This window comes from Prorops nasuta, unplaced genomic scaffold (genome assembly GCF_024137725.1).
Source record: "Prorops nasuta isolate Cenicafe-Biocafe unplaced genomic scaffold, Cenicafe_Pnas_1.2 PNAS00012, whole genome shotgun sequence".
NCBI lineage: Eukaryota > Metazoa > Arthropoda > Insecta > Hymenoptera > Bethylidae > Prorops > Prorops nasuta.
Genome location: NW_027116809.1, coordinates 7,011,613 through 7,083,701, shown reverse-complemented (window position 1 = coordinate 7,083,701; position 72,089 = coordinate 7,011,613). Strand labels below are relative to the sequence as shown.

General features: G+C 35.7%; 4 protein-coding genes across 4 annotated transcripts; 3 read left to right on the top strand and 1 right to left on the bottom strand.

Moving 5' to 3' along the window:
* The first annotated feature begins 25,608 nt into the window (after positions 1-25,608).
* LOC136777900 (E3 SUMO-protein ligase ZBED1-like) lies at positions 25,609-30,117 on the top strand. Its single transcript, XM_066734480.1, has 5 exons — positions 25,609-25,687; positions 28,774-28,967; positions 29,039-29,207; positions 29,302-30,026; positions 30,076-30,117. The coding sequence occupies exons 1-5, from the start codon at positions 25,609-25,611 to the stop codon at positions 30,115-30,117; spliced, it is 1,209 nt and encodes a 402-aa protein (XP_066590577.1).
* LOC136777854 (uncharacterized) lies at positions 29,750-31,091 on the top strand. Its single transcript, XM_066734439.1, has 4 exons — positions 29,750-29,763; positions 29,923-30,176; positions 30,362-30,774; positions 30,832-31,091. The coding sequence occupies exons 2-4, from the start codon at positions 30,130-30,132 to the stop codon at positions 30,861-30,863; spliced, it is 492 nt and encodes a 163-aa protein (XP_066590536.1). The 5' UTR covers positions 29,750-29,763; positions 29,923-30,129; the 3' UTR covers positions 30,864-31,091.
* Positions 31,092-49,110: 18,019 nt separating this feature from the next.
* On the bottom strand, positions 49,111-51,225 carry LOC136777899 (zinc finger MYM-type protein 6-like). The gene has a single exon (XM_066734479.1). The coding sequence runs from the start codon at positions 51,223-51,225 to the stop codon at positions 49,111-49,113; it is 2,115 nt and encodes a 704-aa protein (XP_066590576.1).
* A 1,118-nt stretch (positions 51,226-52,343) lies between these two features.
* LOC136777898 (uncharacterized) lies at positions 52,344-60,639 on the top strand. The gene is made up of 6 exons (XM_066734478.1): positions 52,344-52,371; positions 52,449-52,849; positions 52,933-53,049; positions 59,155-59,727; positions 59,809-59,913; positions 60,157-60,639. The coding sequence occupies exons 1-6, from the start codon at positions 52,344-52,346 to the stop codon at positions 60,637-60,639; spliced, it is 1,707 nt and encodes a 568-aa protein (XP_066590575.1).
* The last annotated feature ends 11,450 nt before the right edge of the window (positions 60,640-72,089 follow it).

Here is a 72,089-nt window from a genome sequence, read left to right as displayed (position 1 = left end):
GCCTTCGTGTCGGTGGGCCCAACCCAGCCCAACCTTCACGTCCCCTAACTCAGTGCGTATATGTGCAGCTGTCACCGATGTCACGATATGTAAAATTGAAGTGACAGAGGAAGCAGAACAGCTGATTTTCATAACGAAAAGTATCGTATTTTTTGTGCGTCGAATTGTGGATGGAAGTGACGAGTATAGGTAAACTTTATGATTTCTCATTTAGTAAGGTGTAAGCTGAATTTACTAAATTGCTAGTACATATGGTAAATCAGCTGAAAGTAGACTGAATGTGCTACTGAAAAATTGAGATGGAAAATAAGTGAGATATAAAAGTAAATAATTACCCAGCATAAGACAGAAGAGTGCAAGAAAGGAAAAACTGTCTTACAAAATTATCTGTCAAGATAGAATACACAAAGGTAACCTAAGAACTGACAAGTGTGTTTGTCGGAAAATTGAGTAATTTCAACAATTATGCCAATGCTGAAGTTACGCAGTGAACTATTTCTATTCTCTGTGAATACATTTTTGCATCTCTATAAACCTAATTATATGTTAACTCTTGCAGTGCTATATCTACAATTTGTTTGTTAGTGCCAGCTCATCGTCTTCCAACTTTGATTGGTTAATAATTAATTTCAAGTAATGTCTGAAAAAAGTGAGAGTATACATTGATGGTAAAGCATCACATAGTGAGTGTGAACATCAGTTATCGTGCAGTAGGTGTGGGATAAGAAAAGTTTACTTAGTTGACAGCCTGAGCCTCAAACTGTTTTATTCTTTGCCATAATTGTCAACAAATTGAAAATATTAATATGGTACTCAGCACTAACAATTACTGTTTTCAAGAATAATCAGAACTATTGCTCTGCGAAGCAATCATGTAACTACTACTTTGTCTTGATTATTCTTGAAAACAGTAATTGTTAGTGCTGCGTACCATATTAATATTTTCAATTTGTTGACAATTATGGCAAAGAATAAAACAGTTTGAGGCTCAGGCTGTCAACTAAGTAAACTTTTCTTATCCCACACCTACTGGACGATAACTGATGTTTACACTCACTATATGATCCTTTACCATCAATGTATACTTTCACTTTTTTCAGAAATTACTTGAAATTAATTATTCACCAATCAAAGTTGGGGAGATGATGAGCTGGCACTAACAAACAAATTGTAGATACAGAACTGCAAGAGTTAACATATAATAAGGTGTATAGAAATTCAAAAATGTATTCGCAGAGAATAGAAATAGTCCACTGCGTAACTTCAGCACTGGCATAATTTTTTAAATAACTCAATTTTCCAACAAACACATTTGTTAGTTCTTAGGTTACCTTTGTGCATCCTATCTTGACAAATAATTTTGTAAGACAGTTTTTCCTTTCTTGCACTTTTCTGTCTTATGCTAGGTATTTATTCACTTATATAGCTCACTTATTTTCCATTTCAATTTTTCAGAAGCACATATAGTCTACTTTCAGCCGATTTACCATACGCACTAGCAATTTAGTAAATTCAGCTTACAGCTTACTGAATGAGTAATCATAAAGTTTGTCTATACTCTTTGTTTTCATCCCCTATTCAATGCGCAACAAATATGATTATTAGGTCCTTACTCAACATTTGCATGCTTTTACAGATTAATTTGAAATTGTCAATTTGTACAAAACTGTATTCATATTAGCATTATGGATCAAAATTTGTCTTTACATTTATCTTTACATGTATATATAAATAAAAAATAAACTTCAAGTTGAATCCTACCTACTTTTTAAATTTATTATTAAAACATGTAATCATCCATCCCAGTCATCACTAATTTATTGAAAAATAAATGAGCAATTCTCTAGGTTTGTACGAAAGAAAAATATTACACAAATGTGTTTGAATTAAAAAGTGATCAGTTTAGACCTTTTCATATTGACAGTTATTGTTTATGAAAAGAATCTATCTGACTAATTTTTATATATTCCAATAATCAAATTTGGAATGAACTACTTTTCTGTTTCAAATTATATCCTAACTATATATGCCTTTGTAAAGAAATATTGAAACATAATGATTACAAAAATATAGTTTGTTAAACACGTACAATTTCAAATTATTATACAAATGATGATGCTGAAGGTAGCAGACCAAACGTCGACAGGATAAGAAATACTGCTTCCTTAAAACGTCAATAATAATAAGAGATAGATTTATTTCAAACAGAAAACACTACAGTTTCATTGAATAAGTATATTTGCAATTAAAAATTTAATATTAAAGTAATTATCATCATTATTAAAAAAAATACACTGATTCCAAAATTATTTATTCATATCTAATTTTCATACAGAGGAAATTTTCTAAAAATATGAGAGTGGTTTCAAAAGAAAGGTTTTCTTATACACTAAACAATGAATATACTTTCGTAAGGCAGCAAAAATTTCTTCATGGCGAAAAACACCATGAGACTTCAATTTTCGTGATGCTCGAGGTGCTTTCTTACGTATCAATTATTATTACAATATCAGGGAATTTTTTTAAAAATATGAGAGTGGTGTTAAAAGAAAGGTTTTCTTATGCACTAAACAATGAATATACTTTCGTAAAGCAGCAAAAATTCCTTCATGGCGAAAACCACAATGAGACTTTAATTTTCGTGCTACTCGAAGTGCTTTCTCGTGTATCAATTCCCGTTATAATATCGGGGAAATTTTTTAAAAATATGTGGATGCTATAAAAGGATAGGACTCAGATTTTTGAGGCTGCCAAAATTGCTTCGTAGTGAAAAATGGGATAACATAGATAACTTACTACTGAAGAAACACGATATTGTGCATATTATAGTGTTTTTTCACCATGAATGAATTTTTGCTGCCTCATAAAAATCAATGCATTTTGTTCTACTTGAAAAACCTTATTTTTTCGTATCAATCTCATAGTTTTTAAAAATTTCCCTGATATTTTAATAATAATTCACACGTGAGGAAGCACTTCCAGCAGCACGCAAATTGAAGTCTCCTGGCGTTTCTCGCCATGACGGAATTTTTGCTGCTTGGCGAAACTATATTCATTGTTTAGTATATAAGAAAACCTTTCTTTTGAAACCACTCTCATATTTTTAGAAAATTTCCTCTGTATGAAAATTAGATATGAATAAATAACTTTAGAATCAGTGTATTTTTTCTAATAATGATGATAATTACTTTCATTATTCAATTTTTAATTGCAAATATACTTATTCAATGAAACTGTAACATTTTCCGTTTGAAAATATATCTATCTTTTAATATTACTGAGATTTTGAGGAAACACTGCTCCTTATCCTGTCGTCGTTTAGTGTACTAGCTTTAGCTTCGTGTTAAAAAAAGCAGAGGTTACTGTTCTGCTTCCTTATGCACCCCAGCTTCCTAGGTGACAATGCAATATACGCACCGAGTTGTATGAAGACTATGGGCTGAGACACCTTGCACGACGACTACTCCTCGATTTTGAAGAACCTGGAATCATAAAATGAACACGCTACCTCTACCCTTAGCATTCCGGACTTCCACTCTCGTCGTTCGATCGCTCGCAAAAATATAATATGATATATTTCCTTTCTTTTCGTTTTGCTTGTGTTTGTTTGTTTTTTTTTTTTTTTTTAGGGGAAATGCTTTATGCATCGTCTCCCGGTTAACCAGGAGGTATGTGGGACTCCTTCCAGGGCTACCCACTAAAACCCCTTACACTTAAATTTTGCGAGCAACGCTTACAACGAGTTATGGAAGTCCTTCTGTTAAAAAAAACATTTCTTCATTATTTATGGAAAGATACATTGTCCACTTCTCTTGATATTATATAATAAAAATTCTGAAACTTTATTCAATTATTACGAGTTTCCTTTTACAAATCTTGGTCAGATTTATGGAACACTCTATTGAAATATGTTTTCCAATTAGATTTTCTATTACTTGGGAAAAGCAGACAATTCTTTCCTTTCTATAATCGTCAACAAATGTTTCCTCATTATAGAAACATCTGTCGAGTACGTTTCATCATTCGGATCTGCACCCTGAGTAACAGAGGTTGCAAAAGCTGCAGCGAGTACGCCGCAGCTATAAGAGTCCGATTGACATTGCACCCTTGGAAATTGCATATTACGTATTTTTATGCAAGGGTACCGTACTGATAGATATTTTCGTTCAGCATTGGTAAGCTTTTCATATGTACAGTTTGGTAAACTGTCATATACGAAAAGCTTGTCATCATTAACGTACACGCATCTCCAGTGATCAGAACAATTGCCACCGATTATTGCAATACTTTTTGGCTTTGTTACTGGTTTCACTAAATTAGGATATGCTATGAATAATGTACTTTCTGTCTCGAAATCGGTAGTCTCCCGAATGATTCTCAGAAAAGCATCGAGAGATTGATCATTCAATTTCGAGTTAGAAGGCACAATATTTTTCTTCAACTCTTCCAGAGGAGTTGCTAAGTTTTCTATTAAGTGTCGGCGCTTTTCTACACTCTCAATAGTATCAACATGTTTTGATTCACTTAGCACGACGCAATCGTCTTCCTCTGGAAGGTTATCCATAACTTTATTTTTCGATGCTTCATTCTCTTTCGTCTTACATGCTTTCGCAATGCGCGCATCTAAAATAAATTTAGGCTCGCGGATTTCCATATTGCGATTGTAACGACTATCTATGATTTCTGGAAGTAGACACTCTTCATAAAAGCGTGTCAATTTCACTTTCATCTCTAGTAGTGGTAGCTAGGGGGTTCCTGTGACACGGTGGTGAGGGGAGTGCGGGTGTGCGGGGGGAAGTGTCTTGGGTTTTCCTGTGACACGGTGGTGAGGGGAGTGCGGGTGTGCGGGGGAAGTGTCTTGGGTTCCTGTGACACGGTGGTGAGGGGAGTGCGGGTGTGCGGGGGGAAGTGTCTTCTTAAGAGCTAGGGTTTATTGGGTGATGAGGAGGGTGCGGGTGTGCGGAGGAAATGCTTTGGCTATGGGGAGTGAGAGAGAGAGAGAGATCCCTCTCACCCTCTCTTTCTCTCTTAGAGTCTCTCACCCCTCTCCCATCAGCCTAGGGCCCGGATGGTTAATTATCCTACGGGTCCACTAGTTCTCTAAGGCTTACCCCCTCTCCCATGTCACTAGGGTCCGGATGGTTAGTTATCCTACGGGTCCACTAGTTCCCTAAGGGTTACCCCTCTCCCATCACCCTAGGGCCCGGATGGTTAGTTATCCTGACAGTTACCCAGATAACTTTTTTTTGTATTTTAGTTAGTGGAGGAAAAAGTTCCAATTTTCTCCACTAGGTGGCGATCACGAAAATTACGGGGAACAGCTACACCGCTAGGGGGGTCCTCAGCATCTTACGGACTGCCATTTTTTTTCTTAGACCTGCCCTCGGAGGCTCTTTTCTCCCCCCACATACTTATCTTAGACCCTCCCACTATTTTCCTACTATAGACCCGCCATTTAACTTGATTTCACATTTTTCCTTAAACAATGAGCACTAGGTAGATTTTTTTCTTTTATGAGTTAGTAACAATTATAAAGTGCTTTTTTCATTTTTTTCTTTTTTCTTTTTTCTTTTACGGATTAAATTAAGGGAAATAGGAGTAGGGGAAAAGAAAGAGACTATTAAATAACATTTATCATATAATTAAAAACGAACATGAAACTTATATAAAAAACTAATACAATTGAAACTTATATAAAAACGAATATACAATAATATTTAGCCCATTCAGCTAATAACAGCTTCTGAAACATAAAAAAATTTATTAATATCAAGTAAATTGCGAACTTAATTTTTAATATTTACCTTTTATTTGTTTCCGCACCCACTTTGCGAAAACATCTACCTCCTGTTTCACACAGTGGATAGGCTTTTGTGTTTTTCGCGTAATTTTAATTTTATGCAGCTCACAAGGAATAATGTCTGTTTTTATATATTCAATTAAGCAATCGAATTTTGGACAATTAAAATTTTCTAAATTGACATTATTAATATTCATTATATTTAATAAGTCACGTTCGAAGTGTCCACCTTTATATGCAACCACTGGTTGCACACTGTCACATTCAATGATTTTTAGAAAATCATATATTTCATTTTGTGAATATCTTTCATTTCCCGTATTTCCATATGCAATTCCGTGCACATTATTAAACACAAAAGATGCAGTTTTCCGGTCAGCAATACTTAAAGTGTTCATTGATCCACAAACTTTAAACGCACCATAATGTGTTAAGTTAGAGTATATATTTTTAATAGCCACTTCTTTGTACACTATCTTCTTATTAACGATAAATCCATCCACATCTATTATGTGCGTGATATCTCTTAAATGATGCATAATGTCAGAGTACCTGAAGATTCTGTGACTAAAACTGAGCTGAAGATTCTGTGGCTTAAACTGAACTGAAGACTACCCTACACGCTTCTCAAGATTTTTTAAATGCTGTAAGGGATGTGAAAAATTTGATCTGTGGTGGGAGGTGACTAACCAGACACTCTTAGATACACCATTGGTCCAAAGAGTGAATAGTTAAGGATAGTGGGAGAATTGAAATACTTGGTTTGACGAGAAGGGGAAAACTTTAGAGAAACAAAAAAAGAATATATTTAAAATAACGGCAAAGTGTAATAAATTTAGTATTAAAAACGCTAACATGATGATCCCAACGTTCGTCGATTTTCAAGGATTCCATTTAATGGATAAGACATTTATAGTTAAAGAATTTGCAGTTTTACAAGAACTAAAAGTGCATCATATTTTATTTTCACCCCCCTTTCCACATACTTGGTTAAGTGAAGAGGAGAGAAAGAAAACAGAGTAAGTATATTTTATAAAAAACAACGAATTATTATTTTCAATGAATAAGGAATTTCTTTTTCAGTTCAATCTTTTTCAATCATCATGGCTTAAATTGGATGGATGGTTTTTCACCATATTATAAATATAAAGATATTATAAAAAAATATGTATATGAGGATACGGTTTTTGTAAAAGGGGTGGAAAAGTTAAATTGGTTAAAGAGTATTTGTGATTTAGAAATTAGTAATGTAGATGAATATGTGTGGGGAAATTATAATTTAGAAGATGGTTTATATAATTCACAACTTCCTATTTGCATGAATCATGAAGGTATATGCGCACTGAGAAATGTATATTATATGAAATATATGTATGAATCAAAAATCTAGAATATATGTATATTTTAAACTTGGATGCATTCTTTTTACTTCAACGCGAAACCTGATCCGTAAAGTATTTATGTTACTGAAGTGTCTCGGAGACTGATTATTTGAAGGGTTCTCCATCTAAGATTTTTCATTAGTTTCACGCTGATCATTTAAACGGAAAGAAGTACGATGTCGCTTCTAAATAGAGTTTTAAGTAGCCAGGATGAATATCGTGAGTGGGTACGTGATTGTCGCGATTACATTAAAAAATTGAGAGTTGCTAGCCGCAATGCACGTATAGGAGCAAGGCAGAAAATATTTACGGAAATTGCTCAGATACAGTGTCGATTAATCAGAGCAGCAAGAGAAAAAAGTTATTCTTCAAATCACGCTCTTAAGAATCCCGATTTAAGAACTCAGCATGATTATCGCGAGTGGGTTTGCAAGTGTCGTGATTATATTCGAGATTTGAGAGAATCCAACCGGAATGCAACTCCAGATGCTATACAGAAAAATCTTGCAGAAATAAAATGTATTCGAAAGTTACTTCTCCATGCGGCGAAAAATAAAAATTCAATTGGAGCGGGCATTAATGCGGAAAAGCTTATTTGGAAAGATCTTGATTCATCATTTAAAAGTCGAATGTGTAGTGGTATGATAGTAAACACTAATTATATCGAACCACATGAATTTCTATTGGCAGCATCAGAAATGCTGCAATCCTACATGAACAAAGTATTCAGTAAAGTAAGCGCTGTTAAGATAAATATGGTATTCAACGGACAATTTATTTGCAAGGAAATTAGTGATATCAAACATATTTCCACAAAAAATGTGATTTTATTCAAGACTGATACTTTTAGTGATTGGTATAAAACAAACGTCATAGATAAAATTTTAACAAAATTAGGTGAATTTCAAGAGCGTGATAGTGGGTGGGCTTTGGAAAAAATATTAAATTTAATTGTGAATATTAATCACTATAATCCACTACATGCAGGCTGTGGAATCGACCTTCCAAAATATATTAAGAACAAACATGCAGTGATAAACATACAGAGTGATGATAATACATGTTTTGCATGGGCTGTAACGGCTGCACTCTATCCGACTATTTCAACTAAAAACCCACAACGACAATCTTCATACCCCCATTTTAAATCTGTTTTCAACGTCAGAAGTATAACATTTCCAACCACATTAAGGCAGATACCTAAATTTGAAGAAGATAATGATGTGTCGATTAATGTTTTCACCATGGTGGATGAGCAAGAAGGGCAGGAGAATAAAATTATTGCACCTCTTCAACTCACAAAATGTGAGAAATCGAGACATGCGAATCTTCTTCTTCTCGAACATCAAGGTGCAGCACATTTTTTATGTATCACGAATCTTTCTCGCTTGCTAAAGAAACAACTGACTCGAAAAAAACAATCTCATCTTATTTGTAATCGGTATGTTATACTGTTTATATTTTAATATAATTTTATTTAATGTTTATATACTAATATGATTTTTCTCTTAGATGTTTACACTATTTCTTCAATGAGGATAAACTTCAATCTCATAAACGTGATTGCAGTCAGCTCAATATAAACGTCCGTATACTGCTACCTGAAGAGGACCGTTGGGTGTCCTTTAAAAATGACAAGAACAATGAGAGGACCCCATTCGTCGTATATGCAGACATTGAATGTTTATTAGAGAAAGTGAATGAAACGAGCGGTAATAGTAGTATTTATCAAAAACATTTACCCTTTAGTGTAGGATATTATTTTAAAAGCGTTCGTGATTCATCGCTCTCAACCTATAAATCATATCGTGGACTCGAGTGTATAGAATGGTTTGTGCGAGAACTCGATAAAATTGCTAGCATAGCGAGCGAAAAACTAAAGACTGTAGTGCCTATGAGAACGCTAAGTATTAGCGAAAATTTTCGTCATAACAATGATCCTGACTGTCATATATGTAAAAAGCCATTTCTTCCAAATCAAATACGTGTTCGCGATCATGATCATTTAACAGGTAAATATAGAGGACCCTCTCACAACAATTGTAATTTAAACTATAAAGATTCGCACGTTATTCCAGTAATTTTTCATAATTTATCTAATTACGATGCACATTTCATCTTCAATGCGATCGCAAACATGTATGAGGGTTCAGTATACCTGCTACCTGTACATAAGGAAAAGTATATTTCGTTTACAAAATACATACGGAAATATAATATTCAGCTCAGATTTATTGATTCATTTAAATTTCTTGCATCAAGTTTAGACAAATTGAGCTCATACTTGGAGAGATCTCAATTGCAAAACTTAGAGTCAGAATTTTCGAATTTAAATACGGAACAATTTAATCTACTAACAAGAAAAGGTATTTTTCCTTATGATTACGTAGATAATCTGAATCGTCTGGAAGAAAATGCTTTACCGCCTCGCAAGTTATTCTATAACAAATTAACTGACAGTGATATTAGTGAAGAGGCATATAATCATGCTAAGGAGGTATGGATCAATTTTCAAATACAAACACTTGGGGAGTACAGCGATCTCTATTTAAAAACTGACGTATTATTACTGACAGACGTTTTTGAAAATTTTCGCGATAGCTGCATGGAAAATTATAATTTGGATCCTGCACATTATTTTACACTCCCAGGCTTCACTTGGGATGCAATGCTTAAATATACTAGAATAAAATTGGAACTTTTCACTGATGTTGAAATGTTGCTTTTCGTAGAACGCGGAATACGTGGTGGTTTGAGTCAGTGCTCTCACCGCTATGAAAAAGCAAACAATCGGTATATGAATGATTATGACTCAACAAAACCAAGCAAATATTTAATGTACTATGATGTAAATAATCTATACGGATGGGCAATGTGTCAAGCTCTACCTACTCATGGATTTCGCTGGATTGAAGATACTAACAACTTTGATATCTCTAGCATACCTATAGATTCATCTGAGGGTTTTATTTTAGAGGTAGACTTGGAGTATCCAAGCGTACTTCATGATAATCACTCTGACTTGCCATTTTGTCCGGTACGTGAGGCTCCGCCCGGAGCACGACAGAAGAAGCTACTTGCAACTGTCGAAAATAAGGAGCGTTATGTTATACATTATCGGGCTTTACAACAATGTATTCGTCATGGAATGGTACTGAAACGTATCCATCGCGGATTAAGATTCCAGCAATCTGCCTGGCTAAACAAATATATAGACTTAAACACACGTTTGCGAGCTGCATCTAAAAATGAGTTTGAGAAAAATCTTTTCAAACTAATGAACAATGCAGTGTTCGGTAAGACGATGGAAAATGTAAGAAATAGAGTTGATGTGAGGCTAGTTAGTAAGTGGGAAGGAAGATATGGAGCAGAAGCATTGATATCCCAACCAAATTTTCACAGTAGCGCCATATTCAACGAAAATTTGGTTGCGGTAGAATTAAAAAAATTAACGGTGAAATTTGATAAACCTATATATGTAGGTATGAGTATTCTAGATATTTCAAAAACATGTTTATACGAATTCCATTATGAATATATGCTTCCAACGTTTGGTAGTAAATGTAGAGCATTGTATACCGATACAGATAGTTTGATATACAGTATCGAATGCGATGACATTTACACGATCATGAGAGAAAATCTTTCAAGATTCGATACTAGTGATTATTCGCCTAATAACCAGTATAATTTACCTCTAGTAAATAAAAAAGTGCCTGGTTTGATGAAAGATGAGAATAACGGGAGAATTATGACTGAGTTTATTGGGCTGAGATCGAAAATGTATACATTTAAAATACAAGATAAAATTTTTAAAAAAGCTAAGGGCGTTAAGAGTTGCGTTATCGCTAGAAAAATAACGTTTGAAGATTATAGAGACTGCTTACAAAATTTTACTGTTCATATCCATAATCAAAATTTAATTCGTTCAAAATTGCATAATGTTTATTCAATTGTACAGCAAAAAATTTCTCTCAGTCCACATGATGATAAGCGCTATATTGTACAAGGTACTGTATCAACTCTACCATGGGGTCATTATAGGATAAATGAAATAGAATTAAGTGAAGTAGATTTAAATGAAGATTAAATAATTGCTTCTTTATTAATAAATTGTATGTTACAAAATATTGTTTTTATTTATCCATGAATTATGTGTATTATTGAATCCTAACCACTTTACAAAGACTTTGTCCCCCTTCTTACGTAATACCTTCTCAACTAGATATACATTAGGATTAGCAGTTTTTAAAAGTTCATGTTCGTAGAATCCACCATATATATCTGTACCACTAGAATCCCTTAGTAAATATGTAACAGGATTTGTTTTCTGCACTTTTATAATTTCAAATATTTCAGTTGTCCAATTTGGTGTGTAGCCTTTTGCAAATACATTCTTATATTTACTGATTCGTACAAAATCACCGACTTTGAACTTGGCACGACCAACGATCTTTATATTACTGAATACTGTTGCTAAGAGCTTATTAGCATGTTCAGGTTTCACATCGGCTGGACGCATTCCTATAGTACGATGTTTTCTTGAATTGTATTTGTCAACCAGTTGTTGTAGCATAGCCCTCCACTTGTAATTTCCATTCAACGTAAATCCTTTCCACATTTCTGTCTTCAACGTTCGATTCCAACGCTCGACTATGGTTGCTTTCAATACACTGTATGTTGAGTAATGATTTATTCCATGCTTTTTCATAAGCGATTGGAAATCACTATTATAAAATTCCTTGCCATCGTCGGTCTGTAGATTTTTCGGACATCTCCCACTCTTCAGGATTTTCAGCAATGCAGCTGTCACTTCCTTGCCTGACTTGGTTTTCAGGGCTATTGCCCAGCCATATTTCGACAATGCATCAATAACTGTGAGAATGTAGTGGTAGCCTGCGTCTGCATAGTTTCTCATGTCTACCAGGTCTGCTTGCCAGAGGTCATCGAAGCCTCGTATTATTACCCGTCTACGTAAAAAGTTCCGTCTGGCAGGCACATGCAACTCTTCTACCAATTGCTTCTTCTCCTCACTACTCATAATTATTCCACTACGTGTTATGTTTACAGCAGGTCATCGAGCACTGGCGGTAGTATAAGTTTCTTCAAGGCATAATTTATATCGTCTTCTCTATTCTTCTCATTTGCAAAATCTTTTTTTGCCAGCTGATTAGAGAAATATTCTACAACAATTTTCAATCCAACAATCATATCATTTCGTAATTCCTTGTCTTTTCGATCCAATTTATAATCATTATGATCGACTTTATCAACCAATTTATCGATTCTTATACCAATTTCATCAATTTCATCGATTTTTTTCATTAGAGTTGTAAATTTTTCCTCAAGAATGTTACATTTTAGGTAATAGTGAGTTAGCTTCTCACTGTATTCAAACAATTCTCTCATTAAGCTATCACGTACAGTCATCGAATTACGTAACAGAGCAGCCATATTCACCGCACTTGTCTCATCCGTAACATCACATTCTAAGTTTGAAATTATTTTCTTCTTGGCATTAAATGCATTCTTTTGTTTATCAAACTTTAACGTATCATTATCAATTTTGTGGAAATAATTTCTCACTTTACCGGTATTGAAACCAGCTCCAAATTTATTTATTGTCATAGTGAAGTAGTACGTGGAACTGAGAAAATCTTGAAACTGCAATCTCTTTTATATAGAATAACGCTTTCTTCTCTTATTTAGATCCTGCCAATTTGTAACTATTATGATCGATTTTATCATTCAATTTTTCGATTCTTTCATCAATTTCGTCGATACGTTTTTTCAACAGATTTGTCATTTTTTCCTCAAGAATTTCACATTTTAATGCATATTCATTCAGCTTCACACTATATTCATTCATTTCTTTTGTAAAGCTATCACGCAGTGGTGTCAAATTACTCATCAGAACACTGATATTCACCGCACTTGTCTCATCAGTAACATCAGATCCCAAGTTTGAAATTATTTTCTTCTTGGCATTAAATGCATTCTTATATTTATCAAACTTTAACGTATCATCATCAATTTTGTGAAAATAATTTCTCACTTTACCAGTATTGAAACCAGCTCCAAATTTATTTATCGTCATAGTGAAGTAGTACGTTGAACTGAGAAAATCTTGAAACTGCAATCTCTTTTATAAGATGATACCTTCTTCATGGAGCTCCTCAATTATTGACTGTATCTCATTATGGTGATTCGTATGACCAGCAGCAGATGATGCAATTAATAGTTTTAATCGCTCGACCAGTTCGTTTGGATCGTTCCAATGTACATAGCTCACGGGATTATTATTAACACGCATATATCCCTTGCCTTGTACAAGTTTTGTCTTCGGTGGAAATAATTCACTAATTATTTTCTTCCATTTATGTCCCTTATTCCCACGAAGCTTTCCTGTACTAATGTTATCTGCTCTGTGCACATTAGTTTGAGAAAGAATACTTTTATATGTGTCTAAATCATCTTTAGTATAATCTTCAGGTTCTTTCATGAAGATCAATTCAAATAGACCTTTCGTGCCAGGATAATACTCCTTATCGATAATAATAAAATTACTGTAATCATCAACATTAAAAGCACATTTCGCAAGCCACATTTTATTCGTCACTTTATCTAACTTAACTCCAAAATTACTGTCAATTTTATCCTTAGCATTATTCGTCAACAATTCTATATATTTGGATGCAATTGAACCAGACTTTATCGTACTTCGATTAGCATCTTTTACATCCTCGATGGACGTATGCACAGGTAATTCTATTTGTCTCGCTAAATCTTGCGTGCCATATTCATTATTCTTCTTCACCTTCTCCTCCTCCTCCTCCCCCTCCCCCTCCTCCTCCTCCTCCTCTTCATCATCTTCCAGAGAAAGGTACTGTGTTTCGTGCGACTGTGGATATTCCTGCTCATCATCCGATGAATGACCTTGAACGTTAATTCTGGAGCTGCGTATGAAATCTTTCCGCTGTGGAGTCGATGTGAGATAAGACTTTCTACGTTTCATCGGAATTGTGAAAGATTCCTCGTGTGAGAGAGATCTCTTTATAGGTTCCATTTTCATCTCATGTTTCGGTGCAACGAAAATTGCTTGATTATTTTCGGTGAGCTTCTTTAATGGTTCAACTATTGGTTTAAAAGTTTCATTTAAACTGTCTTCCATCATTACTCTGTCTGATTTGAGTGCGCGATATTTTTGACGAATTACTTCACTTGCCTCAGCAATCTTCTTTAGAAGCTTTTTCTCCTTCATTTTGTAAAGCTATTCTCTATTCAATATATAGACTTGTTCAACGTTCAAGGTTAAACTAACATTTTTGACCATTAACATCACTCTTTAATCACAGCATATTTATTGAAACCCTTTCGATATCGTCCATTTTGCATTGCACTGTCTTTATCAATTACTAAAAATCCATAATCACGCTTCCAACAATTTGAACACAATTCATAAAATTTTTCAAACGCCATATCTGTATTTACATGTTCGTTATATATATGTTTTAGGTTAGTTCCATCTTGTTTAAAAATAATTAAAAAATTTGCATTATCACGTATTAGATGTTTTGGTATCCTTGCATAAGTCTGACAAAGATAAAAGCAATCAATCTTAGAATGTCTACCCATGGAGAAGTAGTCTCTTATATTGTCTTGCTTATCGGTTGCAACATCATCAAATATGAAAATTGAATTTGGTAGTGCTTCAGCTACTTTTATAACCTCACTATTATTAGAAAATTGGAAATAACTAATTTCTTCATTGTCCGATAATAGTCGCTCCAAGTATCGATATTTTGGTTGCTGCAACGATTTTGAATAAACGTATAGGTTTTCAAATCTCACACCCTGAGGGCTTTCTATAAGGCTCAGCAATACATTTGTTTTTCCACAATTTGAAGGGCCACAAACTATACAGCGTATGGTTGATGGGAGTAGAGGTCCGTGACGTCTCATGCATTTATCGGTTGTTCGGTAATCTATATTAGAAACACGAATACCGAGCGGCTGCTTTACGAAGTCCATGACTGAAAACTCTGTGGTCATACAACCTATTTATAGGAATGAAATGAATTGTTTGATCAGTTCTCATCATGCCGTTATTAGTGTTAGATGTGTCAAGTTTGGAGGTATTAACCGCTGAGCAGTTTGAATACATACCGAAAATTTTACTTTTAAAGTACTTTCCGCGTAGTATTCAAGAGGTTTGGAATAAATTGCCTGAACATATTCGTGCAGATCCTGAAGTACAACAATATCGCTGGTGTTTTAAACATCATAATCTACCTAATACAGATCACATTGATGGACCGCTCCCTTCAATAAAAGATTGCTGGGCTTGTCAGCAAACTCTGTGTGAGAAACAGAAAGAAAGTTCCACATGGTAAGCTACGGTTGTGGAACTTTTTTCAATAAAATACTGAATAAATTACCGTTCGAAGTACACATACCTGGCTACAATTATTGCGGACCAGGTACTCGACTTCGAGAACGGTTAGCACGTGGTGATCCTGGTATAAATCCTCTAGACGAAGCCTGTCGTGAACACGATATCGCATATTCAATATATAAGGATCTGCCGCCACGTCACCAGGCTGATAAAGTTCTTGCACAGCGTGCACGAAAACGTATCACTGCTAGTGACTCATCTTTACGTGAACGAGCAGCTGCAGCAGCAGTCTGGGCATCCATGAATGTAAAACGAAAACTTGGCTTAGGCCTACAAGTGCATGGAAGAAGCATGAAGAAAAGAAAAATTCGTGTACCGAAGAAACGAGGAGGTTTATTGAGGAAAAAGCAATTTACTCAAAAAAAAAAACGGGGGGGTTTATTACCTCTGCTCCCACTGTTGAGTGCAGTGGGCGCATTAGCTGGGGGCGCAGCAGGTATAACAAAAGCTGTAAACGATGCGAAAGCATCCAAGAGACAATTGGAAGAGATACAGCGTCACAATCGTGTAATAGAAGGCAGGCGTGGACATGGTTTATACCTAACCCCTTACGGACGAAGGGGAGAGGGTTTGAAAAGGAGGAAAAAAACCTCGCAAAAAAAAAAAAAATAAGCAACCTCCCGAAATCTGGAGCTACTAGTAATATTCAATTATTACATGCATGTCAGGATATACCACATTTTCGAGGAGTTTTTATGCGCACATCTCTACCGCAAACCGTACTATGCAATGAGTGTGCAATCGTGAATCTTGATGAAGATAAAGGTTCTGGTACACATTGGGTTGCCTACGTTAAACGTAATAATTACGTAAAGTATTTCGACTCCTTTGGAAATTTGAAACCTCCAATTGAACTTTTAGATTATTTTGGTCCTTCTGCTATAATCTACTACAACCACGATCAATATCAATCGTATGATACAAGCATATGCGGTCAGTTGTGTGTCAAGTTTCTACGTGAACAATGTCTTTAACGGTTACGCTGTCTGACCGCGAGTCCATATTAGAGGCAGATTTTTTCCCACCGATCAATCTTCGGGAGGAGCAATATGAACTTGGTCTCGTAGACTTTCAGAGCTTCAATTCAATCGCTAATGTTGATGAGTCGAACAATAAGTTTTACTACGATACTGAAGATCTGACTATACCTACAGGTTGTTATGAATTGAGTGCTATAAATGATCTTTTGCGTACATTGATGCATGAGGCGGATAATGAAGATGTCATTATTCTACGTGCTAATAATAATACGTTGAAAAGTGAAATAAAGTGTAAATATCTGATCGATTTTACAAAACCTAATAATATAGGCTCTTTATTGGGTTTTTCGTCAGATCGAATTATTCAGCCGAACACTCTAGCCGAATCAGACCAGCCCGTAAACATTATAAGGGTGAATATTTTACGAATTGAATGTAATATTACTGCTGGTGCATATACAAACGGCAAACCTCAACATGTTATACATGAATTTTTTCCAAGCGTGCCACCAGGCTATAAAATCTCGGAAACACCGAAAAACGTCATTTACTTGCCAGTCATTGTGAAAGTAATTGACCGTCTTACTTTGCGCATTCTCGATCAGGAAAACCGTCTAGTAAATTTCGGTGGGGAAGAAATTACAATTCGATTACACATTAGAAAATGCTAATTTACAAGAATACTTATAAATCACCGATACCAGATGAGCCTATCATCAGTCCAACAGTTGCTGCAGGAGCAGATACATTGGGTGGGGATTACGTTAGAAGACCGCTAACAAGAAAAAATATAACCTTTCTTCAATCACTGGGTTTCAAGGTCAGAAATAAAAATGGACCTGTTGGACGTAACCGCACAACCTGTGTACGACAATCGCATTACTAAAATGGAAATACATGCTTACAATCCGTATGCAAATGCATCATTGGGAAATAGTGACGAAATTCGAATTCCAATACAACAGCAAGATTTAATTCTTCTACCATGTGAGAGTTACCTATACATAGAGGGAAAATTAATCGAGGGCACTCGTGCTCAGGGTGCAACAGTTCAAGATACAGTGGGACTTGACTGCAATTCCATGGCATTCTTGTTCGATGAAATTCGCTATGAATTGAATGGTATTGAGATTGACCGCAGTAAGAATGTGGGTATTACTAGTTCCATGAAGAATCTCATTTCTCTGACTGGGGAGGAGAGTACGAGTCTACACCATTCAGGATGGTTTCTATCAGATTATAAGCCTACGAAATATTTTAATTTTTGCGTACCACTGAAAATGCTGTTGGGTTTTTGTGAAGACTATAGAAGAGTCATAATAAATGCACGTCATGAGCTCGTTCTCATTCGAGCACGTAATGATATGAATTCGATATATTCTTCAACGAAAATCACCGACTCCAAAATTGATGTTCAAAAAGTGCAATGGAGAATTCCTCATATATCATTGAATGAATACACAAAACTTCAATTTCTACGTATTATCGACCAAAACAAAAGCCTCACCATGGCTTTTCGATCCTGGGAACTCTACGAATACCCGCTTCTACCAGAAACACAGAGGCATACGTGGGCTGTAAAAGCTGCAACACAATTGGAGAAGCCTCGATACGTTATTCTAGCATTTAGAACAAATAAGAAGAATACGCAGCATATGAAGGTGCTTGACTTCGATGATAGTTTTGTTCGTGATATTAAAGTCTATCTTAATTCTGAATTTTATCCGTATGATCGACTTGATACTGATACTGAAAAATCACGATTTTCTGTACTATATGATATGTATGTTAAATTTATCCAATCCTATTATGCTGGAGAAAAACCGTCGAAACCAATGCTTGATTACAACAATTTCTTAGAATATGGCCCTCTCTTTGTCATTGATTGTTCGCATCAAAACGAATCTATTAAATCTGGCACAGTTGACGTTAAAATAGAGATCGATTGTTCTAAAAATATTGCAAGTAATACTACTGCGTATTGTTTAATTATACATGATAAAATTGTTGAATATAACCCGCTTACAAGTATTGTTAGAAATGTAAGTTAATCGTTAATAGTTAGTTATGTAAGTTAATCGCTAATAGTTAGAAATGTATGTTAATCGCTAATAGACTATAGTTAAGCTTATCATTATAATGAAGGAAAAAAATAATAAATAAGATATAATAATCATTTATTTGTGTTTAAATTATTCCTTACAAATGTTTTCTAAATTAATCTTTTGAAATTTGACTAACAATTGCAAATGTCATATTATTGTAATTTCCACCATGATACGTGAATGTTAATATTTGATTTGAAGCTGCATCTTGAAAATTCTTGAATTGTTCTGGTTTTTCCAGTAATGCCATCATCCTCGCAGGCAAGAAGAACCATTCCTTCGTAAGCAGCTTTGCTATTATTCTCTCCCCATATTTGGTTTTAATTTTCGATAATTCAGTTATTCGGTATGACCCCCCAATCTCCAAAGTATTCAGTTTTATAAAAGTTTTTGGTTCTACAGTTGCGAGTTCATTAATCTTAGTTAAATCCATTTCTATAATAATAAAATAATATTAAGAATAGAGAATAACGTAAAAAAGAAAAAATAATTCTTACCTTCTAAAGATTATCTACGACAATTACGTGACAATAAAAAAATATTCTATCTGCAACGTGAAACTGGTACTTTGTACTGCTTGAAGCTTCAATACTGCTATTACACCACAATAAAATATTATGACTGCAGCGTTACAGACTTGAACTTTCGACTGCTTCACGCTTCTAATCGAGACTGAATGAAATTTCCTAATTGCTAGCGTGGGTGACTTTGAATAATATCCTAGGAGGGAATAAGATATACACACTTGGAAATTGAGAGTAGGGGAAGTGTTGCAGGCAAACGAAACTTGGGTGGCTTTGAATAATATCGTAGGAAGGGATAAGATATACACGCTTATTGGAAATTGAGAGTGGAGGGACTGTTGCAGGCGAACGACATTTTTGATGGGTTACTCACTCATGATTGTAGATTTCAAAGAGAATTCATTATTTTAAACCTGTTGATACATGTATTCTTTAGATCAAGTAGTTGTTAATTAAAATAAATAAATCCATTTAATTATATACACGTTCCTTATATAAAGTGACATCAGTCTAGAATATAAACTTTTCATTGTTTAAAAGCAAGTCGTGAGATACACGTTCTTCAGATCAAATAACCGTCATCTAAAACAAATATATTTAATTCAAACGTGTCATAACACGTACTAGATGGTGCAGATAGTCACGTTCCTCAGATAAAGTAATGACAGTTTAAAATATAAACTTTTCATTATTTAGAAACGAGTCGTGAAATATACGTCCATTATTACTTGGGTTGGGAATACTAGCATCTTAAGGACATATCCTGAGTGCAGCTTAAAATTTACGAGCGCATCAATTGCTTTTCGACAATCTTACGTCACACTGTGACTCTGTTTAGCACGTGGGATCATTTGTCTGCTCTGCTTGTGAGAAAAGTCTTGAGAAAAAAATAGCTAGAGGCTGAATGATTTGTCTGGTCTGCTTGAGGGAGGAAAAGTCACGAAAAAATAGCTAGAGGCTGGTTTAGAGGGTAAAATATGGTCAGAAAGTATCGAGCGCATCAATGGCTTCTTGACAATCTTACTTCACAACTGTGACTCTGTTTAGCACGTGGGCTCATTTATCTGACCTGTTTGTGAGAAAAGTCTCGAAAAAAAATAGCTAGAGACTGGTTGAGAGGGTAAAATATGGACAGAAGGTATCGGGTCAGTTTTAGAGAGCCCTGGGAAAGCTCATAGGAGGAACATTGGGTGGTCCCTAGAATTTCACTCCCCATTGTTTCGCAAAAGGAAAAATAATGTCTGTTAACTATGTAACATGTAGAGCATGCTTACAGGAAGATGTAATGAATAATCTATTCATTTATAATATGCTTACAGTAATTTTTATTCAATATTCAAAAGATTTAACATATAATACTTTTATTCAATATATATATATATATATAACTAAAAAGAGTTTTAACATATAATATTTTAAAATATCAAGCTATTCTTCTGCCCTTGCTACCTCCATCGTTGTCTCCTCCTCATCCTCCTCCTCCTCCTGCTCCTCCTCCTCTTCCTGCGGAATTATCCCTGCCTCTATCTCAATCATTCTGATACCTCTCATCAACAGTTGTATACAGCGTGTTACTGTAAAAAATCATCAGATTTTAGAAAAATGTATGATGCAATCTCATTCATAATAACTTACTATTTTCATACTCCATTCCATGCGTCTCGATTGTTTCTTCATTTACCGCTTGTGATAAATTTTGCATAATTTCATCTATTATTCTTGTAATTATATGAATTACTGGAGAATTCTGTCTATACGCTAAATTAATAATCACTTGATACTGCATATTTTTTCACTTTATATTTATCGACAGCTTGTATAAGAAAAAAGGAATCTGTACCCAAGGTTCAAAAAAGGTATAATGTGAAATTAAAAGAAGGACCCAAGGAGGAAAATAGTAGGAGGGAATAGAATGGGTATGTGGAGGGAAAAAGACCCTTCAATGGTGTAGAGGTAGATTGAGAGGGAAGAAAAATGGTTAAATGTGAAATCAAGTTAAATGGCGGGTCCATAGTAGGAAAATAGTGGGAAGGTCTAGGATAAGTATGTGGAGGGAGAAAAGACCCTCCGAGGGCAGGACTAAGAAATCAAAAATGGCAGTCCGTAAGATGCTTAGGACCCCTAGCGGTGTAGCTGCCCCAGTAATTTTCGTGATCGCTACCTAGTGGAGAAAAAAGAAACTTTTTCCTCCACCAACTAAAATACAAAAAAAAGTTCTCTGGGTAACTGTCAGGATAACTAACCATCCGGGCCCTAGGGTGATGGGAGAGGGGTAACCCTTAGGGAACTAGTGGACCCGTAGGATAACTAACCATCCGGACCCTAGTGACATGGGAGAGGGGGTAAGCCTTAGAGAACTAGTGGACCCGTAGGATAATTAACCATCCGGGCCCTAGGCTGATGGGAGAGGGGTGAGAGACTCTAAGAGAGAAAGAGAGGGTGAGAGGGATCTCTCTCTCTCTCTCACTCCCCATAGCCAAAGCATTTCCTCCGCACACCCGCACCCTCCTCATCACCCAATAAACCCTAGCTCTTAAGAAGACACTTCCCCCCGCACACCCGCACTCCCCTCACCACCGTGTCACAGGAACCCAAGACACTTCCCCCGCACACCCGCACTCCCCTCACCACCGTGTCACAGGAAAACCCAAGACACTTCCCCCCGCACACCCGCACTCCCCTCACCACCGTGTCACAGGAACCCCCTAGCTACCACTACTATCTCTTCATTCCAGAAATCATCGTCTCTTTCGACTCGTATCGTTACAATGCTTTTCGGTGTCCATATTGCAAATATGCAATATTTTCTACGCGTGATATGCAGCTGTCCTTGAACCTGGTAATAATATATATGGTTTTTATTCATTTCTAAACCATTATCACCTTTCTTAACGACTGCACTCCACGCGGTTAACACCGAAATAGCCTCTTCCGCTGTCATTGTTTCCGCCGACGCTGGGCATTTTACTTCGACTAGCCCATCGCCGTCAATAAGTCCATCGGGACTCGCTCCTAAATACGGGAACTCTGTATCTATAAATAAACCGCAAATCTCAATTGGTTTTTGTAACAGAGTTTCCAGCTGTTTCCTAGCAAAAGGTTCATTCTCTCGGCCATACTGCATCGCCGGAGAATTGAAAATCGAAGGAAACAGTATTTGCTTAACTGGACTCGCACAGGACGTGCAGGGTCGCATGCGACAGATTCTTCCGAAGTTGGAAGCTGTCAACATTTTTCTTCTTAGAGATAACCACAACTGCGATTGTGGTTGATCTCTAGTCTCTCTTTCGATCTCTTCCCATTTTGCGAGATTTTCACGTAGGCTTTGGAAATGCTGTTCGCACTGCATTTCGAAGAGTTCTTGAGAGATATCGGGCTTTTGCGATGCTTTTCCGTAAAACTTATTACGTTTTACAGAACGTTTGTAGCATCTTTCCCTACCTCTTTCCGCGCGAAGATTTCGCGTGTATGCAAGCTTTGCGTTTCGCTGCTTCTCTATGTTAGATACCGCGGAAGGTATTTTTTTACACGCATACGCATGTACTTCTGAAAGTACTTGCTGCGTATTATATTGAACAACTGCGGAGTTTACTCTCGCGTTGTATTGGCCTCGGGCGCCAAAATTAATTCGTTTTCCACCTACTTCTTTACAAATAATAGAGTTAAATGATTCAACTTTATTATTTGTAAAATTTAGCAACAGGCTTTCTGAGTAATGACTCAGATGCATGATTGCAGCTTCGATCTTCTCATAAAAACCATATTTTTTTAAAGAATCAACGTAATCATATACGTCCATTCTTTCACAGTCTTCCTCGAAGCTGCAATCTTTACATGTTGCGTGGTGGCCAAATGCGTGATTCGCTACTTTTATAATATCGTTGTGCAGTAATCTTGACTTTTCCTTATTAGAGCCACTAGCAGTTGCTCGCCTTGCGATAGCATTCTCAATCATTTTACGAATTATGAGATCGCTACTTGCAACTAGGCTTCTTAATTTGAAAAACTCTTTACTTTTAGGCCCTCCGAATCGGGTCTCCTTCCCCGCAGCCCTTATCTTCTTACAAAGGTTACGGAAAAGGTGATTACTGCACTCTATCTTATCAACGACAACCCCATACTTTCTATACGGGTTATTGTCGAGTATAGTTTTAAAAACGTTACTGTCGCCATCAGCGATAAACGTTTTATATATGAGACCATGCATATCGAGACTACAGTTGAATCCTTCTGCTATGGCATCACTTTCCATAGCAGCCGAATTTTCGTCTCTATCGAAATTTTTGAAGCAGGTGTGTGGTGCTGGACTTACGCCTTGCCTTTCATAATGACTACAGAAGGCACAGTATTTATTTCTCATACCGACAAAAAGAACCTTTCCCGTTTCATGACCTATGATTGCGGCAGCACCCGACAGTGAGTCGTAGTTGGTGCCATAGGATCTTTTTAGCCAGCTTCCGTCTAGAACCACGGTTATAAATGGAACATCAGCAACACCGTGTCCTTTTCGTATCGCTAATGCCCGTTCCATTTCACCCGCTTCTTTCATTTGCTTCGCTGCTGTCTTACTGAATAAGTCAGAGGCTCTGTTCATATACTTATTATACGTTTTGGCTGTCATGCTTGATACATTCATGGCAGAGAACAATTCTTGGAATTGGGAATGCCCAATACCGGATGAAACTGTTCCTAATACTGCTGACAGATTTACGTCGAATGTATCTGCATTTGAAACAGGCTCTGACCATATACTTCCTTCAAAACTGCACACTTGGCATTTGAAGAAGAGTTTGGTCAAAAGCCCTTTCTTTTGTAATTTAACTAATTGCCAATCTTTCAATTCACATTGGTCATCTTTACGGTGATTATTAAACAATTTGTTATATTCACTAAAGATGTGACCAACGCTGAATATTCTTCGATCGGCTAAGAAATCATTCTCTTTTTCAACAGTATCTGCTTGCAATAATTTCTTTCCGAGGATGGAATCATTTGTTTCCATCATAGACGAATTATTACTCGTCGTAGAATTACTGTTGCAAATACTGTCAATATCGTTATTAGTAGTTATATCAATACCATCGTCACTTTCGATAGTAACATCATTACTGTCTTCATCAATGATTTCGTCATTAGATCCTCCTTCGGAGGATTGCTTGCGCTTTTTGGCAAGTCTTTTCTGTGCCATAATGACACCTCGCCGCTTCATAGAAGCCATTTTGGACGGCCTTTTGCGTCCGCTTCCCATTTCACTGAAAAATTAAAAACATGCAAATAAACATACATTCAAATTAAATTTTTTAAACAATTTTAAAAGAGGAACATAGAAAATTACATCGTTTTCGACCATAATACTAGACTTTGCAGCAGCATTACTATAAAACTACAAAAACATTTATACTAAATAAGGTACAAAAGTACAACTAAGTCCATTTCACACTTTACTGCTGCGGTCTAATATCAACATTCCATGTTCCGCGTTTAAACTATTCACTACACTACTTTATGAGGATAACGCAGGTAGAGGGACCAACCGTGATATCATTTACACATGTGCCAAATCTTTTACAAGTTAGGACAACTCTATTTCGATGTCTAATCAATGATAAAGAATTTCAGAGCTGCATAACACATGCAAGAGAAGGCAGAAAATCAAAAATATGCTTTTTCGCGATTTCCCTCCTTTAGGCTACTTTCGCTTAATTAAGGATGTATAAACATTATTTTAAATTCGAGAAATATTCTATTTTCAGACCAATCATTCCAAAAACAATTCTGGAGTAGCCCAAAATCTTTGAAGGAAGACAGATTATTCCAAAATTTCATATTTGCGTATTCACTATCTTTAAACCAGAAACTACTTTGCTAAGAATGCCTAAAAATTATTTAATAAATTCAATAATTAGCCTTTTTGTTGCGCAAACAGTTGACAAAGAATTACAGAGCCCCTGCAGAATTGTGAGAGAAGGCAGAATATTCCATACTGTCCTATTCTGCTTATTCGCTCACTTTGAGCTATCCTGTTTTGCTAGAAACGCATATGAGTTCTTTAAAAAATAAGGATCCCTCTATTTTTGTGCCAAATAATCTAAAAATAATTCCAGAGCTGCTGAAGGCTTGTGAGAGAAGGCAGAATATTCCATACTGTCCTATTCTGCTTATTCGCTCACTTTGAGCTATCCTGTTTTGCTAGAAACGCATATGAGTTCTTTAAAAAATCAGGATCCCTCTATTTTGATGCCAAATAATCTAAAAATAATTCCAGAGCTGCTGAAGACTTGTGGGAGAAGGCAGAATATTCCATACTGTCCTATTCTGCTTATTCGCTCACTTTGAGCTATCCTGTTTTGATAGAAACGCATATGAGTTCTTTAAAAAATCAGGATCCCTCTATTTTGATGCCAAATAATCTAAAAATAATTCCAGAGCTGCTGAAGGCTTGTGAGAGAAGGCAGAATATTCCATACTGTCCTATTCTGCTTATTCGCTCACTTTGAGCTATCCTGTTTTGCTAGAAACGCATATGAGTTCTTTAAAAAATCAGGATCCCTCTATTTTGATGCCAAATAATCTAAAAATAATTCCAGAGCCCCTGCAGAATTGTGAGAGAAGGCAGAATATTCCATACTGTCCTATTCTGCTTATTCGCTCACTTTGAGCTATCCTGTTTTGCTAGAAACGCATATGAGTTCTTTAAAAAATCAGGATCCCTCTATTTTGATGCCAAATAATCTAAAAATAATTCCAGAGCTGCTGAAGGCTTGTGAGAGAAGGCAGAATATTCCATACTGTCCTATTCTGCTTATTCGCTCACTTTGAGCTATCCTGTTTTGCTAGAAACGCATATGAGTTCTTTAAAAAATCAGGATCCCTCTATTTTGATGCCAAATAATCTAAAAATAATTCCAGAGCTGCTGAAGGCTTGTGAGAGAAGGCAGAATATTCCATACTGTCCTATTCTGCTTATTCGCTCACTTTGAGCTATCCTGTTTTGCTAGAAACGCATATGAGTTCTTCAAAAAATCAGGATCCCTCTATTTTTGTGCCAAATAATCTAAAAATAATTCCAGAGCTGCTGAAAACTTGTGGGAGAAGGCAGAATAATCCATACTGTCCTTTTCTGCTTATTCGCTCACTTTGAATGAGGCTGGAGTTAGCCCATACTTTTAGCACACACTTACGGGCGCTAGTTGATAACCACTGCAAACCCCTTATTTCTCTGAAAATTCGATTTTTTCGTATTTTCAGTAAATCAAGGGCTCACTTATCATATAAATCAATAAACCACATTAATATATATGAAGAATAATAACCTTATTAATGGTTTTAATAAGTTCGCAATAGTGGTTAACACCAAACAATAACTTCTGTGTCTTTCATAGTAGGAAATTTTTCTAATTTGTTTTAATTGTACACACTTGAAGCCCATTAAATTATGAATTGAACAGTATGCATTTGGTGAGGGTTCGCGACTCCCCCTTTTTAACAAAGAAATAGGACTTTAACTCCCACAACCAAAGTTTTCTAACATTGTGCTGCATTTTTTAAATAGCAAGTTTTTTTTCTAATTTTTTTCACACATACAGTCTGAAAGCCCAGTAAATTCTGAATATAACGGTGTGCATTTCGAGATGGTTTGCAACACCCTTAATGTCCTTTTTTAATCAACAAGTGAACAGAATTCGGAATAGATGGATAAACTGACGTTTTCTATCTTTGGGCTGCATTTTTTAAATAGCAGGCATTTTTTCTAATTTTTTTCACACATACAGTCTGAAAGCCCATTAAATTCTGAATATAACGGTGTGCATTTCGAGATGGTTTGCAACACCCTTAATGTCCTTTTTTAATCAACAAGTGAACAGAATTCGGAATAGATGGATAAACTGACGTTTTCTATCTTTGGGCTGCATTTTTTAAATAGCAGGCATTTTTTCTAATTTTTTTCACACATACAGTCTGAAAGCCAATTAAATTCTGAATATAACGGTGTGCATTTCGAGATGGTTTGCAACACCCTTAATGTCCTTTTTTAATCAACAAGTGAACAGAATTCGGAATAGATGGATAAACTGACGTTTTCTATCTTTGGGCTGCATTTTTTAAATAACAGGCATTTTTTCTAATTTTTTTCACATACACAGTCTCAAAGCCCATTATATTCTGAATATAACGATATGCATTTCAAAAGGATTCGCGACTCCCTTAATGCCCTTTTTTTAACCGTGAGATAAACAGAATTCAGAATAAATGGATAAACAAACGTTTTCTGTCTATTATGAATTCTGTTTAGTTCTTCATGAAAAAAGGACATTAAGGGTGTTGCAAACCATCTCGAAATGCACACCGTTATATTCAGAATTTAATTGGCTTTCAGACTGTATGTGTGAGTAGTGGTAGCTAGGGGGTTCCTGTGACACGGTGGTGAGGGGAGTGCGGGTGTGCGGGGGGAAGTGTCTTGGGTTTTCCTGTGACACGGTGGTGAGGGGAGTGCGGGTGTGCGGGGGAAGTGTCTTGGGTTCCTGTGACATGGTGGTGAGGGGGGTGCGGGTGTGCGGGGGGAAGTGTCTTCTTAAGAGCTAGGGTTTATTGGGTGATGAGGAGGGTGCGGGTGTGCGGAGGAAATGCTTTGGCTATGGGGAGTGAGAGAGAGAGAGAGAGAGAGATCCCTCTAGTGATGCCAATAACGTATCGATATATCAAAATATCGATACTTTTGTAGCGATATTTCGATATTTTGTATCGATACTTGTTCTTTCAATACAAACCGTATATCGATACAAGCACTCTAATATCAAACTTTGATTTGAACAAATCATATTTCTGCGCAATAGCTCAATTTCAAGCTCTGCGCAATAATGTAGCGGTTTTCAACGATTTCCAAGTTTCTAACGGTTTCTTATAGATTTCGAATTTTGGAAGGCATTTTAATTGTTACAAACAGATTAAATATATCTCTCATCCTTTTACTATCCGCAATTAGTAATATTTCGATGAACCATCTGCATTAAACTGAGGCCCAGTCTTACAGGTCTCAATTAAGTTAATTATGCTATAATAAATGTCACGTGGAATATATATAGAGTATTTTGTATGATATATGTTACGTTACATATAATATAGCATAATTAACTTAATTGAAACATTTGAAACCTGTAAGACTGGGCCTAAAGCTTTGAGCCACTACGTACGTAAAGTCTACATTAAAGGTAATTCTTTTTTATTTTAACATAAATTTAAACTATAATTCTTATTATGACATAAGATTTTATCATAAAATTAGGTAAAAATTTTTGATCATTGACATTTTCAGCACAAATAATATTTTTATCCAAAAATTCTTAAAATTGACATATTGCGAGTGGCTATACTGGCTATTGTATCCTACATCAACAGTATGCATTAATATTTCCTTAATTTAATATTAATTTTCCTTTATCCTTCCTTTCATAATTGTGCAAGTAGTGAAAAGTTTAATAATGTAATCTATATATTATACTGATAAAAGATTTCATGGGCTTCTTTAGTGCCACGAGGAAGTGCAGTGTGGAAATATTTTGTAAAGACAAGTGCAGGAGGAAAGTGTAAGATCTGTCAGAAAGAGATTAAAGGAAGCGGTAATACTACTAACTTAAAATTTCATGTTGTGAGAGTTCATAAAATAGATTTGACCTCTGCTTTTAACAATAAAAATATAGCAGTGTCAAAAGGAAATTCCATGGTAATATAAATTTGAATTAAAGGTTAATATTATACTGCAGTGTCTTTAAGTTAAAAACTATTTGTAAACAGCATACTGCAGAAGATATATTAGATCAAGATGATCCGGATAACATTGCAGATTATATTTCTGTTCACTCTCCTGCACATTCCGTAGCTTCTACCTCTTCGTTGGTAGAAGAACCAACAATTAAACAGCCAAGGATTGATATAACTTTGTCTAAGCAAAGCTCCATTCAAGGTAAAATAAATAATATAAAATTTTCATAACTACTAATATATTGTAGTGTAGATGAAATTTTTATAATACTAATTATAATTTAATACTATTTAAGTTGGATCGAAAGCAGGAGCAATCACAAACAAAATTTTATTTATGATTGCAAAGGACAATTTGCCTTTCAAAACTGTGGAGAAAGAAGGGTTTAAACTACTTATGAAAGAAATCATCCCTTTATTTAAAATTCCTAATAGACAAACAGTTACAAATCTAATGGAAGAGAAATACGAAGTACTATCAGACATAATTAAAAATGAACTTTCACAAATTAAGCACCTGTCTTTAACTACGGATATATGGACGGACCCTTTAAATACGAAAAGTTATATTGGTTTAACCGCTCATTATATATTAAATAATATACATAAAACTGTTACAATAGGTGTCACAGGGTTAAATGAACGACACACCTCTGAAAATATAGAAACCTGGCTTATGAGTATCACAAAAGAGTGGAGAATTAATAAAAAGAACATATTAGTGGTTGTTTCTGACAGCGGAGCAAACATTAAAAGAGGTATTAAGAATGCTTTTGGAACTGAAAAACATCTTTCTTGTTTTGCCCATGCATTAAATTTAATACCGTCAAAAGTAATAGAGCAGCCTGATATAAGCATTATAATCAAAAAGGTTAAATCTATAGTTACTCACTTTAAAAAATCCGTTTTTTCAGCAGATACATTAAGAACTAGTTCAGATTTGAAACTAATACAAGCTGTCGATACTCGTTGGAATTCAACCCATGATATGCTACAAAGATTCATTAACCTTTCGGATATAGTAGGTGGAATTCTATTGCAAAATCCTACTGCTCCATCGATGGTTACAGCAACTGAACTACAAACAATCAAAGAATTTGTACATCTATTAAAGCCATTTTTAGATGCAACTAAAATCATATCAGGCGAATTTTACCTTACTGCAAGCAAGGTAATACCTAAAGTAAATACTCTAAGAATAGCCTTATTGGAACTAGACCCAGAAACAGAAACTGGTAATAAAATGAAAGAGCTGCTTTTGGAACAATTTGATCAGAGATTTAATTCTGTGGAAGAAGAGACTATTCTAGCTATATGTACATTGTTAGACCCCAGGTTTAAATCCATTCATTTCAGAAACAATCAGGCTTGCTCTATTGCTACAAATGACATTGCAAATAGTATGAATAAATTAAATTTTACTGAGCGAACCATCCAACAAAATGATGCTGTTGTTAGTTCTGAGGGTGACTTTTGGCAATACCATCAAGATTTAGTGAACAAAGTTAGATTACAAGTACATGTTAATGAGAGTACAATTCCAGATGATCTACGGTATTATTTAGCCCAGGCACCGATTGAAATAAATAGTTGTCCTATAGCATTCTGGAACTCAAATGATACAGCATTGAGTGAAATAGGTAAAAAATATCTATCTGTTATAGCAACTTCAGTTCCATGTGAAAGAATTTTCTCCAAGGCAGGTAGAATTGTTACAGAAGCAAGAAACCGTCTAACAGCAAATCATCTCCAGCAATTAGTATTTTTGGGTATGTTATCTAATTTAGTTTATCATATTTTGTTTTATATAATGCTTTTTTTTGTAGGATCACTTTCTCCTGAAGATTGGCAGCTTTAGTCCATTTATATTATAACAATTAAATACCTTACCAAAAGTGCAGGCTGTTGAATCGTCAACTCTAGTTATCTTATGCTGACTCATAATTAATAGAATCGTCTGCCTCATCGTCATTACTTTTCAGTTTAAAATTAATTTTTTGCTTAAATTAATATATACACATTATTTTGTACTAAACATAATTATTCTTAAAATATTAGTAATTGAATGTATATATAAGAGGTTATATTAAATGAACCTATAGCATTTTACAACATTTAAAAACTTTTATTTACTTTATATAAAATCAATTTTTGACTAACATTGAAGTTATTAAGCTAGATTGTAAAACTTTTATAAGTAAAATTAAATACGTCTTTAATGGATAATTGCCTCACATAACTATATAAGGTGGCAGAAATTTATTCTGCAGAAAGTACATAATATTTATAAAGTATCGAGTGCAATATATTCTAGTTTTCACTGTTCTCTAAAACAAAATTTAACCTATATGGCACATATAAATATTATTTAAAATAAATAACTGACCTAAAAATATAATAATTATAATGTATACAAAAATTTATAATTTCCAATACATCGAGTATCGATACACGATGATTCGATATTTGACATATATCGATGCTTTATATTTTGATACGTATCGATACAAAACATCGATACATTTGGAAAATATTGGCATCACTAGATCCCTCTCACCCTCTCTTTCTCTCTTAGAGTCTCTCACCCCTCTCCCATCAGCCTAGGGCCCGGATGGTTAATTATCCTACGGGTCCACTAGTTCTCTAAGGCTTACCCCCTCTCCCATGTCACTAGGGTCCGGATGGTTAGTTATCCTACGGGTCCACTAGTTCCCTAAGGGTTACCCCTCTCCCATCACCCTAGGGCCCGGATGGTTAGTTATCCTGACAGTTACCCAGAGAACTTTTTTTTGTATTTTAGTTGGTGGAGGAAAAAGTTTCTTTTTTCTCCACTAGGTAGCGATCACGAAAATTACTGGGGCAGCTACACCGCTAGGGGTCCTAAGCATCTTACGGACTGCCATTTTTGATTTCTTAGTCCTGCCCTCGGAGGGTCTTTTCTCCCTCCACATACTTATCCTAGACCTTCCCACTATTTTCCTACTATGGACCCGCCATTTAACTTGATTTCACATTTAACCATTTTTCTTCCCTCTCAACCTACCTCTACACCGTTGAAGGGTCTTTTTCCCTCCACATACCCATTCTATTCCCTCCTACTATTTTCCTCCTTGGGTCCTTCTTTTAACTTCACATTATACCTTTCTTGAACCTTGGGTACAGATTCCTTTTTTCTTATACAAGCTGTCGATAAATATAAAGTGAAAAAATATGCAGTATCAAGTGATTATTAATTTAGCGTATAGACAGAATTCTCCAGTAATTCATATAATTACAAGAATAATAGATGAAATTATGCAAAATTTATCACAAGCGGTAAATGAAGAAACAATCGAGACGCATGGAATGGAGTATGAAAATAGTAAGTTATTATGAATGAGATTGCATCATACATTTTTCTAAAATCTGATGATTTTTTACAGTAACACGCTGTATACAACTGTTGATGAGAGGTATCAGAATGATTGAGATAGAGGCAGGGATAATTCCGCAGGAAGAGGAGGAGGAGCAGGAGGAGGAGACAACGATGGAGGTAGCAAGGGCAGAAGAATAGCTTGATATTTTAAAATATTATATGTTAAAACTCTTTTTAGTTATATATATATATATATATATTGAATAAAAGTATTATATGTTAAATCTTTTGAATATTGAATAAAAATTACTGTAAGCATATTATAAATGAATAGATTATTCATTACATCTTCCTGTAAGCATGCTCTACATGTCACATAGTTAACAGACATTATTTTTCCTTTTGCGAAACAATGGGGAGTGAAATTCTAGGGACCACCCAATGTTCCTCCTATGAGCTTTCCCAGGGCTCTCTAAAACTGACCCGATACCTTCTGCCCATATTTTACCCTCTCAACCAGTCTCTAGCTATTTTTTTTCGAGACTTTTCTCACAAACAGGTCAGATAAATGAGCCCACGTGCTAAACAGAGTCACAGTTGTGAAGTAAGATTGTCAAGAAGCCATTGATGCGCTCGATACTTTCTGACCATATTTTACCCTCTAAACCACCCTCTAGCTATTTTTTCGTGACTTTTCCTCCCTCAAGCAGACCAGACAAATCATTCAGCCTCTAGCTATTTTTTTCTCAAGACTTTTCTCACAAGCAGAGCAGACAAATGATCCCACGTGCTAAACAGAGTCACAGTGTGACGTAAGATTGTCGAAAAGCAATTGATGCGCTCGTAAATTTTAAGCTGCACTCAGGATATGTCCTTAAGATGCTAGTATTCCCAACCCAAGTAATAATGGACGTATATTTCACGACTCGTTTCTAAATAATGAAAAGTTTATATTTTAAACTGTCATTACTTTATCTGAGGAACGTGACTATCTGCACCATCTAGTACGTGTTATGACACGTTTGAATTAAATATATTTGTTTTAGATGACGGTTATTTGATCTGAAGAACGTGTATCTCACGACTTGCTTTTAAACAATGAAAAGTTTATATTCTAGACTGATGTCACTTTATATAAGGAACGTGTATATAATTAAATGGATTTATTTATTTTAATTAACAACTACTTGATCTAAAGAATACATGTATCAACAGGTTTAAAATAATGAATTCTCTTTGAAATCTACAATCATGAGTGAGTAACCCATCAAAAATGTCGTTCGCCTGCAACAGTCCCTCCACTCTCAATTTCCAATAAGCGTGTATATCTTATCCCTTCCTACGATATATAACAAAGCCACCCAAGTTTCGTTTGCCTGCAACACTTCCCCTACTCTCAATTTCCAAGTGTGTATATCTTATTCCCTCCTAGGATATTATTCAAAGTCACCCACGCTAGCAATTAGGAAATTTCATTCAGTCTCGATTAGAAGCGTGAAGCAGTCGAAAGTTCAAGTCTGTAACGCTGCAGTCATAATATTTTATTGTGGTGTAATAGCAGTATTGAAGCTTCAAGCAGTGCAAAGTACCAGTTTCACGTTGCAGATAGAATATTTTTTTATTGTCACGTAATTGTCGTAGATAATCTTTAGAAGGTAAGAATTATTTTTTCTTTTTTACGTTATTCTCTATTCTTAATATTATTTTATTATTATAGAAATGGATTTAACTAAGATTAATGAACTCGCAACTGTAGAACCAAAAACTTTTATAAAACTGAATACTTTGGAGATTGGGGGGTCATACCGAATAACTGAATTATCGAAAATTAAAACCAAATATGGGGAGAGAATAATAGCAAAGCTGCTTACGAAGGAATGGTTCTTCTTGCCTGCGAGGATGATGGCATTACTGGAAAAACCAGAACAATTCAAGAATTTTCAAGATGCAGCTTCAAATCAAATATTAACATTCACGTATCATGGTGGAAATTACAATAATATGACATTTGCAATTGTTAGTCAAATTTCAAAAGATTAATTTAGAAAACATTTGTAAGGAATAATTTAAACACAAATAAATGATTATTATATCTTATTTATTATTTTTTTCCTTCATTATAATGATAAGCTTAACTATAGTCTATTAGCGATTAACATACATTTCTAACTATTAGCGATTAACTTACATTACTAACTATTAACGATTAACTTACATTTCTAACAATACTTGTAAGCGGGTTATATTCAACAATTTTATCATGTATAATTAAACAATACGCAGTAGTATTACTTGCAATATTTTTAGAACAATCGATCTCTATTTTAACGTCAACTGTGCCAGATTTAATAGATTCGTTTTGATGCGAACAATCAATGACAAAGAGAGGGCCATATTCTAAGAAATTGTTGTAATCAAGCATTGGTTTCGACGGTTTTTCTCCAGCATAATAGGATTGGATAAATTTAACATACATATCATATAGTACAGAAAATCGTGATTTTTCAGTATCAGTATCAAGTCGATCATACGGATAAAATTCAGAATTAAGATAGACTTTAATATCACGAACAAAACTATCATCGAAGTCAAGCACCTTCATATGCTGCGTATTCTTCTTATTTGTTCTAAATGCTAGAATAACGTATCGAGGCTTCTCCAATTGTGTTGCAGCTTTTACAGCCCACGTATGCCTCTGTGTTTCTGGTAGAAGCGGGTATTCGTAGAGTTCCCAGGATCGAAAAGCCATGGTGAGGCTTTTGTTTTGGTCGATAATACGTAGAAATTGAAGTTTTGTGTATTCATTCAATGATATATGAGGAATTCTCCATTACACTTTTTGAACATCAATTTTGGAGTCGGTGATTTTCGTTGAAGAATATATCGAATTCGTATCATTACGCGCTCGAATGAGAACGAGCTCATGACGTGCATTTATTATGACTCTTCTATAGTCTTCACAAAAACCCAACAGCATTTTCAGTGGTACGCAAAAATTAAAATATTTCGTAGGCTTATAATCTGATAGAAACCATCCTGAATGGTGTAGACTCGTACTCTCCTCCCCAGTCAGAGAAATGAGATTCTTCATGGAACTAGTAATACCCACATTCTTACTGCGGTCAATCTCAATACCATTCAATTCATAGCGAATTTCATCGAACAAGAATGCCATGGAATTGCAGTCAAGTCCCACTGTATCTTGAACTGTTGCACCCTGAGCACGAGTGCCCTCGATTAATTTTCCCTCTATGTATAGGTAACTCTCACATGGTAGAAGAATTAAATCTTGCTGTTGTATTGGAATTCGAATTTCGTCACTATTTCCCAATGATGCATTTGCATACGGATTGTAAGCATGTATTTCCATTTTAGTAATGCGATTGTCGTACACAGGTTGTGCGGTTACGTCCAACAGGTCCATTTTTATTTCTGACCTTGAAACCCAGTGATTGAAGAAAGGTTATATTTTTTCTTGTTAGCGGTCTTCTAACGTAATCCCCACCCAATGTATCTGCTCCTGCAGCAACTGTTGGACTGATGATAGGCTCATCTGGTATCGGTGATTTATAAGTATTCTTGTAAATTAGCATTTTCTAATGTGTAATCGAATTGTAATTTCTTCCCCACCGAAATTTACTAGACGGTTTTCCTGATCGAGAATGCGCAAAGTAAGACGGTCAATTACTTTCACAATGACTGGCAAGTAAATGACGTTTTTCGGTGTTTTCGAGATTTTATAGCCTGGTGGCACGCTTGGAAAAAATTCATGTATAACATGTTGAGGTTTGCCGTTTGTATATGCACCAGCAGTAATATTACATTCAATTCGTAAAATATTCACCCTTATAATGTTTACGGGCTGGTCTGATTCGGCTAGAGTGTTCGGCTGAATAATTCGATCTGACGAAAAACCCAATAAAGAGCCTATATTATTAGGTTTTGTAAAATCGATCAGATATTTACACTTTATTTCACTTTTCAACGTATTATTATTAGCACGTAGAATAATGACATCTTCATTATCCGCCTCATGCATCAATGTACGCAAAAGATCATTTATAGCACTCAATTCATAACAACCTGTAGGTATAGTCAGATCTTCAGTATCGTAGTAAAACTTATTGTTCGACTCATCAACATTAGCGATTGAATTGAAGCTCTGAAAGTCTACGAGACCAAGTTCATATTGCTCCTCCCGAAGATTGATCGGTGGGAAAAAATCTGCCTCTAATATGGACTCGCGGTCAGACAGCGTAACCGTTAAAGACATTGTTCACGTAGAAACTTGACACACAACTGACCGCATATGCTTGTATCATACGATTTATATTGATCGTGGTTGTAGTAGATTATAGCAGAAGGACCAAAATAATCTAAAAGTTCAATTGGAGGTTTCAAATTTCCAAAGGAGTCGAAATACTTTACGTAATTATTACGTTTAACGTAGGCAACCCAATGTGTACCAGAACCTTTATCTTCATCAAGATTCACGATTGCACACTCATTGCATAGTACGGTTTGCGGTAGAGATGTGCGCATAAAAACTCCTCGAAAATGTGGTATATCCTGACATGCATGTAATAATTGAATATTACTAGTAGCTCCAGATTTCGGGAGGTTGCTTATTTTTTTTTTTTTGCGAGGTTTTTTTCCTCCTTTTCAAACCCTCTCCCCTTCGTCCGTAAGGGGTTAGGTATAAACCATGTCCACGCCTGCCTTCTATTACACGATTGTGACGGTGTATCTCTTCCAATTGTCTCTTGGATGCTTTCGCATCGTTTACAGCTTTTGTTATACCTGCTGCGCCCCCAGCTAATGCGCCCACTGCACTCAACAGTGGGAGCAGAGGTAATAAACCCCCCCGTTTTTTTTTTTGAGTAAATTGCTTTTTCCTCAATAAACCTCCTCGTTTCTTCGGTACACGAATTTTTCTTTTCTTCATGCTTCTTCCATGCACTTGTAGGCCTAAGCCAAGTTTTCGTTTTACATTCATGGATGCCCAGACTGCTGCTGCAGCTGCTCGTTCACGTAAAGATGAGTCACTAGCAGTGATACGTTTTCGTGCACGCTGTGCAAGAACTTTATCAGCCTGGTGACGTGGTGGCAGATCCTTATATATTGAATATGCGATATCGTGTTCACGACAGGCTTCGTCTAGAGGATTTATACCAGGATCACCACGTGCTAACCGTTCTCGAAGTCGAGTACCTGGTCCGCAATAATTGTAGCCAGGTATGTGTACTTCGAACGGTAATTTATTCAGTATTTTATTGAAAAAAGTTCCACAACCGTAGCTTACCATGTGGAACTTTCTTTCTGTTTCTCACACAGAGTTTGCTGACAAGCCCAGCAATCTTTTATTGAAGGGAGCGGTCCATCAATGTGATCTGTATTAGGTAGATTATGATGTTTAAAACACCAGCGATATTGTTGTACTTCAGGATCTGCACGAATATGTTCAGGCAATTTATTCCAAACCTCTTGAATACTACGCGGAAAGTACTTTAAAAGTAAAATTTTCGGTATGTATTCAAACTGCTCAGCGGTCAATACCTCCAAACTTGACACATCTAACACTAATAACGGCATGATGAGAACTGATCAAACAATTCATTTCATTCCTATAAATAGGTTGTATGACCACAGAGTTTTCAGTCATGGACTTCGTAAAGCAGCCGCTCGGTATTCGTGTTTCTAATATAGATTACCGAACAACCGATAAATGCATGAGACGTCACGGACCTCTACTCCCATCAACCATACGCTGTATAGTTTGTGGCCCTTCAAATTGTGGAAAAACAAATGTATTGCTGAGCCTTATAGAAAGCCCTCAGGGTGTGAGATTTGAAAACCTATACGTTTATTCAAAATCGTTGCAGCAACCAAAATATCGATACTTGGAGCGACTATTATCGGACAATGAAGAAATTAGTTATTTCCAATTTTCTAATAATAGTGAGGTTATAAAAGTAGCTGAAGCACTACCAAATTCAATTTTCATATTTGATGATGTTGCAACCGATAAGCAAGACAATATAAGAGACTACTTCTCCATGGGTAGACATTCTAAGATTGATTGCTTTTATCTTTGTCAGACTTATGCAAGGATACCAAAACATCTAATACGTGATAATGCAAATTTTTTAATTATTTTTAAACAAGATGGAACTAACCTAAAACATATATATAACGAACATGTAAATACAGATATGGCGTTTGAAAAATTTTATGAATTGTGTTCAAATTGTTGGAAGCGTGATTATGGATTTTTAGTAATTGATAAAGACAGTGCAATGCAAAATGGACGATATCGAAAGGGTTTCAATAAATATGCTGTGATTAAAGAGTGATGTTAATGGTCAAAAATGTTAGTTTAACCTTGAACGTTGAACAAGTCTATATATTGAATAGAGAATAGCTTTACAAAATGAAGGAGAAAAAGCTTCTAAAGAAGATTGCTGAGGCAAGTGAAGTAATTCGTCAAAAATATCGCGCACTCAAATCAGACAGAGTAATGATGGAAGACAGTTTAAATGAAACTTTTAAACCAATAGTTGAACCATTAAAGAAGCTCACCGAAAATAATCAAGCAATTTTCGTTGCACCGAAACATGAGATGAAAATGGAACCTATAAAGAGATCTCTCTCACACGAGGAATCTTTCATAATTCCGATGAAACGAAGAAAGTCTTATCTCACATCGACTCCACAGCGGAAAGATTTCATACGCAGCTCCAGAATTAACGTTCAAGGTCATTCATCGGATGATGAGCAGGAATATCCACAGTCGCACGAAACACAGTACCTTTCTCTGGAAGATGATGAAGAGGAGGAGGGGGAGGGGGAGGAGGAGGAGGAGAAGGTGAAGAAGAATAATGAATATGGCACGCAAGATTTAGCGAGACAAATAGAATTACCTGTGCATACATCCATCGAGGATGTAAAAGATGCTAATCGAAGTACGATAAAGTCTGGTTCAATTGCATCTAAATATATAGAATTGTTGACGAATAATGCTAAGGATAAAATTGACAGTAATTTTGGAGTTAAGTTAGATAAAGTGACGAATAAAATGTGGCTTGCGAAATGTGCTTTTAATGTTGATGATTACAGTAATTTTATTATTATCGATAAGGAGTATTATCCTGGCACGAAAGGTCTATTTGAATTAATCTTTATGAAAGAACCTGAAGACTATACTAAAGATGATTTAGACACATATAAAAGTATTCTTTCTCAAACTAATGTGCACAGAGCAGATAACATTAGTACAGGAAAGCTTCGTGGGAATAAGGGACATAAATGGAAGAAAATAATTAGTGAATTATTTCCACCGAAGACAAAACTTGTACAAGGCAAGGGATATATGCGTGTTAATAATAATCCCGTGAGCTATGTACATTGGAACGATCCAAACGAACTGGTCGAGCGATTAAAACTATTAATTGCATCATCTGCTGCTGGTCATACGAATCACCATAATGAGATACAGTCAATAATTGAGGAGCTCCATGAAGAAGGTATCATCTTATAAAAGAGATTGCAGTTTCAAGATTTTCTCAGTTCAACGTACTACTTCACTATGACAATAAATAAATTTGGAGCTGGTTTCAATACTGGTAAAGTGAGAAATTATTTTCACAAAATTGATGATGATACGTTAAAGTTTGATAAATATAAGAATGCATTTAATGCCAAGAAGAAAATAATTTCAAACTTGGGATCTGATGTTACTGATGAGACAAGTGCGGTGAATATCAGTGTTCTGATGAGTAATTTGACACCACTGCGTGATAGCTTTACAAAAGAAATGAATGAATATAGTGTGAAGCTGAATGAATATGCATTAAAATGTGAAATTCTTGAGGAAAAAATGACAAATCTGTTGAAAAAACGTATCGACGAAATTGATGAAAGAATCGAAAAATTGAATGATAAAATCGATCATAATAGTTACAAATTGGCAGGATCTAAATAAGAGAAAAAAGCGTTATTCTATATAAAAGAGATTGCAGTTTCAAGATTTTCTCAGTTCCACGTACTACTTCACTATGACAATAAATAAATTTGGAGCTGGTTTCAATACCGGTAAAGTGAGAAATTATTTCCACAAAATTGATAATGATACGTTAAAGTTTGATAAACAAAAGAATGCATTTAATGCCAAGAAGAAAATAATTTCAAACTTAGAATGTGGTGTTACGGATGAGACAAGTGCGGTGAATATGGCTGCTCTGTTACGTAATTCGATGACTGTACGTGATAGCTTAATGAGAGAATTGTTTGAATACAGTGAGAAGCTAACTCACTATTACCTAAAATGTAACATTCTTGAGGAAAAATTTACAACTCTAATGAAAAAAATCGATGAAATTGATGAAATTGGTATAAGAATCGATAAATTGGTTGATAAAGTCGATCATAATGATTATAAATTGGATCGAAAAGACAAGGAATTACGAAATGATATGATTGTTGGATTGAAAATTGTTGTAGAATATTTCTCTAATCAGCTGGCAAAAAAAGATTTTGCAAATGAGAAGAATAGAGAAGACGATATAAATTATGCCTTGAAGAAACTTATACTACCGCCAGTGCTTGATGACCTGCTGTAAACATAACACGTAGTGGAATAATTATGAGTAGTGAGGAGAAGAAGCAATTGGTAGAAGAGTTGCATGTGCCTGCCAGACGGAACTTTTTACGTAGACGGGTAATAATACGAGGCTTCGATGACCTCTGGCAAGCAGACCTGGTAGACATGAGAAACTATGCAGACGCAGGCTACCACTACATTCTCACAGTTATTGATGCATTGTCGAAATATGGCTGGGCAATAGCCCTGAAAACCAAGTCAGGCAAGGAAGTGACAGCTGCATTGCTGAAAATCCTGAAGAGTGGGAGATGTCCGAAAAATCTACAGACCGACGATGGCAAGGAATTTTATAATAGTGATTTCCAATCGCTTATGAAAAAGCATGGAATAAATCATTACTCAACATACAGTGTATTGAAAGCAACCATAGTCGAGCGTTGGAATCGAACGTTGAAGACAGAAATGTGGAAAGGATTTACGTTGAATGGAAATTACAAGTGGAGAGCTATGCTACAACAACTGGTTGACAAATACAATTCAAGAAAACATCGTACTATAGGAATGCGTCCAGCCGATGTGAAACCTGAACATGCTAATAAGCTCTTAGCAACAGTATTCAGTAATATAAAGATCGTTGGTCGTGCCAAGTTCAAAGTCGGTGATTTTGTACGAATCAGTAAATATAAGAATGTATTTGCAAAAGGCTACACACCAAATTGGACAACTGAAATATTTGAAATTATAAAAGTGCAGAAAACAAATCCTGTTACATATTTACTAAGGGATTCTAGTGGTACAGATATATATGGTGGATTCTACGAACATGAACTTTTAAAAACTGCTAATCCTAATGTATATCTAGTTGAGAAGGTATTACGTAAGAAGGGGGACAAAGTCTTTGTAAAGTGGTTAGGATTCAATAATACACATAATTCATGGATAAATAAAAACAATATTTTGTAACATACAATTTATTAATAAAGAAGCAATTATTTAATCTTCATTTAAATCTACTTCACTTAATTCTATTTCATTTATCCTATAATGACCCCATGGTAGAGTTGATACAGTACCTTGTACAATATAGCGCTTATCATCATGTGGACTGAGAGAAATTTTTTGCTGTACAATTGAATAAACATTATGCAATTTTGAACGAATTAAATTTTGATTATGGATATGAACAGTAAAATTTTGTAAGCAGTCTCTATAATCTTCAAACGTTATTTTTCTAGCGATAACGCAACTCTTAACGCCCTTAGCTTTTTTAAAAATTTTATCTTGTATTTTAAATGTATACATTTTCGATCTCAGCCCAATAAACTCAGTCATAATTCTCCCGTTATTCTCATCTTTCATCAAACCAGGCACTTTTTTATTTACTAGAGGTAAATTATACTGGTTATTAGGCGAATAATCACTAGTATCGAATCTTGAAAGATTTTCTCTCATGATCGTGTAAATGTCATCGCATTCGATACTGTATATCAAACTATCTGTATCGGTATACAATGCTCTACATTTACTACCAAACGTTGGAAGCATATATTCATAATGGAATTCGTATAAACATGTTTTTGAAATATCTAGAATACTCATACCTACATATATAGGTTTATCAAATTTCGCCGTTAATTTTTTTAATTCTATCGCAACCAAATTTTCGTTGAATATGGCGCTACTGTGAAAATTTGGTTGGGATATCAATGCTTCTGCTCCATATCTTCCTTCCCACTTACTAACTAGCCTCACATCAACTCTATTTCTTACATTTTCCATCGTCTTACCGAACACTGCATTGTTCATTAGTTTGAAAAGATTTTTCTCAAACTCATTTTTAGATGCAGCTCGCAAACGTGTGTTTAAGTCTATATATTTGTTTAGCCAGGCAGATTGCTGGAATCTTAATCGGCGATGGATACGTTTCAGTACCATTCCATGACGAATACATTGTTGTAAAGCCCGATAATGTATAACATAACGCTCCTTATTTTCGACAGTTGCAAGTAGCTTCTTCTGTCGTGCTCCGGGCGGAGCCTCACGTACCGGACAAAATGGCAAGTCAGAGTGATTATCATGAAGTACGCTTGGATACTCCAAGTCTACCTCTAAAATAAAACCCTCAGATGAATCTATAGGTATGCTAGAGATATCAAAGTTGTTAGTATCTTCAATCCAGCGAAATCCATGAGTAGGTAGAGCTTGACACATTGCCCATCCGTATAGATTATTTACATCATAGTACATTAAATATTTGCTTGGTTTTGTTGAGTCATAATCATTCATATACCGATTGTTTGCTTTTTCATAGCGGTGAGAGCACTGACTCAAACCACCACGTATTCCGCGTTCTACGAAAAGCAACATTTCAACATCAGTGAAAAGTTCCAATTTTATTCTAGTATATTTAAGCATTGCATCCCAAGTGAAGCCTGGGAGTGTAAAATAATGTGCAGGATCCAAATTATAATTTTCCATGCAGCTGTCGCGAAAATTTTCAAAAACGTCTGTCAGTAATAATACGTCAGTTTTTAAATAGAGATCGCTGTACTCCCCAAGTGTTTGTATTTGAAAATTGATCCATACCTCCTTAGCATGATTATATGCCTCTTCACTAATATCACTGTCAGTTAATTTGTTATAGAATAACTTGCGAGGCGGTAAAGCATTTTCTTCCAGACGATTCAGATTATCTACGTAATCATAAGGAAAAATACCTTTTCTTGTTAGTAGATTAAATTGTTCCGTATTTAAATTCGAAAATTCTGACTCTAAGTTTTGCAATTGAGATCTCTCCAAGTATGAGCTCAATTTGTCTAAACTTGATGCAAGAAATTTAAATGAATCAATAAATCTGAGCTGAATATTATATTTCCGTATGTATTTTGTAAATGAAATATACTTTTCCTTATGTACAGGTAGCAGGTATACTGAACCCTCATACATGTTTGCGATCGCATTGAAGATGAAATGTGCATCGTAATTAGATAAATTATGAAAAATTACTGGAATAACGTGCGAATCTTTATAGTTTAAATTACAATTGTTGTGAGAGGGTCCTCTATATTTACCTGTTAAATGATCATGATCGCGAACACGTATTTGATTTGGAAGAAATGGCTTTTTACATATATGACAGTCGGGATCATTGTTATGACGAAAATTTTCGCTAATACTTAGCGTTCTCATAGGCACTACAGTCTTTAGTTTTTCGCTCGCTATGCTAGCAATTTTATCGAGTTCTCGCACAAACCATTCTATACACTCGAGTCCACGATATGATTTATAGGTTGAGAGCGATGAATCACGAACGCTTTTAAAATAATATCCTACACTAAAGGGTAAATGTTTTTGATAAATACTACTATTACCGCTCGTTTCATTCACTTTCTCTAATAAACATTCAATGTCTGCATATACGACGAATGGGGTCCTCTCATTGTTCTTGTCATTTTTAAAGGACACCCAACGGTCCTCTTCAGGTAGCAGTATACGGACGTTTATATTGAGCTGACTGCAATCACGTTTATGAGATTGAAGTTTATCCTCATTGAAGAAATAGTGTAAACATCTAAGAGAAAAATCATATTAGTATATAAACATTAAATAAAATTATATTAAAATATAAACAGTATAACATACCGATTACAAATAAGATGAGATTGTTTTTTTCGAGTCAGTTGTTTCTTTAGCAAGCGAGAAAGATTCGTGATACATAAAAAATGTGCTGCACCTTGATGTTCGAGAAGAAGAAGATTCGCATGTCTCGATTTCTCACATTTTGTGAGTTGAAGAGGTGCAATAATTTTATTCTCCTGCCCTTCCTGCTCATCCACCATGGTGAAAACATTAATCGACACATCATTATCTTCTTCAAATTTAGGTATCTGCCTTAATGTGGTTGGAAATGTTATACTTCTGACGTTGAAAACAGATTTAAAATGGGGGTATGAAGATTGTCGTTGTGGGTTTTTAGTTGAAAAAGTCGGATAGAGTGCAGCTGTTACAGCCCATGCAAAACATGTATTATCATCACTCTGTATGTTTATCACTGCATGTTTGTTCTTAATATATTTTGGAAGGTCGATTCCACAGCCCGCATGTAGTGGATTATAGTGATTAATATTCATAATTAAATTTAATATTTTTTCCAAAGCCCACCCACTATCACGCTCTTGAAATTCACCTAATTTTGTTAAAATTTTATCTATGACGTTTGTTTTATACCAATCACTAAAAGTATCAGTCTTGAATAAAATCACATTTTTTGTGGAAATATGTTTGATATCACTAATTTCCTTGCAAATAAATTGTCCGTTGAATACCATATTTATCTTAACAGCGCTTACTTTACTGAATACTTTGTTCATGTAGGATTGCAGCATTTCTGATGCTGCCAATAGAAATTCATGTGGTTCGATATAATTAGTGTTTACTATCATACCACTACACATTCGACTTTTAAATGATGAATCAAGATCTTTCCAAATAAGCTTTTCCGCATTAATGCCCGCTCCAATTGAATTTTTATTTTTCGCCGCATGGAGAAGTAACTTTCGAATACATTTTATTTCTGCAAGATTTTTCTGTATAGCATCTGGAGTTGCATTCCGGTTGGATTCTCTCAAATCTCGAATATAATCACGACACTTGCAAACCCACTCGCGATAATCATGCTGAGTTCTTAAATCGGGATTCTTAAGAGCGTGATTTGAAGAATAACTTTTTTCTGTTGCTGCTCTGATTAATCGACACTGTATCTGAGCAATTTCCGTAAATATTTTCTGCCTTGCCCCTATACGTGCATTGCGGCTAGCAACTCTCAATTTTTTAATGTAATCGCGACAATCACGTACCCACTCACGATATTCATCCTGGCTATTTAAAACTCTATTTAGAAGCGACATCGTAGTTCTTTCCGTTTAAATGATCAGCGTGAAACTAATGAAAAATCTTAGATGGAGAACCCTTCAAATAATCAGTCTCCGAGACACTTCAGTAACATAAATACTTTACGGATCAGGTTTCGCGTTGAAGTAAAAAGAATGCATTCAAGTTTAAAATATACATATATTCTAGATTTTTGATTCATACATATATTTCATATAATATACATTTCTCAGTGCGCATATACCTTCATGATTCATGCAAATAGGAAGTTGTGAATTATATAAACCATCTTCTAAATTATAATTTCCCCACACATATTCATCTACATTACTAATTTCTAAATCACAAATACTCTTTAACCAATTTAACTTTTCCACCCCTTTTACAAAAACCGTCTCCTCATATACATATTTTTTTATAATATCTTTATATTTATAATATGGTGAAAAACCATCCATCCAATTTAAGCCATGATGATTGAAAAAGATTGAACTGAAAAAGAAATTCCTTATTCATTGAAAATAATAATTCGTTGTTTTTTATAAAATATACTTACTCTGTTTTCTTTCTCTCCTCTTCACTTAACCAAGTATGTGGAAAGGGGGGTGAAAATAAAATATGATGCACTTTTAGTTCTTGTAAAACTGCAAATTCTTTAACTATAAATGTCTTATCCATTAAATGGAATCCTTGAAAATCGACGAACGTTGGGATCATCATGTTAGCGTTTTTAATACTAAATTTATTACACTTTGCCTTTATTTTAAATATATTCTTTTTTTGTTTCTCTAAAGTTTTCCCCTTCTCTTCAAACCAAGTATTTCAATTCTCCCACTATCCTTAACTATTCACTCTTTGGACCAATGGTGTATCTAAGAGTGTCTGGTTAGTCACCTCCCACCACAGATCAAATTTTTCACATCCCTTACAGCATTTAAAAAATCTTGAGAAGCGTGTAGGGTAGTCTTCAGTTCAGTTTAAGTCACAGAATCTTCAGCTCAGTTTTAGTCACAGAATCTTCAGGTACTCTGACATTATGCATCATTTAAGAGATATCACGCACATAATAGATGTGGATGGATTTATCGTTAATAAGAAGATAGTGTACAAAGAAGTGGCTATTAAAAATATATACTCTAACTTAACACATTATGGTGCGTTTAAAGTTTGTGGATCAATGAACACTTTTATTATTGCTGACCGGAAAACTGCATCTTTTGTGTTTAATAATGTGCACGGAATTGCATATGGAAATACGGGAAATGAAAGATATTCACAAAATGAAATATATGATTTTCTAAAAATCATTGAATGTGACAGTGTGCAACCAGTGGTTGCATATAAAGGTGGACACTTCGAACGTGACTTATTAAATATAATGAATATTAATAATGTCAATTTAGAAAATTTTAATTGTCCAAAATTCGATTGCTTAATTGAATATATAAAAACAGACATTATTCCTTGTGAGCTGCATAAAATTAAAATTACGCGAAAAACACAAAAGCCTATCCACTGTGTGAAACAGGAGGTAGATGTTTTCGCAAAGTGGGTGCGGAAACAAATAAAAGGTAAATATTAAAAATTAAGTTCGCAATTTACTTGATATTAATAAATTTTTTTATGTTTCAGAAGCTGTTATTAGCTGAATGGGCTAAATATTATTGTATATTCGTTTTTATATAAGTTTCAATTGTATTAGTTTTTTATATAAGTTTCATGTTCGTTTTTAATTATATGATAAATGTTATTTAATAGTCTCTTTCTTTTCCCCTACTCCTATTTCCCTTAATTTAATCCGTAAAAGAAAAAAGAAAAAAGAAAAAAATGAAAAAAGCACTTTATAATTGTTACTAACTCATAAAAGAAAAAAATCTACCTAGTGCTCATTGTTTAAGGAAAAATGTGAAATCAAGTTAAATGTCGGGTCTATAGTAGGAAAATAGTGGGAGGGTCTAAGATAAGTATGTGGGGGGAGAAAAGAGCCTCCGAGGGCAGGTCTAAGAAAAAAAAATGGTAGTCCGTAAGATGCTGAGGACCCCCCTAGCGGTGTAGCTGTTCCCCGTAATTTTCGTGATCGCCACCTAGTGGAGAAAATTGGAACTTTTTCCTCCACTAACTAAAATACAAAAAAAAAGTTATCTGGGTAACTGTCAGGATAACTAACCATCCGGGCCCTAGGGTGATGGGAGAGGGGTAACCCTTAGGGAACTAGTGGACAGTGATGCTAGATTGCGGACGCTAGCACTCCCCACCAAGCGTCCATCTACCCACCAATACATGAAGCCGTTCAGAGCGTCCATGTGAAACCCTGCTACTCGCTGCACAAACACCATTACTTGGGTGCATCTATGTTTCGGCCTTCGTCGCGTAACCTCGGTATGTCTCGACTGCGAGGGAGAGCGGTATAGTTTTCTCGGACCTCTCTCTCCCTCTCTCTCTCACATTCGCTTGCACCTAGCTTGAGCCGAATAACATAGGAAAGCGAAAGAATAACAAATATTATTACATATTTTATTTTAATATTTACGCGTTTGATATTAGCTTTATTGTAACACATATGTATATGTATATTATTTAATAGATTTATTAAAAACTTAATGTAAATAATTGTAAAGATTTGGAATTTTTTAATAAATGTTCAATGAGATATATATATATTATCCGGTTTATTATTTCTTAAACATTTATGGAAACATTAATATACCGAATATACTTACGCAATGTAGGAAGAAAAGGAATGGAAGAAAGGATAAAGACTAATTATTTTTTTTTTTTTTTTTTTTTTTTTAATGTTAAGGGGGAAATGCATTACGCATACCCATGATAGGTTATGTAGGACTCCATAGCAAATCAGTTAAAATAACTATTGTAATGTATACCTACTAAAACCCCCTTAACAATTCCTGGAAAAATAAATATTATACAATTGATCACATACTTAGAGAATTTGAATTTTAAATGTCTTTGCAAAGTAGGCGCTTCAAGCTATCCTTTAATTATTATCTTTGCAAAGTAGGCGCTTAAATAGCTATCCTTTAATTATTATCTTTGCAAAGTAGGCGCTTAAATAGCTATCCTTTAATTATTATCTTTGCAAAGTAGGCGCTTAAATAGCTATCCTTTAATTATTATCTTTGCAAAGTAGGCGCTTAAATAGCTATCCTGAAAATATTATCTTTGCAAAGTAGGCGCTTAAAGCACACCTTATTATAATGCAAAGATTATAAATTACACATTTAAAATAGAGAGACCTTCATATTACAAATCATAATTAATATCAATATTTACTTCGTCATTACTGTTATCATCAAGAGCACATAAATTTAATTGACTCTTTTTTCCTGGAGGTTTTGATGAATATAAGATGTCACTACACATAGCCTGTAAATGATCTCTTGTGACAGTCATTGTAAGAGATGTTTCTTTTTTAGATATTAATGCATATTTTATAACGCAAATGGAATTTAATGTTTCGTGCCCAAGTTTATTTCTCTTTCTCGTTTTGTTATCTGGCAATATAGAAAAGCACCTCTCTGCTTCTGCATTTGAGTGTGGAAGAGATCTGACTATATTTAACAATGATCGTAAGTGAGGATATTTTATTTCGTTATTGCAGGTTTTTACAAAGCATATTGCCTTCCACATATCATCGAAAGACAATTTAGACCAATAAGCTTTGACACTTGAGCTTTCCTCTGTATATAATGATATCCATTCTTGTTTAATACATTCATCATTGAAAATACCTAAACGACGGGAAATTTGCAATAATTTTAAACAAGTATTTTCTCGATCGTTATCAAATAATGCTATTTCTTTATTTAAAATGTTTAAATTTTGAAAGAAACTATCTGAAATAGGAAAACGATCACATATTTCTTGACTTGCTTTTATCAAGAAAGCTAAACAGTTTTGACGAATTAATGTCATTTGATCTGAAGAAAGTTTATTTTCTATTAATTTATTTTCCAGGTATTCTGCGCAATCAGAACCCAAATCTATTTTTTCAATGGGAAGCTGATTGTCCATCCTGGAAAAGTTTATATTACGCAAATTAGGTAAAAATATTTCTTTTTTTATAAGAGCAGGCTTCATAAATTTTTGTACAAAGAACATTAACAACTTAAAAGAAGCTTCGTACAACCTATGAATTTTGGTTTCGCGTGCTTGGAAAAAAGCATTAAAAGAATTAACTTTATTAAGCACGTGTTCGAGAAACAATAAATATGCTTTTGTTTCTATATCTTCCATTACAACCAGTAGCTGCTCTGCTTGAATTACTTTTTCTGCTACTTGCTCCAACAAAAATTTATGTAATGTATCCCACTCTTCTAAGATACGTTGGATACATTGATGACGCGATAGCCATCGGGTTTCAGCATATTTTAATATATTACTTGTTTCTCCCATAAAAGACATTTGAAAGTCTTTAAAAATCGCAGTTCTTTTTGGGCTTCCTCTTATAAAACCTACTAAATTTTTTATGAAGCTGCTGCATGCAGAGGGCAAAGCTTTAGATGCATTTGAGGCTACCAATGCACATGAGTGACAAATGCATGGCATTGTAACCAATAGTGGAGATTTCTTTAAAAGTTTCGTCTTGAACGAATCATTCCTTCCAATCATCACCGAAGCATTATCACAACCAAGACCAATAATATTTGATAATGGTATTTCTTTCTTAATAAGTTCATTGGAAAATGCATTAAATATCTTTTCCGCTGAACAATCACTTGCGTCCAAGTTGATTAATTGAAGCAAATCAGTTTGAACACACAATGATTTATTGTCGACATATCTAGTTAGCAGAGTCATCTTTTTTTCATTGCTAATGTCTGACGTTTCATCTACCAAAACTGAAAACTTTTGGTGCTTCAAAGTATCAGTTATTCGTCTCGTTTCATAGGGACATACAACATTATTAATAATATTAGTTAATTTTAATCTCCCTAGAAACATAGATTGCAAAATGCCTGGCTCTTTACCAATTTCCTGAAAGATATTTAATAACTCTCCACTATAAGAAAAAGGAATATTATGCTCTACAAAAAATGTTGCCAATTTAATTTCGGCCACTTTAACTCTATCGTTAAAGCTAAGCTTTTCCTCTGCAGAAGAAGTACTAGGAATTGTAAAATCCCGAACTTCTGAAATATTTAATTTTTTCATGTTTTCAACATGATTTTGGGCTTTACTATGTCTATCGACTTGCCATTTGCCAGACGCTAATGTTTTATTGCAGGCAACGCAAAACACCTTATCGGCATCATTTGGTACTTCCTGCAACCAAACTCTCCACTCAGGATGGTCATCAAACCATTCGTATTTAAATTTTTTAGGTCTATTTTTTGAGACCTTATCCTTTGAACTCATAATTTAAATACGATATGAACAATATTGCAGTACTCACAATTTGCAGTTCAGATGCCAAACAAGAAGCGGATATCCTTTGTAAAAAGAAAGCGCGTCTGTCACTGCCACCAAAGCACAAAAAGCGCTTAACTGTCACACAGATAATTTTCAAATTGTGTGTTTAAATTCACTTGAAAATGAATCACTCAAACAATGACATATACCCTTGTCACGATAAATTCTTTTCTCTATCACCAATAAAAGAAATGCACCAATTAATTACACGAATTCACTTGCTTCTATTTTGAAGGAAAAGAACTGTGTATTTATTCCTCGTACCTGTCACTATTAGCAATACTGGCTAATATACATCATAAACGACTTTGTGTAGAACGTGATAGCCATGTAGCTATATAAATAAGAAAGAGAGAGAGAGAGAGAGTGAAAGAGAAATATAACTCTTGATATGGAGAGAGAGAGAAAGAGAAATATAACTCTTGATATGGAGAGAGAGAGAAAGAGAGAGAAATATAACTCTTGATATGGAGAGAAAGAGAAAAGCGATCTAAAACAATTTTTGCATGAACATTTTGAATAAATTCCTTAATATTATTCATTATTACTGCAAATTAAAAGCAGAAATTAAAAAAAAAAATAAAAAGAAAAGTAGGATTCGATCCAGCGAACGCTAATTCTGTCGTTGTGCTTTCTGCCACTTCACCAATCATCCTTACTGATGTGCAAGTAAATTAATTATTGGTGCTTCAATTAAATTTACTTAACAATAACAAACATTATCTACCACTTTCTTGGCAACTCCAAGGAAGCTACAGCAACCGAAGTATGAAAAAAAATTTAACTTGACTTGTTCCCTGTCACAAGTTTAAAGTCACAGTCGATCAGTGTCCTTACTTTTGTACGCATCGCAGGGATTGCAAATTTTTGTTCAATGTAAGTAATTTTACCTACAACATACATTATGTATTGTTAAATTTTGTGTACAAATTTGTTTATATTTCATTACATTAAAATAACTTCAAACTTTACTTAATTGTGATTACGTCTACAATAACTGTCAAAAGTATAACTTAGAGCCAACGAACTACTTTGTATTAATATTTCTTAAAATATTTTACAGAATGGCCAATGAAGGACAAGCGATGGAAAGTACGTAAATAGAAACCTTACTAATTAATTATTAACATTTGCAATAGGCATCTACAATAAATTTTTATTTATTACAGCTTACAACAGGCAACCCCTTAGCCTGGAAGCTCGCCTAAGGAGGCTGGAGGAGGCAATGGAGACCATTGGGCCCATCCTCAGGGAGCAGCAGGGGTTTGCGCGGGAGGTGAGGGAGTGGATGGCCAAGCATCCACCCCAGCAGCAGCTACAGCAACAGCAACAACAGCAGCAGCCGCAGCAGGAGCAGCAGCCGCAGCAGGAGCAGCAGCCGCAGCAGGAGCAGCAGCCGCAGCAGCAGCAGCAGCAGCAACAGCAGCCGCAACAGCAGCCGCAACAGCAGCCGCAACAGCAGCAGCAACGACAACAGCAGCAGCAACGACAGCAGCAACGACAGCAGCAACGACAGGTTGCTATTCTTGGCCGATCCAGACTTCAAGTAGGATTACAGGACCAACCCAATGTAAATCGTAAGTAGACTCTATTTTAAATACATAGCAAATATAAATATGCATATTTCTGTAACTCATTTATTTTTCATTTCAGAAAGAGGCATACGTGGAGGACGGGCACGAAGATTTTGGGTTGCTCCGAATGCTGAAAGAAGTTTGGGTCGGCACCAAGTTTATAGCAGAGGAGGAAGAGGTGGAAGGGGCGGAAGAGGTGCAACACGCGCACCGAATAATAGTGCTGGTGGTACTGCAGGTGGAAATCCACAACCTGTTTTTAATTTTAATTATTTTTAATAAAAATAATTAAAAATATTCGTGTCTTATATATTTATATTATTTTATCTTTCTCTCTTCCTTTTCCAACTTTTTAGTTAGTATTTCAGGTTTTCAATGGATGTATAAGAAATAATAAATTAAGTAATTTAAATATATATAATTATTTTAGCATTTATTAAAACCTTCCAATTCTTACAATTATTTATATTAATTTTAAAGTAAATCTACATATTAAATAATATACATACACATATGTTACAATCTAACAAATTTCAAACGCGTGAAATCAAATCAAAATACAAAATAATATTTGTTGTTCTCTCACTACCTTATGTCATTTGACTCAAGCTAGGCTAGGTATACCGTACAAGCGAACTCGAGAGAGGGAGAGAGAGGTCCGAGAAAACTATACCGCTCTCCCTCGCAGTCGAGACATACCGAGGTTACGCGACGAAGGCCGAAACATAGATGCACCCAAGTAATGGTGTTTGTGCAGCGAGTAGCAGGGTTTCACATGGACGCTCTGAACGGCTTCATGTATTGGTGGGTAGATGGACGCTTGGTGGGGAGTGCTAGCGTCCGCAATCTAGCATCACTGCTAGTGGACCCGTAGGATAACTAACCATCCGGACCCTAGTGACATGGGAGAGGGGGTAAGCCTTAGAGAACTAGTGGACCCGTAGGATAATTAACCATCCGGGCCCTAGGCTGATGGGAGAGGGGTGAGAGACTCTAAGAGAGAAAGAGAGGGTGAGAGGGATCTCTCTCTCTCTCACTCCCCATAACCAAAGCATTTCCTCCGCACACCCGCACCCTCCTCACCAACCAATTAACCCTAGCTCTTAAGAAGACACTTCCCCCCGCACACCCTCACCCCCCTCATCTCCCAATATACCCCAGCTCTCTTAAGACACTTCCCCCCGCACACCCGCACCCCCCTCACCACCATGTCACAGGAACCCAAGACACTTCCCCCCGCACACCCGCACTCCCCTCACCACCGTGTCACAGGAACCCCCTAGCTACCACTACTTGTGTGAAAAAAATTAGAAAAAATGCCTGCTATTTAAAAAATGCAGCCCAAAGATAGAAAACGTCAGTTTATCCATCTATTCCGAATTCTGTTCACTTGTTGATTAAAAAAGGACATTAAGGGTGTTGCAAACCATCTCGAAATGCACACCGTTATATTCAGAATTTAATGGGCTTTCAGACTGTATGTGTGAAAAAAATTAGAAAAAATGCCTGCTATTTAAAAAATGCAGCCCAAAGATAGAAAACGTCAGTTTATCCATCTATTCCGAATTCTGTTCACTTGTTGATTAAAAAAGGACATTAAGGGTGTTGCAAACCATCTCGAAATGCACACCGTTATATTCAGAATTTAATGGGCTTTCAGACTGTATGTGTGAAAAAAATTAGAAAAAATGCCTGCTATTTAAAAAATGCAGCCCAAAGATAGAAAACGTCAGTTTATCCATCTATTCCGAATTCTGTTCACTTGTTGATTAAAAAAGGACATTAAGGGTGTTGCAAACCATCTCGAAATGCACACCGTTTTATTCAGAATATAATGGGCTTTGAGACTGTATGTGTGAAAAAAATTAGAAAAAATGCCTGCTATTTAAAAAATGCAGCCCAAAGATAGAAAACGTCAGTTTATGTAATAAAATGTTCTAGTTCTAAGTTAAAAAAGGGGGGAGTCATGAACCCATAAGAAATGTATACTGTTTTATTCAGAATTTAATGGGCTACAAGACTCTATGATTTAAAAAAAATAATAAATGTCCTGCTACATAAAAATTTTAACCGAAGGTTGAAAAACATGTGTTTTCTCCTGCATCGCTGCTTTCTATGTTAAAAAAGTATTACAAAAAGGACACGATCCCTCACGAAAGTAGCATCATTCTCTTCTGAATTTTATAACCTAAATGACTGTATCAATGAAAGAAATGAAAAAAATATCCTGTTACTTGATAATAGTCGTGAATGACTTGCTGATGACATTTTTTAATGACCGTAAAAAAAATTGAGCTAAGTCATTTTCTTCAATAAATATCAAATGAATGTTTTCTTTTTCGATTAACTTAAGCTTCTGCGCCATCGAAATATTAGGTTTTTTGGCAAAATTAAGCATGAGCAGCGATTCTAAACATACGTCCGTAACTTTCAGCTGAAACTTTCTGCTCTCTTCAGCGCCATAAAATCTCTGAGAGAAGGTAGAATATTCCATACTGTCCTATTTTCCGTATTGACTCCCCTAGAGCTATCATGCTAAGTCAAGAACAAATTGAAAATCTTGACAAACATCAGGAAATCTCTTTTATCATCACAGATCAGATGCCAGAGATGCATTAGAAACCGCGGTCTGACACTGTTGTCACGTTGGCCCTCTCTACTACCTGCGTTTGTTTACATGCAACTTCTTGCAGTGTCTTTATAAGTCTTTGCTGTCGTTCTAGTAACACTAAATTTCAAAATTATTCTTGATTTACAAGTATCAATAGTATTGAAGAGTATGTAAACTACATAACCTACACGCAACAAAAACTTATTCTGTCACTGCAATTACACACACTTTGTAACAAAATGTTTCAAAATCACTTACCAAATTGGTGAGAAAGGCCTTGGGGAGGATTCTGCTACAAACAGCGACCACGAACCACTAAAACACCTGTTTTGGCACTTTCGAAAAACGCACGTGTTCACTTATTAAAGGTCTGTAGCAGACTCACCGATTATCGATCTATTTCCCGATAATAACATTATTAGGGGAGGCGCCTAGCGGTGCCTATGCGTACTACGACCTTCTGACTTATTGTTTATTGCATGCATATTTTTCGCACAGGTTTGACATCACTCAGAAATATTGTTCCAACACTCATGACATAAATGAAGAAAAATTGGTAACCTAAAGCTAATGAACGAAAGAGCGTCGTTGAATTAGAGTGCAGTCATTTAGCGGTGAAGTACGCTAAAATTGGAAGCTGGAACATTTGATTTTACGGTTGGAAATGTGATTACAACTTATGAAGAGACCTTTACAGAATAGAATGTTCTTATTTGACGATATAAACGATGGAAATCTTATCGAATACGAATGTTTAGAATAATTTACTGGTAGCTTCAACGTCCTGTGACACATTGAAAGCTTGGAATTTTCATTAGGCCTTGATAAACCGAACCAAGACCTAATAAGAAGTTTTTTAGCTCCCAATTATCTTATTTTTCAATAAAGTACTGAATTCTGAGGCATGACGAACTTCTATGACTAATAACAAGATTTTCCTTGAAAAATCTTATAATAAATCCGCCACGAGCCCTTGCAGCCTTTGACTCTCATGCATTTCAGGAAACGACAGAACTCTGGATCGTGACGAATTTTTTCAGCAAATTCCAAGCAGTTTTGGTTTCGTTTGACCCATAGCAAGCTTCAAAATAACATATGGCCTTGAAAATTTCCATAAAAATTCTGACACATGTCTTTTAAGCCTTGCTTCTCGAGAATCGACAAAAATCTGGCCTTGACGAATTTGTACAACAAATTGCAAGCAGTTTTGGCTTCGTTTGACCCATAGCAAGCTTCAAAATAACATATGGCCTTGAAAATTTTCATAAGAATTCTGACACATGTCTTTTAAGCCTTGCTTCTCGAGAATCGACAAAAATCTGGCCTTGACGAATTTTTACAGCAAATTGCAAGCTGCTTTGGCTTCGTTTGACCGATAGCAAGCTTAAAAATTCAATTTGGCCTTGAAAAATCTTGTAAAAAATCTGCAACGACGCTTTTCAACCTTTGACTCTCATGCTTTTCAGGAAACAACAGAAATCTGGCCTTGACGATTTTTCAGAGATATTGTCAAGCAGTTATGGAGTTATTTGACCCATAGCAAGCTTAAAAATTCAATTTGGCCTTGCAAAATCTTGTAAAATATCTGCAAAGAGCCCTTTCAACCTTTGACTCTCATGCTTTTCGAGAATCGACAAAAATCTGGCCTTGACGAATTTGTACAACAAATAGCAAGCAGTTTAGGCTCCGTTTGACCCATAGCAAGCTTCAAAATAACATATGGCCTTGAAAATTTCCATAAAAATTCTGACACATGTCTTTTAAGCCTTGCTTTTCGAGAATCGACAAAAATCTGGCCTTGACGAATTTTTACAGCAAATTGCAAGCTGCTTTGGCTTCGTTTGACCGATAGCAAGCTTAAAAATTCAATTTGGCCTTGAAAAATCTTGTAAAAAATCTGCAACGACGCTTTTCAACCTTTGACTCTCATGCTTTTCAGGAAACAACAGAAATCTGGCCTTGACGAATTTTCAGAGATATTGTCAAGCAGTTATGGAGTTTTTTGACCCATTGCGAGCTTCAAAATTCAATTTGGCCTTGAAAAATCTTGTAAAATATCTGCAAAGAGCCCTTTCAACCTTTGACTCTCATGCTTTTCAAGAAACCATGCTTAGCCCTATATACAGTTTGGTCCGCCCCTGTAGATGCAGCGGGGGGGCGCCGCGACATCGCAGCACCGCCTATTATCGCCACGTGCCGCGAGCCGGGTATTACCGGCATTGCTAGTATAGCATTGTTAGTGCGTGGACGTGCCCGTGTGTTTTGGTGCAGTGCCAGTTCCCTTTTTGTGTAAGGATATTTGTGCAGGACGCTGAAAATGGTAAGTTTATTGCAGATCATTATTTTTCATGATTGGAATAGTAGAAACGTCTCATTGTGCAGTCGAACAGCTAATAGTATTTTCAATATTATTGATTCCGTTGTCTGTATAATGAAATAATTTCTACCATTCATGTGTTATTGTACTTTAGCCTATGATGAGGAAAGGGATAATAAGGGGGGTGGGATTTTCTGCAGCATTGGCTATACAATGTACTTGTTATGTCTGTTCTGTATATAAAAAGGTAGACAGCCTCTCCTCTTTTTTATAAGGCTAAAGGTTTCAGGTGAATTTCTACGGTACATCAAGTGACTTGCCCCGCGAGCTGAAGGCTATGAGTGGGACACGATGCGACTATCACTGGCATCGTATTCCACCCATAGGCACAATGCAGCAAGCTCAGGCGATAAATAATGAAGCTGAAGTTAACAGTCACTTTTCAAGTAGGCAGTTTCGATTTCAATTAGATGTTAAAATGTTATTCTTCATCGGCCGTGTACCTTATAAAAAACTATTGCATCGTATTCTATGGATAATTGACTATAAGAATATGCATCTTCAAAAAATTAAAAAAATTTCCTGTTGAGCAGACACTGGTTTTATTACATGCAACACTTATGCATTGAATGAAGCTGAAACTGGCGCCCAGAATTAGCGGTCAGCCGACGACGCTCAGCGAAACTTTTGTGAAAATTTGTATATATATTCCTTATAATATATGTAAGACAATGGCACTATAAAGATTTTGGGGCAGCGATTCCTCTATTGTTTAAAAAATAAAAGTCCTCATATCTTGCAAAATAAGAGCAGGCTAAACGCGAAGGGTATCTGGGCTGAAAATACTCTTTGCGTTTGGCTTCCACGTATTATGCAAGATATGAGAACTTTTATTGTTTAAACATAATAGGAAGCGCTGCCCCAAAATCTTTATAGCCCTATTGTCTTACATATATTATAAGGAATATATGTACAAATTTTCAGTCTGGCTACTCTTTGCGTTTAGCATGTGTACTAATTTTGAATATTTAAGAATGATGCAGTCCGTGACAAAAGTTTCGCTGAGCGTCGTCGGCTGGCCGCTAGTTCTGGCCGTCAGTTTCAGCTTCATTCAATGCATAAGTGTTGCACCTAATAAAACCAATGTCTGCTCAACAGGAAATTTTTTTAATTTTTTGAAGATGCATATTCTTACAATGAATTATCCAAAGAATACGATGCAATAGTTTTTTTTAAGGTACGCGGCCGATTAAGAATAAAATTTTAATATCTAATTGCAATCGAAACTGCCTGCTGGAAAAGTGACTGCCAACTTCAGCTTCATGAAAAATAGAATAATGTACATGGTACTCTAATAAATTTTTCCTTTGCAGCCAAAGAGGAAGGGTAACATCCCCCGGGGGAAAAGAACCCAGGGGCCCCCCAAATCCGCCCGGCCAGCCTCGCAGGAGGCAAGCTCCTCCAACCAACCACAACTACCGCCAGCCACCTATGCTTCAATTACGGTGGCAAACACCTCCACCGCGTCGCAACCGCCACCAGCCACTGCTGCCACTGGAACGGGGCCAAGCACCTCCACCGTACCACAGCCGCCAGCAGCCACCGCTGCTACCAGAACGGGGACAAGCACCTCCACCGTACCACAGCTGCCACAACCAGCCCCTTCGCCCCGAACAAGGGCAAGCACCTCCGTCGCACCAGCGCCCGCACCTCGGACGTCCAGATCGCGGAATCCACGCACGCCTTCTTCGTCAAGGGCATTGAGCGTCCCGACGACGAGGAGGCGTCACGTGGATTCCGCGGCTCAAGAGCCAGAGGCCTCCACCTCCGTCTCGATCGAGCCGGTGGCCAGTACCTCCGCCTCAAACCAGACGGAGGTCTGCACCACCGTCTCGAACGAGACGGAGGCGAGCACCTCCACAGACGGGCTCACGGCCGATCAGATAGTAAGTATTATATTGCGTTTAGTTCTACTTACCTATCTTTTTATATAATTAGCAATCTAAAAGTTCTTTGCTCTTTTACAGATAAAAAGGGCCATCAATAAAAAAAAGAGGCTGGCGCAGAGGGAGAGAAAAAAGAAGCAGCAGCAGCATACGGAGGGGGGGTCGGTGACAATAACGAGCACCGTTGTAAGTATAAATATATAAACCTTCTTTTCCAGATTGAACTTCGATCGTTGAATGAAAGACTGCACACTATACAAAATCAACATTTTGTAAAAAAAAGAGCCGCAAAAGCTTTCGATGTGCGAGGGGTCGGAGATAAATATATACCTCCCCCCTCTCTCCAACTCTTTCAACAATCAATCAAAGTTCAATCTATATGCAACCTTAACTGTACATTACACATGTTTATATCAGATTTATTTGCAGATGAACAGGCTCTTGGACAGCTACCGGCCTCCCCGGCCGTATGCAGCCCGTCCACGCTACCAGCCGCCCTATCAGCCACTCTATCAGCCTCCCTATCAGCCAACACAACAACCACCTTATCAGCCACCCTATCAGCCACCCTATCCGTCAACACAACAGTCACCGTATCAGCCACCACCACAACAGCCATCCAACCAGCCACCACCACAACAGCCATCCTACCAACCACCACCACAGCAGCCATCCTACCAACCACCACCACAGCAGCCACCCTATCAGCAACCCTATCAACCAACACAACAGCCCCCCTATCAACCACCACAACAGCCACCCTATCAACCACCACCACAACAACCGTACTACCAGCCACCACCACAGGAGCTACCCTATCAGCAACCCTATCAACCACCACCACAACAGCCGTACTACCAGCAACCAGCACAACAGCCACCCTACCAGCCCCAATATTACCCTCCACAGTAATCCCTCCTCGCCAGCCTCTTTTTTTTAAATTTAATTTTTATTTTAATATCTTATACTTATGTTTTTAATTATTATATTTTTTTGTTTCATGAATTTTTTATAATGTAACGTGTTTTTTTTTCTAATATTCAAATATTTTTAATAAACGAATTATATTTAACGTTAAAATTGCTTACAATTCTCTCTACCAATTCGTCAAGGTCCAGATGTTTGTCGATTCTCGAAAAGCATGAGAGTCAAAGGTTGAAAGGGCTCTTTGCAGATATTTTACAAGATTTTTCAAGGCCAAATTGAATTTTGAAGCTCGCAATGGGTCAAATAACACCATAACTGCTTGACAATATCTCTGAAAATTCGTCAAGGCCAGATTTCTGTTGTTTCCTGAAAAGCATGAGAGTCAAAGGTTGAAAGGGCTCTTTGCAGATATTTTACAAGATTTTGCAAGGCCAAATTGAATTTTTAAACTTGCTATGGGTCAAATAACTCCATAACTGCTTGACAATATCTCTGAAAATTCGTCAAGGCCAGATTTCTGTTGTTTCCTGAAAAGCATGAGAGTCAAAGGTTGAAAAGCGTCGTTGCAGATTTTTTACAAGATTTTTCAAGGCCAAATTGAATTTTTAAGCTTGCTATCGGTCAAACGAAGCCAAAACTGCTTGCAATTTGTTGTACAAATTCGTCAAGGCCAGATTTTTGTCGATTCTCGAAAAGCAAGGCTTAAAAGACATGTGTCAGAATTCTTATGAAAATTTTCAAGGCCATATGTTATTTTGAAGCTTGCTATGGGTCAAACGAAGCCAAAACTGCTTGCAATTTGTTGTACAAATTCGTCAAAGCCAGATTTTTGTCGATTCTCGAAAAGCCTGAGAGTCAAAGGTTGAAAGGGCTCTTTGCAGATTTTTTACAAGATTTTGCAAGGCCAAATTGAATTTTGAAGCTCGTACTGGGTCAAAAAACTCCATAACTGCTTGACAATATCTCTGAAAATTCGTCAAGGCCAGATTTCTGTTGTTTCCTGAAAAGCATGAGAGTCAAAGGTTGAAAAGGCTCGTTGCAGATTTTGTACAAGATTTTGCAAGGCCAAATTGAATTTTTAAGCTTGCTATGGGTCAAATAACTCCATAACTGCTTGACAATATCTCTGAAAAATCGTCAAGGCCAGATTTCTGTTGTTTCCTGAAAAGCATGAGAGTCAAAGGTTGAAAAGCGTCGTTGCAGATTTTTTACTAGATTTTTCAAGGCCAAATTGAATTTTTAAGCTTGCTATCGGTCAAACGAAGCCAAAGCAGCTTGCAATTTGCTGTAAAAATTCGTAAAGGCCAGATTTTTGTCGATTCTCGAAAAGCAAGGCTTAAAAGACATGTGTCAGAATTTTTATGGAAATTTTCAAGGCCATATGTTATTTTGAAGCTTGCTATGGGTCAAACGAAGCCAAAACTGCTTGCAATTTGTTGTACAAATTCGTCAAGGCCAGATTTTTGTCGATTCTCGAAAAGCATGAGAGTCAAAGGTTGAAAGGGCTCTTTGCAGATTTTTTACAAGATTTTGCAAGGCCAAATTGAATTTTGAAGCTCGCAATGGGTCAAAAAACTCCATAACTGCTTGACAATATCTCTGAAAATTCGTCAAGGCCAGATTTCTGTTGTTTCCTGAAAAGCATGAGAGTCAAAGGTTGAAAAGGCTCGTTGCAGATTTTGTACAAGATTTTGCAAGGCCAAATTGAATTTTTAAGCTTGCTATGGGTCAAATAACTCCATAACTGCTTGACAATATCTCTGAAAAATCGTCAAGGCCAGATTTCTGTTGTTTCCTGAAAAGCATGAGAGTCAAAGGTTGAAAGGGCTCTTTGCAGATTTTTTACAAGATTTTGCAAGGCCAAATTGAATTTTGAAGCTCGCAATGGGTCAAAAAACTCCATAACTGCTTGACAATATCTCTCAAATTTCGTCAAGGCCTGATTTTTGTCGTTTCCTGAAAAGCATGAGAGTGAAAGGAGGAAAAGTGTCCTGTTATATTTATAATGGTAATTTTCAAGGCCATATGTAATTTTGAAGTCTACTATGGGTGAAACGAAGCCAAAACTGCTTGGAATTTACTCTAATAATTTGTAAAGGACAGATTTTTGTCGTTTCCTGAAAAGAATGAGAGTGAAAGGTGGAAAAGACTCCTGTCAGATTTGTGATACTTGTTTTTAAGGCCAGTTAGATTATTTGAACTTTCAATGGTTCACACAACGCTCAAACTGCTTATAATTGAATCTAAAAATGTATTATAGTCCTGATTTCAATATTCTGCTGAATGGTAGAAGAATGGTAACAATAATTCATTTTATATATACACAAACATTCAGTCTACTTTAATAACCATTAAAATAAATTATGATTATATTACATTTTTCTGTCATTCAGCAGAAACATTTAATGTATGCACCAAATTTATATTTTATATGTTAATACAATGCAAAATTATGTTTGAAATTATTGTACTCATCTAGACCGCAGTCTGTCATGTAAAGATGGCAAACTTATTCCTTTGATTTTTCATGAATGCTGTGGTAGTAACTGTAAAGTTGAATGTCCCTTAGACCTGTGTAGTTTCTATGATGAGGTCACTCCTTCTATATCACATAAAACTTCACATTGACAATAGCATGTCCAAACACCAACGAAAGATTGACTAATCAAGGAAACATTGTCTTCGTAGAACTGATTGTACTTGATTACGTGCACCATTCACATTTTATAGTAGCACATTGAAATAATCACTTGCATACATGAAGAATGTTCTGAATAACTATTGTGCAATTGGCAAACGTTCTAATTGTCAAGACGCAGTGAGAAAGAAATTGCTCAATGAATTGAAATTGATTGAGCATTTCCACATTGACCGATGCTGTATGGTCAATGTCTTGTCACTACACAAAAACACCACTTCACATTCTTGAGAGGAATAATTATCAGATTGGGTATGATACACATTTTATGACAAATATGCATATCCAATATTCACTTTTATTCCTAAGCAATATCTGCAGCACTTTCTTAAGCAGAATCTTTGTGTACATTTATTGGGTTAATTTTCTCTCATGAATGAGTTTCATTTCTCACCATTCATGGGAAAAATTAACCAAAATGTAGCACTACTGCATATGACAAAACACCGCACAGAAAACCTGTTTTGACAGGTCCTCCTCCTAAACTTGCAACAGCATACGCGTTCGCAAAGGCACACTGCGCATACCGCCACGCGCACCACGTGCAATATTTAAAGCTTCGTGGGTATGGAAACGTAGTATTTTTGATATTCACATTCCTCTTAACAATAATTATTGATGTTGAAGATTAACAAAAATTTGTAGAAAATATGCAAGAAATTAAGAAAACTGCAAATAATAATTTGATACACATAAAATTATCCTAACGTGAAAAATAAATATAAGGACTACGTAGCAATATATATATATTGCTATTAATTATATATCTGTCCCCTGGTATAAATAATTTTATTAAAAAAAAGAGGATTTGTCGTCGGGGCGCGGTTCGACTACCACCCAGTCATTTAAACTATTTTTTAAGCGGCTGTGGTTGGTGGAGGTGCTTGCCCCCGTTCGGGTGGCTTGAAAAAGCCCAAGCTTTTAATCTTGGAGGAACCGGGGATCGAACCCGGGTCCTCCGGGTAGTAGCCGAACACGCTACCACGACGCCAAATCCTCTAACGAGAATAATTGTTTCAATTTCTTCTAATAACCTTCGTTACTGTTATGCCGATAAATCCACGGGCTATTGACTCCTACATTATCGGCTACCTATGAAAACAATACTACAGCTGTTAGGGATACATGTATAGCGTGCGTGTAAACAGCACGCATACACACGCAGTCACTCAATAAATATGACACACATTATAAGCGATAGAAAGAGAGAGCATGACGTATAAGTAAAGGATAAGGACAGAGCAATAACAAAGCTTATTAGAATAAATTTGAACAAATATTCTCGATTCAGGATTTGGCGTCGTGGCAAAGTGTTCGGCTACCACCCCAAATGACCCGGGATCGAATCCCGGGCCCTTCAGATTAAACGCTCGATTTTTTCAGGCCTTGATGGCCACCCTATCAGCCGCACCACAACAGCCAGCCACCCTATCAGCCACGGGGGGGTAGCCGAACACACCGCCCCGACGCCAAATCCTGTTTATTTTATTTTTTTACAGAAAATGCAATTTAGTATAGGAGAAATAAATATTTTGTATGGGTTTATTTAATTGGAAATGTGAAGAAGCTTAATAATACAAAAAACAAAGAAATCGATGTAGGCATTCATGAAACATATATAATTTGTATTATATATTAATTATTTTTGTCTGCGTTTATCCTTCTTAAACATATTTCCAACCAAATTTTGATGTCTCCATCGGACCTCTCGCTCTTTCGCGTAGTAAACGTATATTGGATATCTTCTATCCTTTACGCGCTACCTTCCAGCAATAGACAATCAACCAACGCGCAGGCGCAGTCGCCTGATAGTACTGTTAGGTCCTATTGGTGTGTGCAAGCTTGTAGTAGTAAACTAATGATATGTGTAAGTGCTGAATGTGTGATTGACATGTGTCACTCGTTGAGGTTAGAAGTTTAAACCGGCTGAGTGATTTCTACTGACAGGTGTGGATTTTAATAGGACTATGGACATATTGTTGAAGCATAAGAAGAAATCAGGTGGTTTTTTAACACTGGAGATAGCCAAAATATGCAGGAAATGAGCATGGAAGTAACCAAGAGCAATTAGATAAGTATAATTATTTAAGTGTACTTAAAGTGTACATTGTAGCAACGATACTTTGTGGTTTCTTAACCCATTAACGTCCAAAATGTCAAAATTTCTTGCACGTTTTCAAAGTGATTTTTTCCTCTGTAATTGGCGTTGAAAAAATTCTTGAACCACATATTCTGATGTAAAATTGCATGCTCTTTCAGAATCCGTTGCCAGAATCATGATAAAACTCACAGGAAAAGAGATATGCTCGATTGAAACATAAAAAACACCTAAATTTTCGAAAAAAAAAATTTTTACGATTTTTTTTCGAAGTGTTATGGTGAAGATATCACCTTGCGACCGTGATCAAAGGTGATCATGGGAGTTGAAGTTTAACAGGGAATTTTTTTGTTGACCTTGAACCATCGCTTCTTTACAAAATGGCGGAAAAAACGAATTTTTTTTTTCAATCTTCATCAACTTTTTTCTTGAAATCTATGGTCTTTAAAAAAAAATTCATAAAAACAAAAATGCCTTAGAATCGCTCGAGGAACATTCTCAAATTTTTTCAGAATTTTTTGAGACAATTTTTGAAAATTCCATTTCACAAGTTTCCCGGAAAATCAAAAATTGTCTCAAAAAATTCTGAAAAAATTTGAGAATGTTCCTCGAGCGATTCTAAGGCATTTTTGTTTTTATGAATTTTTTTCTAAAGACCATAGATTTCGAGAAAAAAGTTGATGAAGATTGAAAAAAAAATTCGTTTTTTCCGCCATTTTGTAAAGAAGCGATGGTTCAAGGTCAACAAAAAAATTCCCTGTTAAACTTCAACTCCCATGATCACCTTTGATCACGGTCGCAAGGTGATATCTTCACCGTAACACTTCGAAAAAAAATCCTAAAAATTTTTTTTTTCGAAAATTTAGGTGTTTTTTATGTTTCAATCGAGCATATCTCTTTTCCTGTGAGTTTTATCATGATTCTGGCAACGGATTCTGAAAGAGCATGCAATTTTACATCAGAATATGTGGTTCAAGAATTTTTTCAACGCCAATTACATAGGAAAAAATCACTTTGAAAACGTGCAAGAAATTTTGACATTTTGGACGTTAATGGGTTAATGTATTACAGGTACCATTCACTGTAAAGAAGGAAAATTAGACAACGAAACAAATTTTCTGACCCTTGGAGGTAGAAAAAAAGTGGTACATTATTTATCGAAGAGGAAAGCACGGGCAAAATGATTCAATGGGTAATACGATGCTGGAAGGATAGGTGCAACTTGTCAATTTTAATTTCAAGGACACATTTTAAGGCAGAGTAGTAATTAATTGTAAGTATTTAAATTAAAATTTCTTTAAATTCCTGTTATTATGCATTATTTAATATAGGCTCATGTGTTCATTTCCTTTTAATGTTAATGTTTATAAATATTTACGTATACATAACCACAGACTTTAATCAACAGGCTATTCAAAGTTAAAAACGAGTGTGTAAGGATTCCATTCAGAAAGAAACATCGGTAGCACAGTGCCTGTTGCTATTCAAGGGAAGGATATTAGTAACAAACAGAGCTGAGTAACATATTTGTTTACCTAGTGCACTGTCTTCTTGAAGTGCAACTGAAACAAAATGTTTTTCATCATATGTTGCTGAGAAAAGAGTTGCCTAGTATAAGTATCCTTTAACCTCATCAAATAATTATTGAGGTATTATTTTTATTAATGCAAATGGGTCACATCGTAAATATAAAGAATTAGATAAGTATATTATTATAAAATTTTTAAAGTGGCATATAGAACGGTGTGATACTATGTGGAATATTTTTTTTCAGATAACAGTAATAGAAACATTATTTTGTCTTTACTGAGAATGAAGCTATCACAATATATTGAGTTAGAAGTAACAGAAACACTATAGACATGGAGCCTAAGATAAATGTGTAGGGACCATCATTTTATTCAAATTTCACACTTCAATATGTGAAAGGTATACATTATTGGAAAATTCGAGGAAATTGAAAATAGTATGCCTGAAAACCAAAAGGTTCTATTGAATTAATAGGTGTTTCACAGTTTATATTAAACAGAAGAAGCCAGAAATGAGAGATATCAGCTTGTCATAGAAAGAACCATAATGCAAAGTTGATATTGAGTGTTAAACCTAAAGAAAAGGAGGAGAAATGAAAAAATTTGGAAGACAATTCTTGAAAGTCAAAGGTCTGCAGGTGAATGTGGGCATAAAATTTTTGAAATAGAAATGAAATAGTTAGTGAAAATAATAATAACATCATGTAGATGTGTAAATATGAAAAAATTTCATGATTTCAATAGTTCACATCTAATAGACCATACAGTGTATAATTTTGGGAAACTGTAAGCTGTATATCTAAAAAACAGTCTTCCATTGCATTAATTGGTGTATGTCCTAGTTAAGATTAATGAAAAGAAAATATAAATAGTCAGAGTTTGTCAGAGAAAGAGGCATAATGCAAAGTTGATATTGAAAGTAACACCTGAGAAAACGGTAGATATACAGATAAATTTAAAAGAGTAAATTTTTAAAAGTTAAAAGATTTAAGGAAATTTTTAGTGTAAAATGTTGGAAATATAATTGAAAAAAATCTGTGAATAATATGATGAAATCCTTTAAAAGTGTAATTATGAGAAGAATTTATCATTGTAATATTTTGTGTATTTTTTTTAATAGATTAATAAATAAATATCTTGAATTAAAGCGTTACATTATTGAACGATGAGGACATTGGAAAATATGTAATTACATTTAAGAAGATAAAATAATTGTTTAGTTAAAATTTCTATATTCTTACAAAACATTATAAGATTCTACAAAAAGTAGTAGTACCTTGCTAACTGCCTCACTTATTCTTACGCAATGACCTAGAATTGACTTCATCAATGACAATTGAAAAAGCATTTCCACCATAACAATATTGAATAGTGATCATATATGTTTTATAAAATTTTTTTAATAACAAAAACACATCATGTCACTAATTATAAGGAATAATTCTCAGTTTTCATATAGTACTATTCTTCACACGTATGCATTTGCAATGTTATCACTGTTATTCCTTCTTCGTATCACTGCAGCACTGCTCTAGGCTGTGTCTTTGAGTACATTTTTTGAGATAATTTTCTGTCATGAATGAGTTTCAATTCTCATCATTCAAGGGGAAAAATTAACCAAAATGTAACTCTATTAAATAACACAATTCTTCTTGTCACTGCAGCACTGTTCTAGGTTGTGTCTTTGAGTACATTTTTTGAGATAATTTTCTCTCATGAATGAGTTTCAATTCTCATCATTCAAGGGGAAAAATTAACCAAAATGTAACTCTATTAAATAACACAATTCTTCATTGTCACTGCAGCACTGTTTTAGGTTGTGTCTTTGAGTACATTTTTTGAGAAAATTTTCTCTCATGAATGAACTTCAACTACCATCATTCAAAGGAAAAATTAACCAAAATGTAACACAAAGAAATAACACAAAACACCACATAGTCAACCTGTCTTGACAATAACGCTCCAAAACTTTCAAAGCCATGCAAACCGCACGTTAGCAAAGGCAGATGAACATATGGCACATACCCTCACGCTCACCACGTGACTACGTCTAGTGCGTGATACATATGGCAACGTTGCACTTAGAAATTTCTATTCTAATGCACAATAACTTTGTAGTAATCATGAAAGATAAATGCAATTCGTGGAAAGCACACAATTCTTTAAAAAAAATAGATGTTGTTAGTTTTGAAGGATATAAATATGCAAATGTTAAAAATATGTCCGAGGACTATAGCTGCATATATCGATAATAATAATATACAGTCACTCTGAAGGAATACAGAGTTTAATTAGAAAAAAAACAGGATTTGCCGCCGGGGATGGGGGGTGGTTCGACTACACCCGAACATTTTTTTAAGCTGCTGTGGCGGCTGTAACGCTGTGGAGGTGCTTGTCCCCGTTCCGGTGGCTTGAAAAAGCCCAAGTATTTGGAGGGGCCAGGATTCGAACCCGGGTCCTCCGGGTGGTAGTCGAACACGCTACCCACCGCGCCAAATCCTCTAACGTGAATAATTGTTTCAATTTCTCCTAATAAGCTTTGTTATTGACAGTTGTAGAGATAGATGAGTAGCGTGCGTGTGAACAACACGTATACACACGCAATCACTCAATAAATATGACACACAGCATAAGCGATAGAAAGAGAGCATGACGTATAAAGTAAAGGACAAGGACAGAGCAATAACATAGCTTATTAGAAGAAATTGAAACAATTATTCTCGTTAGAGGATTTGGCGCCGTGGCAAAGTGTTCGGCTACCACCCTAAAGGACCCAGGATCGAATCCCGGGTCCTCCAAGATTAAACGCTCGTTTTTTCCGGCCTTTCCGGCCACCCTATCAGCCACCACAACAGCCACCTACCAGCCACCGCCACAGCGGTCGAAAAAGGGGGTAGCCGAACACACCGCCACGACGCCGAATCCTATATTTTTTACATTTTTAAAATAGGTGCAATTTTATTTGCAATAAATGAATTTTTAAAATGAATACATGTAATGGAGCTTTCACTTTATGACAAGCACATAAGCCTACCGTAGGTGTAGCATTGCTGTAAATAATAGTTGCATAGCACAGCTGACGCTTGTGTTGGGGCTCACGAAACATACACACTTGTGTGACTGACTGAGCTCCCAAAATCATTATGCGTATAGCGGTTTTCAATTTGATTTTTTGTTCTGCTAAAGAAAAAAAAAAAATTACAAAAAAATTTTATATCAAGTCATTTTCCTGCACTCTCCAATGATTCCAGCCATTTCTCAATTGAAGCTGTGGATGAATTTAGATAAAATATAATACATTGAGATGCATAGAATTTTTGAATTGTATAGCTGACGGTAAAAATCATGCTACCTTTTGCCAAACAGAAGAACGGTAATTTTTATCCGATTAGGTTAAAAATGGTATGAATATAATCCTTGGGTTTTTCCAGGGTGATCATCGTTCTTAGATTTTCAAGAAGACTCATAGTTTCTTTGCTATTTGGGGTAGAAGTCGCAGGTGCGCGACAATTCCGATTATCGTTCGACTCGCTTTGTTCCTTGCGCACGCGCGACTTCTATAGTCAATAGAAAAAGAACTATGAGACTTATTGAAAATCTAAGAACGATGATCACTCTGTAATAAACGAAGGATTATATTCGTGCTATTTTTATTTCAATCGGATAAGAATTACCGTTGTTCTGTTTGGCAAAATGTAGCATGATTTTCACCATTGGCCGTACTGTCCGATGTTGCTTTGCATTGGACTCTTTTACGATTTATCAAAATTTATCCAGACCTACCATTGACAAGTGGCTGGTCTTCTTGGAAAGAGCATGAAATTGCAGGGGATTGATAATTTTTTCATAATTTACTAACGCCTCCTCCATCTGATAAACAGAGAGGAATTCAAAAGCGCACTACAAGCGTGGCATTGCTGTAAATAAGAGTAGAATTGCCATAGCTGAGACGCTAGTGTTTGGGCTCACGGACGCACACACACTTGTGTGACTCTGCCGTGCTCCCAACATTACTATGCGTATAGCGGCTTTATTCTTGGTTTTCTTCTCTCCTAAGGGATAAAAATTGTTGAAAAATTATGGCATCGAGTCATTCTTCTACAATTTCGATTAATCCCGGCCGCTTGTCAATTGAACCTATGGATGAATTTTGGTAAATCTTAATACAGTGAAATGCATAGAATTTTCGAACTGTTAGCCGACGGTAAAAATCATGCTATCTCTTGCCAAACAGGACGACTGTAATTCTTATCCGATTGTGATAAAAATGGTACGAATATAATCCTTCGCTTATTCCAGAGTGATCTTCGTTCTTGGATTTTCAATAAATGTAATAGTTTTTTCGCAATTTACGTTAGAAGTCACGAGGGCGCAAAGAACAAAGCGAGTCGAACGGTGACCGTAGTTGTCGCGCACTCGTGACTTCTACCGTAAATAGCAAAAAAACTCTTACACTTATTGAAAATTCGTGAACGAAGATCACTCTGGAATAAGCGAAGGATTATATTCGTAAAATTTTTATAACAATCGGATAAGAATTACAGCCGTTCTGTTTGGCAAGAGGTAGCAGTGGTTTTTACCGTCGGCAAAAAGTTCGAAAATACTACACATTTCACTGTATTATGATTTACCAAAATTCATCGGCAGCTCCAATTGGTAAGCTACTGGGATCATTCGGAAGTGCAGGAGAATGACTTGATGCCATAATTTTTCAAAATTTTTTATCCCTTTGGAGAGAAGAAAATCAAGGATAAAGCTGCTATACGCAAGTGATGTTGGGAGCACGGGAGAGACATATAAGTGTGCGTGCGTCCATGAGCCCAACACTAGCGTCTCAGCTATGGTAATTCTAGTCTTATTTACAGCAATGCCACGCTTGTAGTGCGCTTTTGAATTCCTCTCTGTTTATCAGATGGAGGATGAGACAAATAAATAATGAAAAAATTATCAATTCATTGCAATTTGATGCTCTATCCAATAAGATCAGCTATTTGTCAATGTTAGGTCTGGATAAATTTTTATAAATCGAAAAAGAGACGAATGCTAGGCAACATCGGACTGTACGGCCAATGGTAAAAATCACGCAAACTTTGGCCAAACAGAACGACTG

Coding starts and splice junctions, on each gene's coding strand:
- LOC136777900 (XM_066734480.1), top strand. CDS start 25,609: ATGAGTTCTTTAAAAAATCAGGATCCCTCTATTTTGATGCCAAATAAT. Junction 29,208..29,301: donor TAAGCAAAGCTCCATTCAAG/GTAAAATAAATA, acceptor ATACTATTTAAG/TTGGATCGAAAGCAGGAGCA. Junction 30,027..30,075: donor TCATTAACCTTTCGGATATA/GTAGGTGGAATT, acceptor CGATGGTTACAG/CAACTGAACTACAAACAATC.
- LOC136777854 (XM_066734439.1), top strand. CDS start 30,130: ATGCAACTAAAATCATATCAGGCGAATTTTACCTTACTGCAAGCAAG. Junction 30,177..30,361: donor TTTACCTTACTGCAAGCAAG/GTAATACCTAAA, acceptor CATTCATTTCAG/AAACAATCAGGCTTGCTCTA. Junction 30,775..30,831: donor CCAGCAATTAGTATTTTTGG/GTATGTTATCTA, acceptor TTTTTTTTGTAG/GATCACTTTCTCCTGAAGAT.
- LOC136777899 (XM_066734479.1), bottom strand. CDS start 51,225: ATGAGTTCAAAGGATAAGGTCTCAAAAAATAGACCTAAAAAATTTAAA.
- LOC136777898 (XM_066734478.1), top strand. CDS start 52,344: ATGGCCAATGAAGGACAAGCGATGGAAA. Junction 52,372..52,448: donor TGAAGGACAAGCGATGGAAA/GTACGTAAATAG, acceptor TATTTATTACAG/CTTACAACAGGCAACCCCTT. Junction 52,850..52,932: donor GATTACAGGACCAACCCAAT/GTAAATCGTAAG, acceptor TTTTCATTTCAG/AAAGAGGCATACGTGGAGGA.